Raw genomic sequence first — 60,948 nt, 5'->3', positions numbered from 1 at the left:
TTACGTGTGACAGGGTGTCTTAGCGATTAGCGTTAGCTTCCACTAATTGTTTGAAGTGTTTAGCGTTAACAAAGCTAATATTTTAGTTAATGGAATATGGGTTAGTGAAGCCAACTTTTTGGTTAGCTGTGACCACCACTGGTCTGTTTTTATTGTTTAATACATTATAACGTTAAGTAGCACAAAGTTACATATAATCTGTACCATCTAGTGTGGATTGACTGGTTGATGGTCCATTGACCAAGGTTTTTATATTTATACATATAACAACACATACAATATGGCTAATGTGCAAAATTGTACAAATATATTCATTACACAACATAGGCTAGATTTTTAGCTGCTCTTGCAATCCACAGGCATTTTAATTTGAGTATTACCATTGCCACACACACACAAACCCACACACACTCTCACATGCATACACACACACACACATACACACAATAATAATAATAAATTATTACCTCCGCCAAAGAGGTTATGTTTTTGGTGCCGTTGGTTTGTCCGTCCGTCTGTTTGCAAAATATCTCAAAACCTTATGAATGACCATGCATACATTTTTAGGCAAGGCATGTATTAGGACAAGAAACAGATGATTAGATTTTTTAAGAATTTTTAAACATTGCCTGGCCATGGCGCATCAACTTAGAATTCCCACATGGTTTGTGAGCCTGTTAGCGGCTGACATGAAGTGGATTAGGCGGAGGTCTGCACTATCTGAATTTTCTAGTTTTTATTTTATTAAACTTCACCCTGCTTTTTTCCAGTGATTCTGAAGGAAGATGCTGAGTAACTATTCTTTCTCTTAGAATTTCAAGTAATAAGAAAATGATGTTCTGGTTGCTCCGCAAGGCCTTGTTGTACAGAAAAAGAAAGCCCAACTGTGTAGGAGTGTGAAATATCTGCTTCTGTTTTAAAACAGACTGCTTCATGCTTTCTGGATGGATTTACAGTTGTGGACATCTTTGACAAATAACTATGGCAGACATTTAAAGTCTAAAGATTGACCTGGATAATGTACATACCCATTAAATAAATTAGAATGTTATTAAAAATTGTAGTACTTCCATCACTAAGTGAAACACATTATAACTATACACAGACTGATGTTTTCAGGTCTTTATTTCTGTTAATGATGATGATTTTCCAGTCAGTCAGTCATTTTCTACTGCTTATTCCATTGTGGGTCACAGGGAAGCTGGTGCCTATTTCCAGCAGTCTATGGGCAAGAGGCGGGGCACACCCTGGACAGGTCGCCAGTCCATTACAGGGCAACACACAAACAACCATGCACACACTCATTCATACACCTAAGGGCAATTTAGAGTGACCAATTAACCTAACAGGCATGTCTTTGAACTGTGGGAGGAAACTGGAGTCCCCGGTGAGAACCCATGCATGCACAGGGAGAACATGCAAACTCCATGCAGAAAGACCACAGGCTGGGAATTGAACCCAGAACCTTCTTGCTGCAAGGCAACAGCGCTACCAACTGCGCCACCATGCAGCCCATGATTTTCCATTTACAATTAATAAAAAACAAACCAATTAAGATTAGAATATTGCATAAACCAATAAAAAAACATTTTTATAATGAAATGTATTAAAAAGTATGTCTAATAACTGGTTTAAGAGATCAAGAAGCCGGCGGGGGGTTCTGCTGCGGCCCAAGGCTCTTGGCTTTTTATGTTTTTTTTAATGCTCTTTTTTTATGCTCTTGCTAGTGTTTCCAATTTTCTAAATATTAATCCAGTCGTAAACAAAATAGGGGTAGGCGAAGCGGCCTGCGAGATAGGCTCAAAGCAAACCTACACAGACTATCTCTGCCCAGCCTACTCCTGGCCAATCTGAGGTCACTAGCGAATAAAATGGAGGAATACAAACTCCGAAGAGCCTAACGTAAGATGGACAACTGTGTAGTGATATTTACGGGGACTTGGCTAAACAATAACACCCCCGATGCTGCGGTGAAGCTAGTGGGCCTCTCCCTGTTTTGGGCCGACAGGAATACAGTTGCAGGGAAGATCAAAGTTAGAGGTCTGGCTCTGCATATTCACAACTCATGGTGCACACCTAGGAAAAAAAATACTTGCCCAGAGCAGTAAAAAGTGCTGGTTTTCATCCAGCACTGAAGGGTCCATTCTTATTCCAATAGATGGCTTTAGGCTGTTTACAAGTTGGCCAAAATGAGTCACAGCAATGAAAAATTTAGGTTCAAAGTAACATTTTAATTTTACCAACATGTTTATTCTGACTGGAAGTAATTTGAAGGTTTAGAGTGACCCAGCCAGAGTCCAGACTTGAATCTGATGGAGAATCTTTAATGGAAGCTAAAGATTAGGGTGACGGCTAGGAGGCCTTCCAACTTCAACGACTTGGAGCTCATCACCAATAATTGATCATCAGAATACCCGTGAAAATGTGTATAAACCTGGTCAGCAGTTAAAGGAAGATTTTGATTGAATAAAATGTAAATAAAATCTTTTTTTTTTTTTTCAAATTTGATATTAATTTTATATTGTTAACACCTTTTTGCTGCTCATATTTTTAGATGCTGACAAGGTTAAAGCTTTTTTACCACGTGGAATAGGCTGCCTTAAAATGGTAATTTTTCATCTGCTAAAAAGAGATTTTAGCATCCAGTTTGTAAATGAAGAATTGAATCTGACATAAAACGTCTTAATTTCTTTCCTATTAATTATATTAACATCAAAGCACAGTGGGTCATTTTCATGATGTGCAATTACAGTTACACAGACTGTGCACGGTTCTCTGGCAGATGATCAGTTATGTGCGCACTTCACCATGATCAGGTTTGTGCGCGTTCAGCAGATGATCTCACAGTAATGGTGTGCTGAAATGATGACGCAAGAAGAAGGAGTTTTATCATAGGAGATACAGTATGCCATGGCTTCTGTTTGTGATTGGCTCCAAATCAGACCTTAGAGTTATGATTCTGGCCCGTCTACCTGCTCTGCTCTCACTCATGCAATCAACTCATCTGCTTCACCTGTCTGCTGCCACGCTGTTGCGCAATCACCATTATGCCACACACCTGTGGAGCTGCAGTTATATACAGCCCTCTGACAGGCAGACGGTGCCAGATTTTCGAAAATATTTGTGAGTTGTTATCCAGCGTTCCTTCCTGACTGTTCTCGTTCTCTGACCTTGCCTTGCCTCACGGATTTTGCCTTCCTGCCTGCCCCTTGTCTGACGGATTGGATTTCTGGATTTTGACTCTGTTTTCATGCCTCTGCCTGCCCCTTGTCTGACGCCTCTAGCCCTGGAACTCGATTATTTTTCTGTCCCTGGATTTATGCCCCAGCCAAGCCACTGGTCTATTCAGCCTGAGCACGCCTGGCTCTCAAGTCCACCTGGAATTATTGTCAAGAGGACAATCGCAGCTCTCTGTGTTCCAGTCACAGCTTCAGCTGATTCCCTTGAGAATTTGGATCAGTTGGCATTCCGACTTTGGGCTGTTGGACGCTTCCTCATTAACTGTCTGGATCACATCCTCTTCTGGATTCTGTGCCTCATTCCCAGACTGAGAAGGTTAGTGGTTTTATCTAACTCTTTGCAAGTCCTGAGTTTTATTCAGCCACTAACAAGTCTCTCTGTCCTCAGTGATTTGTGGAAGCTGACTGCTGCTCTCCTGCTATCTGATCCTGAGTTTCTGAATAAACCTTTTAACTTTTCACTTTGTGTTTGCTGAATTTGGGTTCTCTGTCTCAGGCCGTGATGATAAAATCTGGCCAAAAGATGGACCTATCGCCAGCACAGCAGTGGCGCACTAATGTTGATCACTCTATTGGCAGTCTAGATTCCGGCATGAGGGAAATAATTTTGCTGCTGTGCTCCATGACTCCTGCCTCCACGCCAGCGCCGTCACGTTTCCACCAGATTTCCTGATCTGGTAAGAGAGCCTCAACTCACGCCTCCTGAGCTGTTTAAGGGAGATCCTGACCAGTGCCGTGCCTTTCTTACTCAGTGTGAGATTCATTTTGAGCTTCAGCCTTCTTCGTTCCCTTCTGAGTGCTCTAAGGTGGCGTTTGTTATTTCCCTGCTATCTGGAAAGGCTAAGCAATGGGGCACTGCGGAGTGGCAGAATGGTTCGGTCACGCATCTTATGCTGCATTTTCCAAGGAGCTCATCAGGGTTTTGACTCAGTTCTGCCTAGTCATGAGGCTGCCAGAGGTTTACTCTCCATAAAACAGGGAGAGAGAAGTGTCACATCTTGTATCATTGACTTTCATTTGTTGGCAGCTTGGAATGAGCATGCTCAAATGGATGCTTTCATGCAAGGTCTTAATGAGAACATCAAGGATGAACTGGCAACCCGGGACTACCCTGCCTCCCTTCACCAACTTGAGGACCTGGCAACCCGAATTGATTTACGGCTCACAGAAAGGAGGAGGGAGAGGCGTCATAAGGAGGTTAAACCTTCCTCAGCTCACAGTCCTGTTCCCCACCTAGAACCTAAGGGTCTTCCACCCCCTTCTTATCACCGTTGTGACCCAGAGCCCATGCAGTTGGGTCGTTCAAAGATTTCTGTGGGGGAGCACAATTGATAACAACTTGTGCTTTTATTGTGCTGGACAGCACAGTTGTGTTGCCTTCAACTGTCCGTTAAAAGCCCAGGCTTAGTAGAGGTGAGGAGAACTCTAGTGAGCCGTAGCCAACTGTCTGTCTCCTCATGCTCATTTCCTGCAATCATTCAAGTGTCTTCTATTTCTCATCAGGTGTCAGTGTTCATTGACTCAGGGGTGGACACGAAATTTATGGATGAGTCGTTCGCCAGGGACCATGATATCAAGCTCCTTCCCACGTCTGACACCCGCAATGTCCTGGCTTTGGATGGTCATAGCATCAATAGTTCACAGTACAAAACAGAGGTAATCAAACTCACACTGGGGGGCAATCATTTGGATGAAGTGACTTTCAGGATCATCAACTTGCCTAAACTACCCATTGTTTTAAGGCCCTCCTGGATACAAAAGCACAAGCCCCACATTGACTGGCAAGCCAAAGAGAATTTGGGCTGGGCTAAGTCCTGCTCGGCTACGTGTCTGTCTGCTGCCATCACAGATGACATTCCTGAAAATGACATTGAGGAGACATACCCCGATTTGTCTAAAGTGCCTCCCGAATATCATGCTCTTAAGGAGATTTTCAACAAATCCACAGCCACGGCACTTCCACCTCATAGACCCTATGACTGTGCCATTGAGCTCCTACCAGGCACATCTCCCTCTAGGGGCCAATTGTATTCATTGTCTGGACCAGAGAACCAAGCCATGAGGAAGTATGTCAATGAATCATTAAAGGCTGGTATAATCAGACCCTCTTCTTCTCCAGCAGGGGCAGGCTTCTTCTTTGTGGGGAAGGATGGTTCCTTGAGACCATGCATTGACTACAGGGGACTAAACGACATCACCATCAGGAATCGATACCCTCTACCACTCATGAACACTGCTTTTGACCAGATTCAAGGCGCCAAGATTTTCTCCAAGCTAGACTTAAGAAACGCTTACCACCTTGTCTGCATCAAGGAGGGGGACGAATGGAATATGGCATTTAACACCCCCACTGGTCACTATGAGTACTGCATAATGCCTTTTGGTTTAACTAATGCCCCTGCAGTGTTTCAGGCATTGGTGAATGATGTCCTGAGGGACATGGTTGGACAGTTTGTTTTTGCTTACCTTGACGACATTCTGATTTATTCCCAGGATCTGGAAACTCACAAAAGTCATGTTTGGGCCGTTCTCCTCTGTCTTCTTCAAAATCATCCTTTGATCAAAGCTGAAAAGTGAGTTTCACACCACTACCACTTCATTTCTTGGATTCATCATTTCTCCAGACCAAGTCATTGTGGATCCCTCCAAAATCAAGGTGGTCTTGGAATGGCCTTCTCCTACCGATCACAAACAGCTTCAAAGGTTTCTGGGGTTTGCTAACTTTTACAGATGTTTCTTCAGAAACTATAGCCTCGTAGCAGCCCCTCTCAATGCTCTCACATCGTCTAAGACCAAGTTTGTATGGAACGAGATGGCAGAAAGAGCTTTTTTCAAGCTCAAAGTTTTATTTACCTCTGCTCCTGTTCTATGGTCCCCTAACCCCGAAAAACAGTTCATAGTGGAGGTTGACGCCTCTAACACTGGGGTTGGAGCAGTCCTAAGCCAAAGAAGTTCTGATGATTGTATTCACCCATGTGCCTTCTTTTCTAGGACTTTGTCCCAAGCAGAACACAATTATGATCTGGGGGACCGAGAACTGCTGGCAGTCAAGTTAGCTCTCGAGGAATGGAGGCATTGGCTAGAGGGGGCTAAGGAACCTTTCTTGTTTGGACAGATCATAAGAACTTCGAGTACCTGAGATCAGTTAAGCGCCTTAATCCCAGGCAGGCAAGGTGGGCTTTATTTTTGGAAGATTCAACTTCTCTCTGTCTTTCAGACCTGGAATCAAAAATGGCAAACCGGACGCCCTGTCCAGAATACAGGAACCCTCTGAGTCACAGGCCTCTGGGGAGGATGAGTTTATTCTCCCAGAATCAGTGAGACTCTCTGTCACCATGTTGGAGTTGGAAGGAGAGTTTAGAGATGCCACCAAAGACCTCCCTATCCCAACTTTATGCCCACCTCATTGGTGTTTTGTCCCGGAATGCATCGTACCCAAGGTACTTAATTAATGCCATAATTCATGTCTGTTCTGTCATCTTGGTATTAGCAGGATGTTGCAGATGGTCCGGACTCAGTTTTGGTGGTCATCTCTTGTCAAAGATGTTACAGATTACGTCACGGCCTGTACTCAATGTTCCCAAGCCAAGTCTTCTCGTCGCCCTCCTGCTGGACTCTTACATCCACTACCCATTCCTCCTTGTCCCTGGTCACACATAGCCATGGACTTTGTGACAGGTTTGCCAGTTTCTAATGGCTTCACAGTTCTGCTAACTGTCATCGACAGGTTTTCAAAGATGGTTCACCTTGTCCCTCTCAAGAGGTTGCCTTCAGCCAAGGAAATGGGGGACATTTTGGCACGTGAGGTTTTTTTGCCTTCATGGCATACCCACAGACATTGTCTCGGACAGAGGGTCCCAGTTCGTGTCACGTTTCTGGAGAGTTTTGTTCATTGCTGGGGATTACAGTCAGTTTGTCCTCAGGATTTCACCCACAGTCGGATGGACAAACTGAGAGGGCCAACCAGGAGGTGGAGACCAAACTTTGCGCACTATGTGAGTCAGACGCAACAAAATGGTCTCAAAATTTACCCTGGGTTGAATATGCTGTCATCACCCTCCCGGCTAGTGCCACGGGGTTAACCTCTTTCCAAGTTGTGTTTGGTTTTCAGCCACCCATGTTCACAGTAGAGGCTGACATTTTTTTGGGAATCCCGCGGGACGGGAGACAGCATCAGTAAAGTTCACGTGATTGGGACGGTACAGGATAAAAAATGAATGGGAGCAGACGGGAGCTAACCAATAGGAGGGAAAACAAACTAGGAACGATTGTCTTTGGAAATGTAAAACTGAGACTTATAAACTTTAAGAAAAAAAAACTTGGATCGACGCCGCCATTGTGTAGTATTTTTTCCAAGAAGCCTATACTATAATGTGAGTCAAACGAACTACACAACCCACAAGCCAACAGTGCTTCTGCTCGATGTTTTCCACCTGCGTTCAGAATGGAGGGAGCAAATGCAGGTGGAGAACTGGATGTGGTAAAATTGGATTTGCAACGTAAAGCCAGAAGTAAGGACTTATCTATTAAACTTATAGAGCTGACAGGAAAGTCGCAAATATTACCGAACTTCAGGAGAGTTGAATGCAGCGCTGTTGACACGCAGTCTGCTGCTTGTAAAACGTGTTTAGTTGTAATCAAGTTCACCAGTGATTAAGGGACACTTGTTTGGCAAATTCTGGATTAAATCAGCCCTGCATCTCTTCATTCATCAAACCAAAAGTACCATCATGTGTCAAGTCTCATCTGACCAACAAAATTGCTGCATGTGCACTAAAGTTTTAAGAGGTAAGGTACAGAAGCCCATGAGGGGACATGTATTACTTTTGTGTCCCCATGCGATACTTTTGCGTTCGGCATTTTGGAACAGCAGCACAGATGACAGACTGCTCATAAAACAAACAACACTGATATGTCATTGATATGGTTTATTTGTGATATGCAGGTTAACACGCTGTAAACAATGCGATGAAATGCTTAGGATAAGAAGAACCGTTCAAATCACGATAAAAACAAAAACACGGCGTACAAAAAAAAGTACACATCATGCAGCAGTAATAAGGAAATAAAGTGTCACAAATGTGGTTTCGTGCAGTTTTATGGTCCAGAGTTCAGTAGTTTGTTTGACAGCTTGTGGATGAAAACTGTCTTTTAGTCTGATTGAAGATAATTTTATTTAAGGCCGATTTCAAAATAAAACTCAATAAATCTCAAAACGGGTGTAGTGTTTTCATTTTTGCAGTTATCTGGTTTGGAAACTATCCCACAAAGTATTGCGAAATAACGCAAAGACTATTGCGTGGGGACACAAAAGAGAAAACAATTCCCCCCTTGTCCCCTCATGGGCTCCTTATAGAAAGGCTTCATCAAGGGAAGATATTAAATAAATCTGTTGTGAAATAGAAAAAAATTGAATGTACCATTAAATGTACAATTTATTTAATACATCATTAAATATTAAGTGTACCACTAATTACGCCATGTCGTCTTTAAAATTATACTTAATTATTCAGTGGCACATTTAATTGCATAATAGTCCATTTCATGATATAATGGTACAATTATTGTTTCTAATGATGTATTAAATAAATAAATGGTACCTTTAATTTAATGGCACATTTAATGTTACATTTCTTTCATGTTACATTTACTTCACTTATGGGACATTCACAACATTTATTTATTTTGTGATGATTTTATTGTATTAAATTTGTCCAGTTTGACCCTCCATTCTTGATGCCTGTACAGGTCCTTCTCAAAATATTAGCATATTGTGATACAGTTCATTATTTTCCATAATGTCATGATGAAAATTTAACATTCATATATTTTAGATTCATTGCACACTAACTGAAATATTTCAGGTCTTTTATTGTCTTAATATGGATGATTTTGGCATACAGCTCATGAAAACCCAAAATTCCTATCTCACAAAATTAGCATATTTCATCCGACCAATAAAAGAAAAGTGTTTTTAATACAAAAAACGTCAACCTTCAAATAATCATGTACAGTTATGGACTCAATACTTGGTCGGGAATCTTTTGGCAGAAATGACTGCTTCAATGCGGCGTGGCATGGAGGCAATCAGCCTGTGGCACTGCTGAGGTCTTATGGAGGCCCAGGATGCTTCGATAGCGGCCTTTAACTCATCCAGAGTGTTGGGTCTTGAGTCTCTCAACGTTCTCTTCACAATATCCCACATATTCTCTATGGGGTTCAGGTCAGGAGAGTTGGCAGGCCAATTGAGCACAGTGATACCATGGTCAGTAAACCATTTACCAGTGGTTTTGGCACTGTGAGCAGGTGCCAGGTTGTGCTGAAAAATGAAATCTTCATCTCCATAAAGCTTTTTAGCAGATGGAAGCATGAAGTGCTCCAAAATCTCGTGATAGCTAGTTGCATTGACCCTGCCCTTGATAAAACACAGTGGACCAACACCAGCAGCTGACACGGCACCCCAGACCATCACTGACTGTGGGTACTTGACACTGGACTTCTGGCATTTTGGCATTTCCTTCTCCCCAGTCTTCCTCCAGACTCTGGCACCTTGATTTCCGAAAGACATGCAGAATTTGCTTTCATCCGAAAAAAGTACTTTGGACCACTGAGCAACAGTCCAGTGCTGCTTCTCTGTAGCCCAGGTCAGGCGCTTCTGCCGCTGTTTCTGGTTCAAAAGTGGCTTGACCTGGGGAATGCGGCACCTGTAGCCCATTTCCTGCACACGCCTGTGCACGGTGGCTCTGGATGTTTCTACTCCAGACTCAGTCCACTGCTTCCGCAGGTCCCCCAAGGTCTGGAATCGGCCCTTCTCCACAATCTTCCCCAGGGTCCGGTCACCTCTTCTTGTTGTGCAGCGTTTTCTGCCACACTTTTTACTTCCCACATACTTCCCACTGAGGTGCCTTGATACAGCACTCTGGGAACAGCCTATTCGTTCAGAAATTTCTTTCTGTGTCTTACCCTCTTGCTTGAGGGTGTCAATAGTGGCCTTCTGGACAGCAGTCAGGTCGGCAGTCTTACCCATGATTGGGGTTTTGAGTGGTGAACCAGGCTGGGAGTTTTAAAGGCCTCAGGAATCTTTTGCAGGTGTTTAGAGTTAACTCGTTGATTCAGATGATTAGGTTCATAGCTCGTTTAGAGACCCTTTTAATGATATGCTAATTTTGTGAGATAGGAATTTTGGGTTTTCATGAGCTGTATGCCAAAATCATCCGTATTAAGACAATAAAAGACCTGAAATATTTCAGTTAGTGTGCAATGAATCTAAAATATATGAATGTTAAATTTTCATCATGACATTATGGAAAATAATGAACTTTATCACAATATGCTAATATTTTGAGAAGGACCTGTATAGGAAGGAGGTCATGTCAGAATTTGAATCAGGTGTTCTGGAGCAGACACATCTAAAACTTGCAGGGAAGGGGTCCCTGAGGACCAGGGCTGTGAACCATTGAGGTATAGTTTCTAAATTGTGAAGGTAATGCCTTTTTGGCCTTTTGTTCAAGAATAGTTCTCTTACTAGGTGCATTTTTCTTTCGTTTCAGCAACTTGAAACATAAAAGTAATGTCATTGTTCAAAGGAAACAGTCACTTAATAAATGAGTAAAATACAACTATGTACATTTTGTTTATTCAGCTAAGATAGACATGGTCTGTTTCCTTGTTTGATATTTTATTATTTCTTCATTATTATTCTTTTTACTTTAACACTGGCCTTTACTACAGCTAGAAACAGGTACCTAACTGGTCCTTCAAAGAAATAAATTGCCAAAAAACTAAATGAAGAAAACAAAAATGGGAGTGGCACAGGAGTGGGAGTCGTTCTGAATGGGAGCGGGATGGGAGTGGGAGTCAATTTACCAGGAGTGGGACGGGACAGGATTTTTTTTGTTATGCTGGCCTGGGATTGGGATGGGACAAGACATTTTTCTGTGGAAGCGGGATGGGACAGGAGAGAAAATCCACTCCCGTGTCACCCTCTAGTTCACAGTCCAGGAGAAAGAAGCTGAGGTTCCATCTTTTATCTAACTCTTTGCACGTCCTGAGTTTTATTCAGCCACTAACTCGTCTCTCTGTCCTCAGTGATTCGTGGAAGCTGACTGCTGCTGTCCTGCTATCTGATCCTGAGTTTCTGAATAAACCTTTTAACTTTTCACTTTGTGTTTGGCTGAATTTGGGTTCTCTGTCTCAGGCCGTGATACTTAGATAATCCTACATAGAATCCTCTATTCTCATTTATTTTTATTATTTTTGACAATCCAAATCTGTTGACACATGTACAGCAGATTCTTTCTCCATCATCTGTCATTCTCACTATGCCTCCTTCTGGCCACAGTGAGAACAGACATTTTTGTGTCCCAGTTAGTTCCTGCATTTCAAACATGCTAAATTTGCAAATCCTCCTCACATTAATATACAGGTCCTTCTCAAAATATTAGCATATTGTGATAAAGTTCATTATTTTCCATAATGTCATGATGAAAATTTAACATTCATATATTTTAGATTCATTGCACACTAACTGAAATATTTCAGGTCTTTTATTGTCTTAATACGGATGATTTTGGCATACAGCTCATGAAAACCCAAAATTCCTATCTCACAAAATTAGCATATCATTAAAAGGGTCTCTAAACGAGCTATGAACCTAATCATCTGAATCAACGAGTTAACTCTAAACACCTGCAAAAGATTCCTGAGGCCTTTAAAACTCCCAGCCTGGTTCACCACTCAAAACCCCAATCATGGGTAAGACTGCCGACCTGACTGCTGTCCAGAAGGCCACTATTGACACCCTCAAGCAAGAGGGTAAGACACAGAAAGAAATTTCTGAACGAATAGGCTGTTCCCAGAGTGCTGTATCAAGGCACCTCAGTGGGAAGTATGTGGGAAGTAAAAAGTGTGGCAGAAAACGCTGCACAACAAGAAGAGGTGACCGGACCCTGAGGAAGATTGTGGAGAAGGGCCGATTCCAGACCTTGGGGGACCTGCGGAAGCAGTGGACTGAGTCTGGAGTAGAAACATCCAGAGCCACCGTGCACAGGCGTGTGCAGGAAATGGGCTACAGGTGCCGCATTCCCCAGGTCAAGCCACTTTTGAACCAGAAACAGCGGCAGAAGCGCCTGACCTGGGCTACAGAGAAGCAGCACTGGACTGTTGCTCAGTGGTCCAAAGTACTTTTTTCGGATGAAAGCAAATTCTGCATGTCTTTCGGAAATCAAGGTGCCAGAGTCTGGAGGAAGACTGGGGAGAAGGAAATGCCAAAATGCCAGAAGTCCAGTGTCAAGTACCCACAGTCAGTGATGGTCTGGGGTGCCGTGTCAGCTGCTGGTGTTGGTCCACTGTGTTTTATCAAGGGCAGGGTCAATGCAACTAGCTATCACGAGATTTTGGAGCACTTCATGCTTCCATCTGCTAAAAAGCTTTATGGAGATGAAGATTTCATTTTTCAGCACAACCTGGCACCTGCTCACAGTGCCAAAACCACTGGTAAATGGTTTACTGACCATGGTATCACTGTGCTCAATTGGCCTGCCAACTCTCCTGACCTGAACCCCATAGAGAATATGTGGGATATTGTGAAGAGAACGTTGAGAGACTCAAGACCCAACACTCTGGATGAGTTAAAGGCCGCTATCGAAGCATCCTGGGCCTCCATAAGACCTCAGCAGTGCCACAGGCTGATTGCCTCCATGCCACGCCGCATTGAAGCAGTCATTTCTGCCAAAGGATTCCCGACCAAGTATTGAGTCCATAACTGTACATGATTATTTGAAGGTTGACGTTTTTTGTATTAAAAACACTTTTCTTTTATTGGTCGGATGAAATATGCTAATTTTGTGAGATAGGAATTTTGGGTTTTCATGAGCTGTATGCCAAAATCATCCATATTAAGACAATAAAAGACCTGAAATATTTCAGTTAGTGTGCAATGAATCTAAAATATATGAAGTTTAAATTTTCATCATGACATTATGGAAAATAATGAACTGTATCACAATATGCTAATATTTTGAGAAGGACCTGTACACGTTCAGGTCATCTTCTGTTTTGCATACTCATGAAGGCAAACACACTAAAACGTTTGTGCCCGCTGTTTGGCTCATTTTATACATGCAATTCTATTTGCACCTGGTTTGTAGATTACCTTTGCCCACCCATCCAGTTTGCACATGGTTTTGTACACAAACCTTTTGAAGATCAGACACAAAGTGTTTTGCATGTAGGCCAAGACGTAAAATTTTGGTCTCATCTGTTTGGAGCACCTTCTTTCCAAAGTTTTCTATGTCTCCTAAATAGCTTGTGGAAAACTAGAACAATTGGACTTCCTCTGGCTTTCTTTTAACAAGGCATATCACTCTTTCATAAAAGCCAGATTTATGAAACGCACGACTAATAACTGTACTGTGATTGTCTGGTGACTGGCTGACCCTGCAAGGATAAGTGGGTACAGGTAATGGATGGATGGCTAATAGCTGTCCATGTCGAAAAATTCTTCCACCTGAGTAGTGGTTCTTTGTAGCTCTGACAGAGTCCCTCTCTAGTTATTGCTCTGCTTGCCAGCCCTGTCCATTTTGGTGGATGGCCATGTTTTGGTAGCTATGCAGCAGAGCTGCACAATAAATTGAATTGCAGTTATCATTGTGTGCAATTCAAGATTATTACACTTGAAGTAAAATGCATTTACACTCAAATATATTTGGCCAGCTGTGGGATAGTAAAAAAAAAAAAAGACTGAGGAAAATCATAATCCACATTGTTATTAGAGTTAGCTATTTGTGCCATTCTTTTTAAAGTTGCTAGATTGAACAGTGATCTGTGAGGTGTTCAATACGTTATCCTTGACCTATAGCTGTGTAATTACTAAAAATCTTTTTGCATTTTTCCATTGGTATTTATGATGATTTATCCTTGATGTTGTGCTCAAAGTTTTACTTCAGATCTGCCAGGGCTGTGAATAATTATATTGTACTACTCTGTCTTTCTCTATCAAGGACATATAAATCAACCATTCTCTACATATTTTCCATGAAGTAGATTGTTTGTTAAACTAAGGGACTCTAGTTTTTTAGGGTTGCATGCACTTTTGGGCAAATTTGGATGTGTGTGTGTGTGTGTGTGCTGATGTGTTTCTGTTGCAAGTGGACCCGAATCATCTCATTCCTCTCAGTGCCTCCTGACTCAGCCATCATGCACTCTGACGCACTGAGCCTAAAGCACTGCGTCTGCCTCATCTCATTCTCTCTCTCTCTTATCCATTCTCTCTTCTGTATCCTCCTCTCTGTCTATCAGTCCAAGAAGTCTAGGGACCCCAGGGTCCACGGGGTGCAATTGGCCAAGATAGTCTCAAGGTCAGTTTGCTCAACTGTATAATTAGCTATTATGCTAACTGAAACCCAGCTGTTCTCCCTCTCGCTTCTCCTGTTAGAGAAAACATATCTTCCTTAGAGAAAGTCAGCTAATTTTAAATCAATATGGTGGTGTCTCTCAATATGTAATAAATGTAGTTAATGGTGTATATCTAAATAATCTCTATTTTCCAAAGAAAACAGTTATAAAAAGGCACTAAAAAAACACTTTCAATTTTAATTAGGATGTAGATCCAACCTGAATAACACAGTTTTCAGTTGCTCTTTCAAATAAGAAAAAACACGGTATTTAAGATTTTCAGTTTTTATCTCAAATGTTATAAATGAACCTTGTGTGAAAGCAGCCAAGCATTCCTTTAAAAGCCCAGTTTTTCTCTGCACTGCAATGAGAACATGTGAGGCCATGTTTACCATTCTCTACCCTCTTAAATGCACATTTCTTACATCTATAGAAACCTTATACTGTTTTTTGTATTGCATCCAGTTAAAAAAGACAGGGGATGAATAAAATTAATGGACAGCCATGTTTCCTGTAATATTTCTTTAAAGAATTCCGCAAGGCCTTGATTTCATCAATCTGTAATTAAATAACATGTTTAATAATAAACCCTGACGAGTAAATGATCCTTTGTTGTTTTGTTGATATGATTTTGAAATGCAAAATGCTGCAAAAAATGTTATGTACAATGAAATGCCGGTGATAAAGTCATCACATTAAAGATAAGTTGTCTATAAAAGAATGCTTTTTTTGCACATTTTAAAAGCTTGTGTAAGATTTGCTTCATTTGGTAAATGGAAACTCTGACTAAAACCTGAAGACACCACTGGAAACCACTGATCCTGTCAGTACAGCCTCCAGGTTGGAAGCCGAGTACTGCATGCAGACATATGACTTTCAGTTCAGGTTTCAGAATAGCAGGATAATTAGTGTTTGGTGCCAGTTTTATTTACCGTCGACTGTCTTGGTATGTTGAGTCAAATTTAGCATGGCAAGCTAAAGTAGCAAGCACGTTCGAATCTTTTTGTTGAGCAGGCACTGATAAGTTCCCAAAAAATGTGTTTTTAATGATTCTGTTGCTTTTTCCCCCACTTCCTTAATCGATTGTCTGTCAGGGTTACTGCTGTTGTGGATGAACTGGAAGATGTACAGGGGTTGGACAATGAAACTGAAACACCTGTCATTTTAGTGTAGGAGGTTTCATGGCTAAATTGGACCAGCCTGGTAGCCAGTCTTCATTGATTGTACATTGCACCAGTAAGAGCAGAGTGTGAAGGTTCAATTAGCAGGGTAAGAGCACAGTTTTGCTCAAAATATTGAAATGCACACAACATTATGGGTGACATACCAGATTTCAAAAGAGGACAAATTGTTGGTGGACGTCTTGCTGGCGCATCTGTGACCAAGACAGCAAGTCTTTGTGGTGTATCAAGACCCACGGTATCCAGGGCAATGTCAGCATACCACCAAGAAGGACGAACCACATCCAACAGGATTAACTGTGGACGCAAGAGGAAGCTGTCTGAAAGGGATGTTCGGGTGCTAACCCGGATTTATCCAAAAAACATAAAACCACGGCTGCCCAAATCACGGCAGAATTAAATGTGCACCTCAACTCTCCTGTTTCCACCAGAACTGTCCGTCAGGAGCTCCACAGGGTCAATATACACGGCCGGGCTGCTATAGCCAAACCTTTGGTCACTCATGCCAATGCCAAACGTCGGTTTCAATGGTGCAAGGAGCGCAAATCTTGTGCTGTGGACAATGTGAAACATGTTTTGTTCTCTGATGAGTCCACCTTTACTGTTTTCCCCACATCTGGGAGAGTTACGGTGTGGAGAAGCCCCAAAGAAGCGTACCACCCAGACTGTTGCATGCCCAGCGTGAAGCATGGTGGTGGATCAGTGATGGTTTGGGCGGCCATATCATGGCATTCCCTTGTCCCAATACGTGTGCTAGATGGGTGCATCACTGCCAAGGACTACCGAACCATTCTTGAGGACAATGTGCATCCAATGGTTCAAACATTGTATCCTGAAGGCGGTGCCGTGTATCAGGATGACAATGCACCAATACACAGCAAGACTGGTGAATGATTGGTTTGATGAACATGAAAGTGAAGTTGAACATCTCCCATGGCCTGCACAGTCACCAGATCTAAATATTATTGAGCCACTTGGGGGTGTTTTGGAGGAGCGAGTCAGGAAATGTTTTCCTCCACCAGTATCACGTAGTGACCTGGCCACTATCCTGCAAGAAGAATGGCTTAAAATCCCTCTGACCACTGTGCAGGACTTGTATATGTCATTCCCAAGACGAATTAACGCTGTATTGGCCGCAAAAGGAGGCCCTACACCATACTAATAAATTATTGTGGTCTAAAACCAGGTGTTTCAGTTTCATTGTCCAACCCCTGTAAGTGGAGTGCGGTAGCTGTAGCTAAAAAAACATTATAGTTAAAAATTGTTTCAGATGTTTATTTAGAGAGGTGAACATCAATACAGGCTCTAGGTCGGCAGCCGAGTACTGCCTGCTGACCAATTACTTTCACTTAAAGTTTCAAAATAACAGGTTAATTACAGTGTTTAGTGCCATAGAAGTTGATACAAATTTACATGTTGGATATTGTCTCTGGCTGCACGGTGGCGCAGTTGGTAGCACTGTTGCCTTGCAGCAAGAAGGTCCTGGGTTCGATTCCAAGCCTGGGGTCTTTCTGCATGGAGTTTGCATGTTCTCCCCTGTGCATGTGTGGGTTCTCACTGGGTACTCTGGCTTCCTCCCACAGTCCAAAGACATGCCTGTTAGGTTAATTGGTAACTCTAAATTGCCCTTAGGTGTATGAATGAGTGTGTGCGTGGTTGTTTGTGTGTTGAACTGTAATGGACTGGCAACCTGTCCAGGGTGTACCCCGCCACTCGCCCATAGACTGCTGGAGATAGGCACCAGCTCCCCTGTGACCCACTATGGAATAAGTGGTAGAAAATGACTGACTGACTGATGTTGTCTCTTTCCCAAGCTCTACTGTAAACCCTGCTTGGTTATTTATCTAGCACAAATGCTAAGTATATGCTGTTTGAATTGTTTTAACCAAACAAACCAGTTTATTCGCTTAAATTAGAGGGACTAGAAGGAGCTGTCGGGATCTGTCTGTGTATTAGTTTGTGTTTTGTTTATTTCAAACCTGGTTTAGTCTGTGTGTACCTTCTGTTTTGTGTTATAATGTTAATTGGTGTTACTCTCTCTGTCTTCCTGCAGTCTGTTACACACCTGCACTGCATTTCCCCTAGTTATCTGGTCTTGTTCTTGATTGGTTCTCCCTGTACTCTCGTTTGTATTTAAGCTCTTTAGTTTCCATTGTTCCCCGCTGGTTCCTTGTGTTGTATTCCATGTCGTTCAGTTGTGTCTGGTTCAATAACTGTACCCTACCCTGATGTCTGGAAATCTGTACTCTGGTCTGGTTAAGCATGTCATACTCCTGGTTGCCTACCTTGTCATGCGAATAAGAATAATTAAAACTCTACTTACCTTGATTCTGCTGGCTCCTGGAACCTTCTCTGTACTGTGGTCCTACCAAAACCCAATCATGACAGGAGCCTCATCATTCTTCACAGACTGCCATTTTGAACAATGCAATGACTTACTTTTGACTTCTGCTTCAAGTAAGACACCTAATATGTTGCTCTACAGAGTGACTTCAACAGGATAAAAGTGGAAATGGTCAGGTGGTAAGTATTGTCAAGAGGCAGATGAGAGCCACCAGACCCGCAGCCATGGTCGGGGACTAAAGCCTTCATACATCGGTCGCATGCTTTACCACTTTACACTTTACACAGGTGGAGCATTACAGCTAACACTTTAAAGCTCTGCTTGATATTCATAACAAAAAACTTTATTAGAAAATGCTTTGGGATTATTTCAATTGTTACAGATATGAAGACAGAAATGAAAAAAGGGAAAATAAAAGCATGAAAAAGAGAGGTGGGGCAAAACGGAAAAGGGGAGAGAAGGAGAAAAGAAAGAAGGATGAAGAGAATACAAGATAACCCCTGCTTGCTTCTACCAAAAAGTGCACGGTACTTATGAATGCAAGTCCTCAAAAATTACTGTTCCAAATGTTTGAGCTTATTTAGAAACCAGATCTGGACATTTGACCATGAAGTTTAAGAATGCCTGCATTAGTAAGAACCCAACCCAATGGTATATCTAACAGCAATCTACTGTACAGGGTGAGAATCTGAGCATTTTACCCTACTTTCAAGATCGGATCGTAACAAGTTTTAGTTTTCAAAATCTATTATTGTCTGACGTGTGCAAGTATGTTCAAACACGATAAAAGTGAGCTCCATATGTCAATGTAAAGACTATATTTGTAGTGTAAGTGTTGAAATTATTTAGAATTGGCTGTTTTCCCTTTAACCTGAAAGAACTTTGTACCAAACCAGTAGGGTAGGGTTAGGGTACCCTGTTCTTGTGTTGTATAAAGTCAATCTATTTTAGTAAAAATAGATTTGTACCAAACCAGTAGGGTAGGGTTAGGGTACCCTGTTCTTGTGTTGTATAAAGTCAATCTATTTTAGTAAACAAAGTCATATTTGACACTTTAGGAGTGCAGAAATTATGCACATTAATCATGAGAAGTTGGTATCACTCACAGTGGAACGATCTATGCTTTACACTAATAAAATGACCACAGGAGCATTTGTACTCTACAGAGCTGCATGATGTAGCTGGAGAGCATTACCCATGAGGTAAAACATCAGATATGTTGAAGGTCACTACTGTCTAATTCCTTTCCCCGCTGTCCTTGGGTTTCTTTTATGGGCTGCAAGATGTAATCCTGACCTTTCCACTTTCTCTCTCTATCACACACACAGAATGAAGACATAGAGTGGTTAAATCATATAGCCAGTCACAAACACACACACACAGCATGGGTGTACGTCAGTATGTGTGTGTAAACTAACTCACTCACTGCAGGGGGAGCAAGGTGGAGCCAGACAACCAGACTGCTGGTGTACCTGTGAGTGTGTGTTCCAGTTGGTTGGACAGAAGCCTTTATGAAGCTTTTGTGAACATGTATCCCATGAGGAACAAATCCTGCATGAACTACTGAAGATTAGAGGTTCAGTGTATTTGATAAAACCGATTTGTTCTCTGGGACCCCCAACACCTATGTATTTGTGTTCAGTTCACAGTTTTAAAGTGAGACCCTGAGCTAAATCTTTGCAAGTCTTTTTTTATAAAAGTTAACTTTGGTAGTTAGAATGCATTCACCAACAGAGCTAAACTATCAAAAAGCATGCTGCTACATTTATTTCTCTTTTACAAAATGTCTGTTGCACTTTGGGAAATATTTAGTATGTTGTGAGAATTGGCTTATTCCAGCTGAAAAAACAAACAAACTCTGAAACAGTTTGTATTCATTACTGATAAATTGCTTCTCACATCATAAGGCTGCAATTAGACCATGAACCTAATCAGACAAGTGTGTGTTGTGGAGACTTTTGTGTCATCTAGTGTGTTACTGAGAGACAGATTTAACAACTGAATCTTTGAGTGTTCATCTTAATATTCACGCTCTTTAATTCACTTCACTTTAAGTCACGTCATTGACTGCAGCGAAACATCTGTTTGACATGCGCTCAAAAGCAACGGCATTGAATTGCATGCGTGTCACATCTTGAAATAAATGAGAAATTATAGGCCTACGACTTCTAACACAATTCCAGCTAGGGATCTATCTGGTAACCAGAAGAGACTGGATTACACTTCAGTAGTTTTCTTTCCACCTATTTGTGTTCATAAAGGAAGTCTGGTATTTGTAACTGTTAAATCTGATTTGGATATAGATACAGTACTGTACAGATACTGTCTATGGGCGGGAGGCAGGGTATACCCTGGACAGGTTGCCAGTCCATCATCATAGGGAAACATGCACACACACACACACACACACACACACACACACACACACACACACACACACACACACACATACACACATTCATACCTAAGGGCAATTTAGAGAGACCAATTAACCTAACAGTCATGTTTTGGACTGTGGGAGGAAGCCAGAGTACTGAGAGAGAACACACGCATGCACAGGGAGAACATGCAAACTCCATGCAGAAAGAACGCTGGCCAGGAGTGGATCTCAGGACCTTCTTGCCGCAAGGCAACAGTGCTACCAACTGTGCCACCGTGCAGCCCCCCCCCACATAAAAAATACAATAAAATTAAATTCTAACTTTCTCTTGTTTGGGGGATATTGGTAAATGTGGAGTCTTCTCTCAGTGTAGAACATCAAACAGCACTGTGTGACTCACCACATATGGATACAAAAAGTCTCCAGTAGTTGTGCAACTCGCTCTGTTGAGGAAAGTGCTCCGAGGTGTGAGGCTAATGTTTGCTTGCACCCCCTTCATGACTCATTGATAGTTTCCCTTCCTTCTCCAGTTATTCAACATATAGATAAGGTTCTCCTGTTTCCTAAATGAAGTCTTTGCTTAGAATGTTTTGATTTAGATTCTTGGGAGTCTTCTAATTCTACCATGTCTACCCTAACCCTACCATTATGTTTTAATACCCACCTTCTTAGTTTTAAACAGCAGTGAAAAGTTCCTGACTTCCATTGATACACTGCAGTGGCAGTGAGTGGTTGAGTTTTGGCCTGGCAAATGGTTTCTATATGGCTTCTAGATTAATTATTTGGTTATCTGTTTCTTTTTGCATGAACACCAAATGAACTGAAACAAATGCTTCCTGACAATTTTTGTTAATTTATTCTGCTTTCATAATGATGTCATTGTTCTAATAGTTTTGACACACATGCAGGAAGACACTCAGGAGAAAACGTTTAACAAGTTTATCATTTTCAGAAATGAGAGATGGAACTGGAATCAGGACTGGAGGCACCAAACTGTACAAAGAAGAAGACCAGGTAAGTAACTCTGAGGTGTGACGAAAGATTACAGTAACAGAATTTGAGTCTTTGCTTACAGTTGACGGAGAGGTGGTTGGATGAGGGAGAATGATGTGGAGCCTGGAAGGACGGATCTTATACTGCTGCAGATTGAGAGAGTTTATCCGAGGAGACAGTGAGTGTTCTGGTGGAGGTTCAGGTGAGGACTTGACTGTTGGATACCTGCTACCCTCCACACTGGAGGATCTTGGCGGCATCTAGTGGTGAGTAAGTGTTAGCAGCAGGCAAAAACAATACATGAAAAACTCCCAGACTCCGACAAATGAGGAAGATAGTTTTAATTCATTCAACTGTTTTACTGTCTGGAAAACAATTTAATTCAAATTCAGCGTTTTTAATTTTATTGCAGGATATAAAATGTTTCAATGTTAAAATGTGATGGTATTTCTTGTTTAAGTGTATTCGGCCTTGCAAAGCACCATGCAGCCAGTTGTTGTTAGCATCTTCTCGTAAAACATGGTTAGGGGACCAATGGATATGGTGGACATTGCCATAACAAGGGATATTTTTAGTGTTGTGCATCTAAAACGTATATGTAGATGTCAAAATATGCATTTTGAGTACTATAATGTCCTCCTTAAACAGGTAGTGAAGGCAGCCCTGGGTCGTAAGTATGTTTGTAAGCAACATGTTTTTCCGCTCAGTAGACCATAGCAGCCTGCATGTGAAGTTTGTCCGACATACAACATGTGCCTGTTTTCTTTATTCCCAGATAAAAAGAGAAGCAGAGAAATCCTTTTCAGCTAGCTTGTGTTGATGTCTGATCTTGTTGGAGAGTGCAACATGAGCACTGAAGAGGTGTACAGCACCATTAAATTTTTTTAGTGGCAGCAAGAAGAGTTATAGACCAGAAAAAATAGATTTGCAATGTTAAAATATTTGGCTTTACGGTGTGGTAGGCTAGTCATGCTGAAATTCAGACTGGTAAAAAACATGAGGGTTTTATTAGTCTTCTCAAAAATAGTGTTGTCTCATTCTCTTCAACCTAACATTAGGTAATGTCCTATAAATCTATTGCAACATTACAACCTTATTTCAAAGTGTGAAGGCCTGCCTGTTTTTCTACTTCAGATCAGATGAACTGAATTCTGATCTAATTTTGAGTTTCAAGGTAGATCATCTTCCTAACGTGTTGTAAGAATGTTTTCTGTACAGTTTTTAATTCTCTGTGCTCTAAAACCACCAAACTGTTGCCTCACAGACTTGCAGTCCTCAAATATGTGATGAAATCAAATTAGAGCTGAGCTACTCAATCTACTGAACTATTTAGGTGATTAATCTCTGTTAAAAAGTAATTAACACAAGCAATAATGGATAGCTTATGTTACTTTCCTTTATCCCTGACTATAACTAATACAGAATTAAAAAGTTCTTACCACACAGCAAAGATTAAATAATCAGTCAATATTGACCAACAATTAATAATGAAACTATACATTAAATGTTCAACTTTGTCCACCTTGAGGCAACACCGACTATAGCTCCTTTTCTATGGACACTTTGAAGGGGGGACTGAGACGTCTTCTGTCTGTGTCAGTGTGATGTAAGGGCAAAAGTGGAGGGGTCATATTCAACCCATTATTGTGTTACTAAGTGATGTGCTCAAACCTGCAAAGTGTCAGACTATAAAATAAACCAGGGATCTAAATTCCACTTTAAAGACTTCCTCCAGAAGCGAAAGCTCTTCACATTAGGTGTACAAATTCAGACTTGTATTTGTTTGTTTTTTTATTTAGAATTGCATAACCTCTGCATAATCTGGTTTTAGGATGACTAAGAGGGAAATGCCACATACAGCAGCTGTCTAAACCTGTATTTGATTAAACTGGTAGCATGAGCTGGATGGCTTTAGTTTGCAATGCATATAACAATGTATTCACTTTTACTGAATAATCAACATTTAATTTAATTAATATTTGTAAAGTGTTTTTATTAAACAAAAACATGAACATTTTCAGTTACAGAACATAGTAAGCATTCATATTATCAACAATAACAGAAACTGTAAAAATATTAACCATGCAAGTAGTGGCGCACACACAGACAAAACCAATGGGGTAGCCAAATCATTGAAATGTGTATTTACCTCATAGAAGCTGTTGATGTTAAAAATAAAAGACCATCTGTTTTTTACGTTGTTTTCTGTAATGTATTCTTCTCTGTTATGAACAACTGATGGCAGAAAGGCTTTCCGTCTTTAAATGTGTCGGGAGTGTTGAGCTGCACATAGCTGCTGAGGATGGACGCAATAAAACAATATTACGTGTTAATGAAGTCATGTGTTAAAAGATCATGAAGGTTGGGGACAGAAAAGTTCAGTGGTTAACCCAAAAACATTCAGCTTTAATTGAGCTGGAGAATCAAGTGGGCTGTCCATGAAGACAGTGACAGGTAACTGGACCAAGGAGCAGGTTCTACTGCTTACATAAGACATCAACTGTGAGAGAATGCCTTAAAGAATACAGAACAAGCCACCTCTCCTTCCATGCTGCCTACCTTTCCCTTAGGACTTTGCAAGGAAGCACCAAAGATGGGATATTCAAATGTGGGAGAACATTTTATTTTTTTTTAACTTCGTTGGTGTAGCAAGAAGATCCCAAATGGGGAATTATTTCATGTACTCAGAGAAGCTTGAGGTTGAGCAGGGGGGTCAAATGGTGGCTGGCTTTATGGAAGTTTACAAGGAAAATCCATCTTGACTGAGGGTTTTCATCATGTGTTGATGATTTGGACTCTCAACAGGAAAAAAAATATGCAGTTCACAACACCCATCTGGCTAAAGACTTGTTCAACGAGAATAATGTTCCTCTTTTGGACCATGTTGCCTTGATCTAAATCCCACTTAAACCTTCTAGGGATAGATGACAAGGGAGGTCTACAAAAAGATAATGAATGTCCTTAATGAAACCATCTTAACCAAAACAAGCAATGTTCCCACCAGCCTTCTCTAGATGATCCAAGGCAATGCCAACTCGCCTGCAGGGAAGGTGCACATAAACTGGCATATTGGTGATGGACCAGCCAAAGGAAATAAACGCTTATTACTCTTTATACTTTAACATAGTTCCAAAGCAAAAGAAGAAACACATTTTGTTTCATTGACATTAAATCTGACAAAAAGTTTCATGTTTTATGTCAATTAAGGTTACCAAAATTATTAAATGTTTTTTCCTAAATGACAGAACAATTAAATATTTTTTAGATAAAACTTTCTTCAAATTTAGAAGTTTACTAATACTAAGATCACATTGCATTTGGGAAAGCCCAGATGATGATGATGTCATGTCTATTCAAGCATCTGGTAGGTTAATTCACAACATCTGAGTTCAATCGAGACACACCCGTGGATGTATTTTAGGCAAACACCTCAAGCACACTGCTTACTTATGTGGCATCATAGAAAAATCAAACAAACAAAATAAGGAAAGATATTAGGAAGAAAACTAAAGAACCACATATTTGGTTCATCCTTAGGTACAATTTTCAGATGCCTGAAGGTACCACATTCATCTGTTCAAATAGTTGACATTTAGCTATATGTACAAGTATAAACAACATCACATTATCCAGCCATCATGCTGTTCAAGAAGGAATAGGGCTCTGTGTTGCAATGATGAACGTGTTTTTGGTGTGAAATATGCAAATCAACCCCAGAGCCAAGGCATTGTGAAAACGCTGATTGCAGGTAATAAGAGTGTTCTTTTTCACACTGAAACATGTCTTGTACTGAGATATGCTGAAAGGCCACTCAGAAAGAAAGACTACATTACCTTTAAAAGTAACATAATAAACCAGATAAAATTTGCAAATGCACAAAAAGACCTTTAGTTTTAGTGACATGTCCTGTGCTCTATGAAACTAAGATTGGAGATAATGACCATTGGTGCATTTGGAGAAAGGGGACAACTTCCAAGCCTAGGAACATTATCCCAACTTTAAAGTACAGAGGGGGCAACATCATGTGTGTGTGCTCTGCTGCTGGAGGGACTCGTGCACTATGAGATGGCATATATGGCATTATGAGAAAATAATATTGTTTTGAACTCTTAAGCCAGTATCTCATGACATCAGCCAGTAAGTTAAAGCTTGGGAACCATTGCGTCTTCCAAATAGACTTGTTATATGGTGTATTTAAATATCTGGTTTCAACTGTATATCCTGAAGATCAAAAGAAATAAAATATGGTTGAAAAAAATGATGATAACAAACTAGAGCTTTGCACTATTTGCAGATCTTTTCCACTATGGATTTTTATCATCCATTGGATGTTTAAAATCAGTGACGTAGAACTAAAAACGACCATAATACTGGACTTTTTCAGTAAATAAAACAGTCATTTATAAGCATTTCTCTTGCACCCCTTTGTTCTTGTAATAAGTTTTTTTATTGACATTAAGAGCATTGCACGGGCAGGCTCCTCCCACATCTGTGACTTGATTCAGCCTTACACTGATGCTTGTAGCCTGAGATCCTTAGGCTAAGGATGACTGGAAATACTAGCGCCTTTCCAGTCATACAGACCACTCAAAGCGCTTTACACTAGAGACACTTTCACCCAATTGCACTCACATTCATACACCGCACACCTCAAGTTGCCTTCAAGTTGCAACTTGAAGTTAAGTGCCTTGCCCAGGGGCACATCGACATTCTAGGAGGACACAGTTGCCTAGGGGGAGACAGATCCTTCCAAGCCGTTGGACCAGGACGGTGGAATAAACTCCCACACTACTTTTTGCGTTGCTTAGGTTGCTTTTAAAAAGCAAATTAAGACATTCATTGTTAAACAAGCATTTTAACCTCACTGGTCCCAGGGCTGCTATGACTGACTGTATGTTGTTATGATGTTTTCATTTCTCTATTTATTTTTTAAATGTTCCTTTTATTGTATTAACCATCCATAACCATAAATGGTTAACCATGCATTAACCATTTACTGTGAATCAATTTGTGACTGCAGTCTGGGAAAGGTGCTATGTACATAAAATGTACTTATTTATTTAAATTTAATCTAGATTACCTGTAGCTGTGGATATGTAGGCTTTTATGTAAGCTATTGATTAGTATGATACAGTGTTAAGTTCTAAAACCTACACATCACTTCCAATAGTTCCTAAAGAAATCATACTTTCCTTCTTATCACTAGTATCAGTTGTTAGAACTTTTGTTGGCATGTTAGTTGGGTAGCATTCAGTCACAGCAATGTGCTTCTTCAAGCCTGGAAAACATTTCACCAACACCAGTTTGGTCTGATCTTGGAATTTTCTTCCTACAAACGTGTAGAAGATAGGACTTATGCAAAAGTAAAAGTATGCCATGTTACGAGTTATCTGAAGGGCATAACCAAGTTTCTGTGCGTCTTCACAGGTAGTGGCTTCATCATGCATCAGTATTACAATATTGAAGGGAGTCCAGCAGATAAAAAACAGCAGTACAATGACAAAGATCAGCCTAACTGTCTTGAATTTAGTTGCTATTTTGGATGATATGACTGTGATTGTGATCCTAACATAACAGTAGATAATAACAACCAGAGGGAGGATCAAGAAAATGAAAAGCTGAATATAAAATCCAGCAATTATCAGCTTCTCCACATCAATATAATCAAGGTCACCAGGATACTCTTCACAGTAGGTTTTGTTGTCAATATATGTAAAAGTGTTGTGGAGGAGCATCGGTCTAATGCAAGCGAAACCACTGACCAGCCACACTACTGCACAGGAAATGACTGCATACCTCTGATTCCTCACTTGTGCTGCAGGTAGTGAATATACAACCGCGAGGTGTCGGTCAAATGTCAGCAGAGTTAAAAAGAAGACAGAACTGTAAAAGCCCATAAAGTAGGCACTGCCGACAATCTTACACATAACTGTGCCAAAAATCCAGTTAGAGAGCTGCATGTAGATGCCAACAAACGGAAGGCTGCTCATGAAGATAAGGGAGGACATCACCAGGTTCACCAGCAAGATGTTGGTCACAGTGGCCACCCTCTCGAACCTGGAAAGTAGTTGGGTAGGAAAAGAGTTACTTTGACAAAAGGCAGACTTCACAGTAAAGGCATATTTGTTGGTAAACAAATAAATGTACCATGGGCACATGGGGCCCATAGGGACTTACTCAGTTATTATTTTTAAAGAAAACTGTGTCCATTTTGATTTATTTATGAATATTATAGCTTCACACTGAAGGCATCAAAACTATGAATTAACACATATGGAATTATATACTGAACAAAAAAGTGTGAAACAACTGAAAATATGTCTTATATTCTAGGTTCTTCAAAGTAGCCACCTTTTGCTTTGATTACTGCTACGCACACTCTGCATTCTGTTGATGAGCTTCAAGAGGTAGTCACCTGAAATGATTTTAACTTCACAGGTGCGCCCTGTCAGGTTTAATAAGTGGGATTTCAAGCCTTATAAATGGGGTTGGAACCATCAGTTGTGTTGTGCAGGAGGTGGATAGAGTACACAGCTGATAGTCCTACTGAATAGACTGTTAGAGTTTGTATTATGGCAAGAAAAAAGCAGCTAAGTAAAGAAAGTCGAGAGGCCATCGTTACTTTAAGAAATGAAGGTCAGTCAGTCCAAACAATTGGGAAAACTTTGAAAGTGTCCCCAAGTGCAGTCGCAAAAACCATCAAGCGCTACAAAGAAACTGGCTCACATAAGGACCGCCCCAGGAAAGGAAGACCAAGAGTCACCTCTGCTGCAGACGAGAAGTTCATCCGAGTCACCAGCCTCAGAAATCGCAGGTTAACAGCAGCTCAGATTAGAGAACAGGTCAATGCCACACACAGTTCTAGCAGCAGACACAAATCTAGAACAACTGTTAAGAGGAGACTGTGTGAATCAGGCCTTCATGGTAAAATAGCTGCTAGGAAACCACTGCTGAGGACAGGCAACAAGCAGAATAGACTTGTTTGGGCTAAAGAACACAAGGAATGGACATTGGACCAGTCAAAATTTGTGCTTTGGTCTGATGAGTCCAAGTTTGAGATCGTTGGTTCCAACCACCGTGTCTTTGTGTGGTGCAGAAGAGGTGAACGGATGGACTCTACATGCCAGGTTCCCACCGTGAAGCATGGAGAAGGAGGTGTGATGGTGTGGGGGTGCTTTGCTGGTGACACTGTTGGGGATTTATTCAAAATTGAAGGCATACTGAAGCAGCATGGCTACCACAGCATCTTGCAGCGGCATGCTATTCCATCCGGCTTGCGTTTGGTTGGACCATCATTTATTTTTCAACAGGACAATGACCCCAAACACACCTCCAGGCTGTGTAAGGGCTATTTGACCAAGAAGGAAGGTGATGGGGTGCTGCGCCAGATGACCTGGCCACCACAGTCGCCGGATCTGAACCCAATCGAGATGTTTGTTTTGAGCTGGACCGCAGAGTGAAGAAAAAAGGGCCAACAAGTGCTAAGCATATCTGGGAACTCCTTCAAGACTGTTGGAAAACCATTTCAGTTGACTACCTCTTGAAGCTAATCAACAGAATACTGAGTGTGCGGAGCAGTAATCAAAGCAAAAGGTGGCTACTTTGAAGAACCTAGAATATAAGACATATTTTCAGTTGTTTCACACTTTTTTGTTCAGTATATAATTCCACATGTGTTAATTCATAGTTTTGATGCCTTCAGTGTGAAGCTACAATATTCATAGTCATGAAAATAAAGAAAACTCTTTGACTGAGAAGGTGTGTCCAAACTTTTGGTCTGTACTGTATATATATATATATATATATATATATATATATATATATATATATATATATATATATATACATACATATATATATATATATATATATATATATACATACATATATATATATATATGTGTATATATATATATATATATACATATGCACATATACATATATATACATATATATATATATATATGTATATATATATATATATATATATATATATATTTATATATATATATATGTATGTATATATATATATATATATATATATATATATATATATATATATATATATATATATATATATATCTAGCCGTGGCATTATGAGTTTCTTTTAACAGTCAATGTATTTCCTGGTCTTAGGAATTATAATTATTTTTAAGGGCTAACAGTCACCCTATAGGTTTAAATGAAAGTATATTTAAAGTTGGACTTTCACCATTGCTGAAGAGCTGAAGAGTAACTTCAAAAAAAGTCCAACTCCTTGAAAGCAAATACGATAATCAAATGTGTTCGATATTCTTGCACAGAGCCATAGAACCTCAAATTTCCTTCAATAAGTACTCCTACTAACATTAAATGCCACTTTTTTTTTTTTAGTTGCTTGGATTTATTGATCATCTCACCGATGGATAATGAACAGCACCAGCCCGTTGCCAAAAAGACTGAAGACAAACATAAAGTAGTAGAGGGTGGATAGCTGAGCTCCCAGCTTGTTGTCACCATCTCTGCTGCATGGTGAAACTGCCTCATGTTCACTTTCAAAAACACCGCTAGATGTTGCTTCCATCTTTGTCTTAATCTGCCACACAGAGAAATAGTTAAAGATTAATAGAGTGAAACATTTAGTTGGAACTTCGAAAGGATTTTAAAAGCATGTGTTGGAAATTAAAAGCAAAGCAAAAATAAAAACATGTCTAACAAATAAACTCCAATGAGTCATGAATCAAACGTAAATGTAATTATCTGCAAAAGTAGTAAGCTTAGAAAGTTGTTGTCTTACCACTTGGTGAGTTGAGAAGCTGTAGACTGAAAGTCTGTCTGATGACAACTTCCTCAGTAATGAGTTGTGAAACATGAGCAGCTGCCTGTTATTGTTTGCAGGTCTGTGCTTGCTTGTATATATAGTATGTTGCAATACAGCACTCCATCAACACAGCTCCTGACAATGCAGTTCTTATCTTAGTACCATAATAAATTGGTGCACAGTGCTAAAAAGGTATATGCAAGCAAAGCGGGCCAAAAAACAATCTGAATGGAATAAACCAAAATTTCAGGAAACTGTTTTAAGAAATTTGTAAAAGGACACCTTAAACAAAGTCTTATTGTTCAAATGGAACTACTACCAAATGCTAACAACATGTATGTAAAATTCTGAATTTTACTTTATTATTTATTTATGTTTCAGTATCTAGTCAAAACATACATCCAAATCCAAATAAGAATGACTTAATGAGAGGAATATTAAAAGGTGGTCTTTGTGTGGTGGGCATACACAAGGGTTTTGTCCAGGCCGATAAAGGCCTTACTGGTCAAGCATGTCTCATAGGTTGTCATTGATGAAATGTTGGAACACAGTTACAAGACTGAAGTTTGGATTGACGAAGTTTGTGTTTCATTCATCCCACTCCTTGTTCCTGATGCTCCTGAAATCCATCTTGGAGATGGACAATTAGGAGAGAGAACTAATTCTTCTGAACATTAGTGAAAAAGCCTGATATTTGTGCTTAAAACGTCATTTTTTCATTGGTCTGATGTGATATTCTAATTTTCTGAGACACTGAATTTAAGTTTTCTTTACCTGTAAACCATTATCATCAAAATTAATATGAATAAAACTTTGAAATATTTAACTCTATGTAAAATGAATATCTATAAAATGTTTCACTTTCGGAAATGACTGGCAAACAATATTGTACTTTTACGCAATATTCAAATTTTTTTCACTATCTTCATAGAGTGCAGGTTAAGTCCATTTGCAAAATTAAATGAAAGACATGCACTGCTTTACTTTGTCTCTAACCTCAATCCATGTTCCCTCGCTCCTCCACTAATGAGTTAAAGTTGAAGAGTGCTGCAACACTGTGTTCGTGTGGTGATAAATCACTAAAAAACAAATAGGATGAGTTTACAGTAATATTTTGCATTTTCTTGGCTGAATGTAAATTCTGATTACGAGACCTGATTATCTTGGATCATTTGATGAGGGGGAACAGTGGTGAAACTAGCAATAACATTTTCCCAGACTTTTATACAAATACGAGCCTCAACGGGAGTAAGGGGCCTGACTGAAAAATTCGTATCACAGTTTTCTATAGAAAGCTTTCATTTGATGGGTAAAAAAATACAGATAGCATATTTATCTCCCAAATGTGATAATAGTCCTCCTTGAGGCTTGTAGGACCCTACATTCCAGAGGCTCCGGGATATCCTGAACCACCCTTTTCTAAAGGACAGCCTAGAGGTCCAATTGTCTCTTTGGGACATGGTGCTCCTGGCTCACCTGGAGGTCTGATTATACTTTATATTCACACTTAGATTGAAGTGTGTGGCCAGAGGGATGAGGACAGTGCCGGGAGTTTTGTGCACGGAACAGCCAGGAGAAAATTATTAATCAATTTTGGTAATAAAAGAGGTGATGCCCATGAGCATAGCTCAAATTCAGGCATTCAACTTGATCTGTGCTGCTGCTTCCACAGGTGGATCCTCCACATACTCCACAGAACATATGAAACATACCTCATCAATTTGCGTGGTCTAATAGAGCTCGGAGCTTCCTGTATTGTTGTGTATGTTATGCACTGCAGCTGCTACTGCTGTTAACTGCCTTCTATTTCAACCTCCAGCTGGTGATAACTTTACCTTTTCATACCTACACTGTAAAAACTATTACCCAGATAAAACTTAAAAAAATAGGGCAACATTTTTTAAGCAGTTTTCGGTAGATTTGTGAACTACAATGTTTTAAGTTTCGAAAACCTTTATTTTTTCATGGTAGGTAAAACAATTTAGTTGCACCCACAAAATAAAGCAATACATTTGAGTTATACAATGTAAAAATAATTTGCATTTTACACACAACCTACCTAATTAGTATAGGTAACATTTGATTTTGAAATCATTTCACATTTTTTTAAATCAGTTTGCCATCTAAAGGGACAATGTCCTTGCATTTCAAATAATGTGATGATTAGCAGGACTCCGCAGAATCTGACTGCTTACGGAAATTATTCATTTATTTTATTTATATGTTTCATCATGGATAAATCTAAATGTTCCAAGACACCAGCCCTTGAGGACTGGAGTTGCCCTCCTCTGATTTAAAGGGCTAGTTCAGATTTTAAGAGATGAGGTTCTTTTTAGTCATTACTGGTAATTGTTTAAAGATCATCTTTCTCTAATAATACAATCACATAACCCCACTGCCAAAAATCTTAACTTACAGCTAGTCACAGAAATTGACAGGTTTAACAACAATGTAAGAAATACCAAAGAGATGTATCTTTATAATATTTATTCACTTATTACCAAATGCAAAAAACACTGGCAATGAACAATAAACATCCACATTGACCAAACTCATCAATATGACATTTAAATTTCCGTTGAATTACAGTTCAACAGTTTATTTTACATCTTGGCCAATCGTGTAGCTGTTAAAATATATTTCTCACATACATCCCCCCCCTTAGCTAAACACTTTCCCATCCATCTGCTAATAAGCAGTCCAGTTTGCTTTTCAGCAGGTTTAATGAGATACTGAAACACAGAAAATATAACAAAATGAATGCTTGTTACAATAAAATCGACACATCTATCACAGAAACATCAATAAACATAAAATTATTCACAGATTTCATTGTTACATACAGACGATGCCGCTTTGCACTTTAATCAAAAACCAGAAAACAACAATGTGCTCCTAGTTACAACACATGGCAGAGAGAGAAAATGAAACTTACCTCTTCTTCTTCCTGGTAAGAACCTGCAGGAACTACCTCTGCCAGTAGGTGGTGGCAGAAAACCACTGGATAAAACTGGTTCCATTACACTTTATCAACTTCGATAAATCCGTGCTGTGGTGGTCAAACATAAACACAGCAGGAACAATAAAACTTTACTTACCTGTATTTAGAAAAATAACATTTCAATAAAAAACAAATGGTTACAAATGGTAAACAGGAATAAATGCGCGGCCCTTCTCTCTGCTGCGGTTGCTGAAATTACACTCCCGTCTGACATCTTTAAGGGATGACACCATATTTAATATCCATACTAGGGTGAGATAATAGATGGATTAACTCAGAGATAGGTAGGCCGAACATCTCAAGACCTTGCTTTCTTGCAAGCTTCACGTCCACTTTCCTTACCAATCCGTCCTTGCTGGGATATGTCTTCTCAATTAGTCCCATTGGCCATTCATTGCGCTTCACATTAGAGTCTTTCAGGAGAACCACATCTCCGTCTTTAAGGTTGGGTTTCCTTGTCAGCCACTTTTGTCATCCCTGTAAAGTGCACAGATACTCTTTGTACTTGAACCCTCTTCCATTGGCTTTTAAAAATGTGTTTTCCAGAAAGGCTGGCGGGGACAGGAAGGAGAGCTCCTATCTTTTGTGTCAGAAGCATGGCTGGGGTTACAACAAAAGGTGCTTGTGGGTCAGTAGAAATAGGGACCAGGGGTCTGGCATTGACTATAGCAGTCACCTCAATTCAATTTATTTAATTTATTCAATTTATTTAATTTAGTTATATAGCGCCAATTCATAACACATGTTGTCTCGAGGCACTTCACAAAAGTCAGGTACATACATTCCAATTAATCCTAATCATTGAACAGTGCAGTCAGATTCATTTATTTATTCAAATTGGATAAAACGTTTTTCTATCTAAGGAAACCCAGCAGATTGCATCGAGTCAGAAACTTGTAGCATTCACTCTTCCTGGATGAGCATGTAGCAACAGTGGACAGTCACTGGCGTTGACTTTGAAGCAATCCTACATACTGAGCATGCATGTCGCGACAGTGGAGAGGAAAACCTCCCTTTTAACAGGAAGAAACCAACAGAACCAGGCTCAGTGTGAGGGGTCATCTGCCACGATCGACTGGGGGTTTGAGAGAACAAAGCAGAGACACAAAAAGAACACAGAAGCACTGATCCAGGAGTACTTTCTATGGGAAGTAATTGTAAATGTTAATGGATGTAGCTTCTTTAGTCGTTTCATCTAGAAAGAAAGAACAGATAAACTCAGAGCCAGCACAGTAAAAGCTCAGTTAGTAGCTATGTCTAGGAAAGAGAAAGGGTTAAACACTGAAAGACAGGGCCAAGTGTTTCATCGGTAGAAGGTGAGTATTAAGTTGTTGCCAGCAGAAGCTTGGATGATGACCCCCTCCAGGACGGTGTTCTAGGAAGACCTCAGCCAACACAGGTCCCAAGATTTCATGAGTGAGCTGGGAATGATTGACATCAAGAAGCAAGGCATCTAAAATACGAGAAACCCCAGTCATTCGTTCCCATGCCCCACCCATGTGAGACGCGTGGGGTGGGTTAAACTCACAGGTGCAAGTGGCTATATGATGTTTATTGGGTATTATGAGAGGGGTTTATTCGTTCTTATGGAGGTGAGAATTACATAAGCATCCTCCTACTCTCAGGAGGCCTTCACTGTCAATGAATGGATCAAGTCTGTGGATATGACTGTTGTAAGGGAGCCCTTTCATCATCTCAATGGCCAAAACGTCTTGTGAGTATAACTCTTGCTGTAATGTACAAACGATCAAGCGTTCAGCATTGTCCATTTCTGTTGGAGATACATTGTTACTGGGATGCCAGCCATAACAACTGTCACTGTTATTGTGTGAGAAACGTCCAGCAACATGGATAAGTCTGGCAACTGCTTTCAGGAGAGATTTCCACTTTGAAAAACTTTGAAAACGACTTGAGAGCAATTTTGGAAAGAAAATCTCTGTGGTTTGTTTGCACGGATGTTTGTGTCATAGTCTGGGTTAGTGAGCATGTGCTGTTCTTCAGGACTGTTTCCTGACGGGTGTTGAGGTAGGAAAACTTTACTGGCCGTCAGTTAATTCTTACATTACTCCTCACCTCTCCCCTACTCTTTTTATTTGGCACCCCAAAGGACAATCCTCAGTCAGAGATCAGTTGTACGTTTCCACAAGTTTATTAAAACCAATCTGAATTCAGAGAGGGGACATCACACTTACACTGGTACCTGGAAACGTCTGTGTGTTGTCTCACTGGGGGTGCGCCACATTACATTTTATACCCCACGCTCCTATGCAGTACACATACACAATCATTCTGTCTGTGGATGTCTCCCCAGCAACAGTATCAAAGAAACAGAGATACATTTCATCATTTAATTAAATAATTGTTTCCCACACGTCTTAAGGAATCTTCAGTGAGAGGAGTACCATGCCTCCCTAATCCACTGCCAGCTTCTCAGAATACAGACAGAAAACACCTGCAAGCTTTAACCTTGAATAATAAACACTCATTGTGTGACCACATTAGAAGCTACTGTTTAAGCATTTTTCTAACTCTCAAAAGCATAACTAAAAACTCCTAATAATAATCAATCTATAAGCTGCAAATCCCAAATATATCTTAGCTTTAGCTACTAATGATAAGGTATTTATATTTCCACACAGGTTAGGTTCTCTGAGAAAGCCACAGTGTCTTGACAAGCTCTGCTGCTGCCATTGACCTTGAACCTCAGACGGCTGGATTCAGTTCCGTGGGTACAAACCTCCATTGGCTGGAATACCTGTCTGATGCGCATACCTGTCTGATGCGCATACATAAAATCGTCTTTTCTCTTTGTGAATGTAGCCTAATACTACCTTGCTATCAGTGAAATACTTGACTGCATCTAGTTTCAGGTCAATTTCATGAATAACGGCTTCAGCAACTTCCACCGCCAGGACGGACGCACAGAGCTCTTATCTAGGGACAGTTAGCTCAGGTTGAGGGGCGAGCTTCGCTTTACTCAAGATAAAACCTGCTTCACAATGTCCATCTTCATGGGTAGTTCTGAGATATGCAACCGCTGAGATTGCTCGGATTGATGCATCTGAGAAGATAAAGAGCTCTTATGTCTTGCCTTGTGCAACTGAATATGAAGCATATGTGCATGGAATGTGTAGCTCGTTAAGGACTGACAAAAATTCTTGCCATCTACTCCATTCGTTGTACTCTGTTTGAGGCAGAGGTGCATCCTATTTTACATTTTCAGATTTAATGTCTCTGAGGATCATTCTTCGAGTAATTTGTAACATCAACAGCATTAGATGCTGTCTTGTGTAGGTACAAGTTGGGGGTGGTCAACATTTCCTGAAGTTGCTCCACTCTTTTTGTAGCCTCTGATTCAGTGGTGAATGACAGCAATACATCGTCCATGGAGAAATTCCTCTCCACCAATTGGACAGTTTTGCCATCATAAAACTGCTCCATTTCCTTTGCTGCCCTTCTGAGTCCATAGATGGCAATCGCAGGAGATGGGCTGTTTCCAAATATGTGGACTTGCATGCGGTATTTGACCACATCGTTGTTTGGATGATTGTCACAATACCACAGAAAGTGCGGCATGTCTATGCAGTCCTCTTGAACCATTAAGCAGTGGAACATCTGCTCTATGTCAGCAATTACTGCAACTGGACCCGTTCGGAATCTCATAAGAACTCGTATCTCATAGGAACTTGGAACCTCGTAACATTCAGCGCTCCTGAAGTTAATATGGTAACTCTACAATTGGGTTTATGCCTTTGGCAGTGTCCAAATAAGTTAATCCCTTCATATTAGCAATCTCTCGCTCTTGGAGAAGATCAGCTAGTTTCTGTAGCTTACAACTGTCTTTAGACTGGATTTGTGGGAAAGCTTCCACTCTGGAGAAAAGGGTGTGTTCAATAGCTTCTGGAGAGCCATACAGTTTATCAAGTCTGGCCCAGATCGATTTAAGCCCCAGAAGAGGCTGTGTAACATTGACTGCTCTAATCCTAGAAGCATGCTCACTTGACTCTTTACCAAGCCATTTTACTATCAAGTCGATCTATTCCCTGGGACTAAGTTACAGTGGCTCTATGGCACTGATGAATGAAGCTTGCCAAGCTTGGTAATGTTCTGGAGTGTCGTCAAATTTAGTTAAGCCAGATGTTAGTACTTGACTACGAGCCAAAAACCTTGCTAGATCAAGAGTGTTACCTTCTGGTATCCCTGGTTTCGATTGTAAAGTCAGCTGGTTTAGAGATGAAGATTGAGGGATTTTACTTGTAGGGTAGTTAGTGTTCTGCAGTGTGTATCCCCAGCAGGATTTGGGCTGAAGGTAGAAGATTGTTGTTTGATGTAGTCTCCCGTTCTATTCAGGGGAAGGGGAGCAAAGTCTGTTGGCTCTGCATAAGCCTGGGTGTCGTCTCTAAGAGGCTGAATAGGATAGGGAAGTGAGACTGTCTTATCCTCCTTGTAAACATACTGACTGGCGTGCAACGACTGGTCTCTTACATAGTCCTCTGTCCTTGCTAGTGCATGTTTGGTTAAGGCAATGTAGCCTGATGGCTCCCTAATTTGCTCCACTTCAAAATCAGCTGCAGCTGCCTCTAAGACAGCTGCTTCGGCATTTGCTGCTTTAACTTCTTTTTGCAAGCTGAGTCCACGTAATGACGCTTCCAGTTTTCTTTTTTGTAGTCGAATGTCAGTCTCTCTATCCAGAAATTCAAGCTTAGCTTTGGCAACTTCCGCCTTAGCACGAGCTTTAGCTGCAGCTAAACTTGCTGATGAGCTTACAGATGAGCAAGAAACACTTGAAGGAAAGGCATATGCAGGCACATGCATATGATTCAATGTCTTATCTTGACTTGAATGTGCATCACTTGCCTTTTATTCTTTAACTTTGCTGTCCATGGTTCACGTGGAACATCATTTTACTGTACTAGCCTCATTGAACATTGTAGTTCCTCACACATACCCAGCTATTCAGGTAGCTAAACACTTTCCCATCCATCTGCTAATATGCAGTTCTGTTTGCTTTTCAGCAGGTTTAATGAGATACGTATTAAACTGAAACACAGAGAATATAACAAAATGAATGCTTGGTACATTAAAATCGACACATCTAGCACAGAAACATCAATAAACATAAAATTATTAACTATGTCCCAAAAATGTAATTGTTACTTACAGACATTGCCACTTTGCACTTTAATCAAAGAACAGAAAACAGAAATGTGCTCCTAGTTACAGCACATGGCAGAGAGAGAAAATTAAACTTAACTCTTCTTCCTGGTAAAAACCTGCAGGAACTACCTCTGTGTGGTGTATTCAAACCCGTGATTATTCTGAGTTGGTTCAGTCCTTGTATTGTGAGACGTGCAAGCTCTCTCTCTCGGTTCTCGGGGAATAGCACAACAATAAAGAGGTACGAACATAGCCAGAGCCTCCTCTGTTTATTAAGACATTACAACTGGCGACAAGGATACGTTTCAGAGGAGAGAAGACGTCAAGTATCAGTACTACTGAGTACAATGGCTCAGGTTGGCAAAATAGATGACTTCAGAGCAAGGCTTGAGCCGTGGACAGCTTATATCGAGCGTCTGGAGCAATGCCTGGAAGCTAACGACATTGACGAAGAAAAGCACGTGGCGGTGTTGCTAAGTGTAATGGGTGCTAAAGCATACAGACTTTTACGAAACTTAGTACATCCTGAAAAACCAAAAGACAAGACATTTGGCGAGATTGTGAACATTTTGAAAGAACACTATGAACCCAAGCCCATATTAGTTGCTGAACGTTTCCGTTTTAATAAATGCAACCAAAAGATGAGTCAGACTGTTGCCCAGTATGTTGCAGAGATAAAACAATAAGCAGCTAACTGTGATTTTGGTGCGCCGCTGGATTCTGCACTGACGGACCGGTTTGTAAGTGGAATTAAAAACAAAGCGTGCCAGAGGAGGTTACTTTCGGAGGACCGGCTGACCTTCGCCAAAGCTTTTGAGATTGCTCTCAATATGGAGACTGCAGACAGAGACACTCGGCAGCTTAGAGGCATGGAGGGTGAATGGGTTAGTGAGGCAAACATTCACAAGGTGAGGCCAGTAAAAACAAATATGTGCTACAGATGCAAAGGAAAAAATCACAATGCAAATAAATGTAATTTCAAAGAGACTAAATGCCATAATTGATTGAAGATTGGACACATTAGGAAAGCATGTCAAACTAAAGTGCAAAAGGGTCATGAAAAGAGTGTGCCAAGCAGAGAGACAAAGTATGTGACAGCTGAGGAAGACCCAGAAGAGTAGTTAGCCATTTTGACTGTTAGTGCTGAGGATGATGAACAATATAAAGCAACATTTGCAATAGACAATGTTGAATTGGAAATGGAAATTGACACAGGAGCAGCAAAAAGTGTCATTTCACATCCTACATATTTGAAAAAGTTCTCACACCTGCCATTGCAACTGGCTAAAGTGAAGCTCAAAGCATACAATGGAGGACGTATTTGTGTTTTGGGACAGCTTGTAGCAAACGTGGGCTATGAAGACCAAGCTGTGGATTTGCCACTGTTGGTTGTTAAGGGACATGGCGCATCACTGTGTGGAAGGAACTAGTTGACAAAACTCGGGCTTAACTGGCTGCAGATTAAATACGTGGGTGAGCCAAAACACCTATAACTCAATGAGCTTTTGGAGACTTACAGTGATGTATTCAAGGAGGAGTTGGGCACATTGAAAGACATTAAAGCTACCATCGGGGTCAAATCTGAAATGCTGCCCAAATTAAGTAAACACGGGCCTCTTCCATTCGAAATGAAGGAAAGGGTGGAGAAAGAACTTTAAAGATTGGAAAAGAGTGACATCATTACACCTGTGAGACACAGCGAGTGGGCAGCACCGATAGTGCCGGTGCTAAAGAGCGACGCTTCTATTCGTTTGTGTGGGGATTACAAAGTGTCAGTGAACCAAGCCCTTGAAGCAGATACGTACCCTCTACCACGTTTGGAGGAACTACTAGCAACACTCAGGGGAGGAAAGTACTTCTCAAAAATAGATCTGGCAGCAGCCTATCAACAAGTATTATTGAATGAGGATTCCAAGAAGTACACGACTATCAATACTCATAAAGGACCGTTCGTTTACAACAGGCTTCCTTTTGGAATCAGCACGGCTCCATCGATTTTTCAGCGCATTATGGAAAACATAATGAGAGGGTTACCAGTGGTGGTATACCTGGATGACTTGCTCATCACTGGACGCTCAAAAGCAGAACATCTGAGCAACCTGGAGAAGGTCCTGGAACGTCTTCAGGGAAATGGCCTGCAAGTAAAACGTTCCAGGTGTGAGTTTAACAAGTCACGAATTGAATATCTTGGACACTTCCTGGATTAAAATGGGGTCCACCCTTCAGAAGAAAAGGTGAGGGCAATACAGGACGCCCCTGCTCCGACTAATGTGAAAGAACTTCAAGAGTTCCTGGGACTTGTTGACTATTATTGGAGCTAGGGCCGTGCTTTGCAATGCAAAGCACGGCCCTAGCTCCACTTTACAAGTTACTAAAAGACAATGTGACTTGGAGCTGGACTGAACCAGAGCAGGCAGCATTTGATAGGTGCAAAGGTCTGCTGACAAGTGATCGGGTGCTAACACACTATGACTCCAACCTGCCTCTCACCTTAGCGGATGATGCTTCTGCATATGGCATTGGTGCGGTTAAACAGCACACAATGCCAAGTGGGGAGGAGCAACCAATAGCATACGCTTCCCGAACGCTGTCCCCAGCAGAAAAAAGTACTCTCAAATAGAAAAAAGAGGCTCTGGGACTGATTTATGGAGTATAAAAGTTTCACCAGTACCTATTGGGCAGGCATTTCACCTTCGCAACAGACCATCCCCCTCTGCTGACACTTTTTGGTGAGCACAAGAATGTACCTACCCTAGCTGCAGTACGCATTCAAAGGTGGGCTATCATATTGTCAGCATATGATTACCACATTGTTTTCAAAAAATCAGCAGAACACAGCAATGCAGATGGTCTCTCTCGCTGTCCTCTGCCAGAAACAAGCGACACTGGAACGACATTGAGTTCAGCAGCAGTACACTCACTGTTAACTGAGCATATGGAAAAAGCTCCACTAAATGCAACCCATGTCGCTCAGGCCACACGCACAGACATGGACTTGTCAAGGGTTTACCAGTGTGTCATGGAAGGTTGGCCTACTTTTACAGATGAGAGTTTGAAGGCTCATCACAACAAGAGGAATGAGCTTTCAACTGAGATGGGTTGTGTTTTGTGGGGAACCAGAGTGATCATACCCTCTAAAATGAGAAAGTCTGTGTTAAATGAGATTCACTCTGGTCACCAAGGAATTGTAAAATTCAAGGCCTTAGCTCGCAAATATGTCTGGTGGCCAAATCTGGATCAGGACCTGGAACAGGTTTCTAAAACATGTGAAACATTTCAGTTGGAACAGAAGATGCCACAGCATGTTCCACTGCATCCCTAGGAGTTTCCAGGTGAATCCTGGAAAAGACTGCATATCGACTTTGCTGGATCTTTCCTCGACAGCATGTTCATGATTGTGGTTGATTCATATTCAAAGTGGTTGGAGGTATTTCATATGCCACACATCACATCACAAGCCACGATTACAAAGCTGAAGAGACTGTTTGCTTCATATGGACTCCCTGAACAAATAGTCACAGACAATTCCACCACTTTCACATCTGCAGAGTTCCAAACGTTTGTGGCATTCTGCACACAACAAGCGCACCGGGACACCCTGCCACAAATGGTTTGGCTGAAAGATATGTGCAGACATTTAAAGTGGGCATGAAAAAGATAGCCAGCCGCTCATGCAGCATTGAGAACAAACTTTCATTGTTTTTGCTGCAGTACCGTGTTACGCCGAACTGCACAACAGGTCAGTTTCCAGCAGAATTGTTCTTGCACAGACACATCCGCACCAGGTTGGATTTTCTCTAACCTAACATCAAGGACACTGTTCGCAGGAAGCAGTATCGACAAAAAGCTCAACATGACTTCACTGCTGTGGACCGTTTCTGTTGCTGTGTATCTTCGCAACACAGGGGGAGGAGTTCACAAGTGGATACCTGGACAGAGTTACATCTGAGTTTAGATGCAGAGGTAAACAGAAAGAAATGTCTTGATTATCAAGCAAATACATATTTGGGTCATTGTTTGGTTCTATTTGAAAATGCACTTAAGCTGAAATAAGTGACCTTAGTTTATTTTAGTTAATGTAGATAAAAATGTTATAACCATCTAAAAGGGGGATGATGTGGTGTATTCATCCCTGTGATTATTCTGAGTTGGTTCAGTCCTTGTATTCTGAGACGTGCAAGCTCTCTCTCTCTCGGTTCTCGGGGAATAGCACAACAATAAAGAGCTACGAACATAGCCAGAGCCTCCTCTGTTTATTAAGACATTACACCACCAGTAGGTGGTGGCAGAAAACCACTGGATAAAACTGGTTCCATTACACTTTATCAACTACAATTAATCCGTGCTGTGGTGGTTATACATAAACACAGCGGGAACAATAAAACTTTACATACCTGTATTTAGAAAAATAACATTTCAATAAAAAACAAATGGTTACAAATGGTAAACAGGAATACATGTGCGGTCCTTCTCTCTGCTGCGGTTGCTGAAAAAAATGCTGAAACCTAATTTTGCCGCCGTTGGTGAAACTGTGCATGGCCGGTTTGCTTCACAAGTAAGCTGGTAAAATAGGTTTTCTGAAATTGATTTGTTGTGAAGTCCAACAAACTCATATTTATTACGTAAAAGACAATGTTAAATAAATATTGTGAGTTTTTAGTTAGGGAAAACTCTGAAAAACTATAATACATAATTTAATGATTTGGAAAAATACACAACAAAAACATTGTTCACATGAACATTGCCTTTGAAAGGCTTTTACAGTGTGCATTGTAGTGAGAATTCTTCTGTTTTTGCCTATTTGACAAACCCTAATTGTTTATATCCTAAAATTTGAATTTCAGACAACCTGAGTAAATACAAAATACAGGTTTCAAATTGTGATTTTATTTATGAGGTTAAATTTATCCAAACCAACCTGGTTTTATCTGAAAATGTAATCTTTTATTGTCTTAATACGGATGATTTTGGCATACAGCTCATGAAAACCCAAAATTCCTAACTCACAAAATTAACATATTTCATCTGACCAAAAAAAGAAAAGTGTATTTAATACAAAAAACGTCAACCTTCAAATAATCATGTACAGTTATGCACTCAATACTTGGTTAGGAATCCTTTGGCAGAAATGACTGCTTCAATGCGGCGTGGCATGGAGGCAATCAGCCTGTGGCACTGCTGAGGTCTTATGGAGGCCCAGGATGCTTCGATAGCGGCCTTTAGCTCATCCAGAGTGTTGGGTCTTGAGTCTCTCAACGTTCTCTTCACAATATCCCACAGATTCTCTATGGGGTTCAGGTCAGGAGAGTTGGCAGGCCAATTGAGCACAGTGATACCATGGTCAGTAAACCATTTACCAGTGGTTTTGGCACTGTGAGCAGGTGCCAGGTCGTGCTGAAAAAGGAAATCTTCATCTCCATAAAGCTTTTCAGCAGATGGAAGCATGAAGTGCTCCAAAATCTCCTGATAGCTAGCTGCATTGACCCTGCCCTTGATAAAACACAGTGGACCAACACCAGCAGCTGACACGGCACCCCAGACCATCACTGACTGTGGGTACTTGACACTGGACTTCTGGCATTTTGGCATTTCCTTCTCCCCAGTCTTCCTCCAGACTCTGGCACCTTGATTTCCAAATGACATGCAGAATTTGCTTTCATCCGAAAAAAGTACTTTGGACCACTGAGCAACAGTCCAGTGCTGCTTCTCTGTAGCCCAGGTCAGGCGCTTCTGCCGCTGTTTCTGGTTCAAAAGTGGCTTGACCTGGGGAATGTGGCACCTGTAGCCCATTTCCTGCACACGCCTGTGCACGGTGGCTCTGGATGTTTCTACTCCAGACTCAGTCCACTGCTTCCGCAGGTCCCCCAAGGTCTGGAATCGGCCCTTCTACACAATCTTCCTCAGGGTCCGGTCACCTCTTCTCGTTGTGCAGCGTTTTCTGCCACACTTTTTCCTTCCCACAGACTTCCCACTGAGGTGTCTTGATACAGCACTCTGGGAACAGCCTATTTGTTCAGAAATTTCTTTCTGTGTCTTACCCTCTTGCTTGAGGGTGTCAATAGTGGCCTTCTGGACAGCAGTCAGGTCGGCAGTCTTACCCATGATTGGGGTTTTGAGTGATGAACCAAGCTGGGAGTTTTAAAGGCCTCAGGAATCTTTTGCAGGTGTTTAGAGTTAACTCGTTGATTCAGATGATTAGGTTCATAGCTCGTTTAGAGACCCTTTTAATGATATGCTAATTTTGTGAGATAGGAATTTTGGGTTTTCATGAGCTGTATGCCAAAATCATCCGTATTAAGACAATAAAAGACCTGAAATATTTCAGTTAATGTGCAATGAATCTAAAATATATGAATGTTAAAATGTCATCATTACATTATGGAAAATAATGAACTTTATCACAATATGCTAATATTTTGAGAAGGACCTGTATAAGCATTTTGAACATAATTAATGTATCAAAGTCTGAGTTTATTTAATGTTTTAATTAACAAAACCATCCAGATCCTAAACAACCATATTAAGAACACCGGTTGGGAGAATAGAAAATATTGATTTACTGGCTGAAGTGAAAAAGGTATCATACTGTAAATAGTTTTACATGCAAACCACACAAACATAATACTACATGCGCTATATTGACAAAAAAATTAAAAAGTGTTAATTTCACTTATTAAATAAAAAATAAATCTCAGTTCTATTCTCAGAGGTAATTGTTAATCCTAACTGGCATAAAACATGATTTAATGTCAGTTTGAAAACATGGCTGTGTGTGTTTTTAAACAGTGCACGTAGATGTTTGGTTTCAGCTGCACACACCATGGCATTGTAAAGAGAGTCATCAGTAACTGGAGCAAGTATGAAACAACTGTGATATTACAGTCAAAGTGATGACAGAAATACTGAAGGAGCTACATGGATTTCCAACAATGACTGGTTGTGTTCTATATGTCACACAAATATGTCAAAATATGTTGTATTCGCCATATGTTCTTTACTTAGAAAACATCTAGGCCTGGCTAAAATCTCCTTCAACTTTGTAGCAGAACGTGTTATAGTCTAATGAAACCAAAGTTGAGCATTTGGCTAAAATTCCAAAAGGTCAACGTGGCACAGAAACAACACAACACATCATAGCACTGAAAGATGGTGGGGGCAGCATCATGATCTGGGATTGTTTTTTCCTCAGATGGAACTGGATTTAAAGAAGTAAGTCATGGTTTGAAATTATTTATCATTCTCATTTTTTCATCACCAAAAAACAGACAATTCAACATGGGTGTGTAAACTTTTATTATTCACTGTACCTTTATTAAAACTAAGCTGGCTATGTATCAAGTTAACATCAAGATACACCTGTTTTTTACATTTTTGTTGGTCCAGTTTTATGTGTGAAAATATAGAATTTACATACCATCTCATTAATGTTGCAGAGACATCAGGATAATGTGTTTTGTTCATTCAGGCCAGTTCTATGTGTATGAGTTAGGGTTAAGTTCTAAGCCAAATCGAACATGGAGAGATGCAGCTACCACAGAGCTCAGATAAGTCAGGGAGCTTTATGGTGGGGACTTTGTTTACAGCTCTGCTGCCCTCTTGTGTTCATAGTTAAACACTACATCTATAACTGTGTACAAAAATGGGTATCAGCACAACATAAGAGGAAACTGTTTAAAACAAGACAAATAGAAAACAATAGAACAATTTATGCATTCTAAAATAGAGTTAATGTGAATCAGTTCAGTTTATTATTTGGATCTGCTGGACTTAAGTTTACTGCAAATACAACCTTCATCTACCTTACATGGTTCTTGCCTTACAGCAGTGAATTACTCCTGTGGACTCCAAAATAAAGGCTGTCTTATATAAATATCAGTGAACAGGAAAAGTCTGTCTGCGGGTAGGTTACACCCCTTGTATCTATGCAACCACCTACAGCTGTGTGAAGATAAATAAATATAACCTTTTCAAAATGCCTCTCTTGACCTTTCAGCCTTTCAGACCCATTGATATTTCAAATGTACCTGTGTCTGAGTTTATTATTTATTATCACATTAGATAGTAGCTCATCCCAAATAAACTGAATAAACTGAACACAAAGCTGAAACATTAACATACGACAGCATGTATACTTTATCTTTTGAGAATGATAAAATAACCAAACTGACGTAAGTTAAATTACCATTCAATATGCTCCTAAAACTGGCCCTTCATCATAATTCCATATGCACATTCATTTACACCATGCAGTCAGGTAAGCATCATTGTCCTGGCAACTGTCAAAGCCAGAGTCATCCAGTGAATATCCAGACAGAGAAGCAGGATTTGTAACTCCAGAGAACTTGTCAATGAAGCTTTCTACTCACTGTTCTCCAGCACAAATATTACACTAAAGATACAACTAGGTTCTACAATGGATGAGTTTCAATTATATTCAGTTGTTAGAATAGCCCAAAGTCCAAAGTTACTTCCAAGTGAGAATCGGTGGCTAGACTTGAAAATACAGTGGGGCTAAAAAGTATTTAGTCAGCCACTAATTGTGAAAGATCTCTGACTTAGAAAGATGAGAGAGGTCTGTAATTTTCATCGTAGGTACACTTCAACTGAGAAGAAAAAAAAAAAATCCAGGAAATCACACTGTAGAATTGTTAAAAGAATATTTGTAAATTCTGGTGGAATATAAGTATTTGGTCACCCACAAGCAAGCAAGATGTCTGACCCTTACAGACCTATAACTTCTTTAAAAAGATCTTCTGTCCCCCACTCGATTCCTGTATAAATGGCACCTTTTTGAACTCGTTCTTTGTATAAAAGACACCTATCTACAGCCTCAAATAGTCAGACTCCAAACTCAACCATGGCCAAGACCAAAGAGCTGTAGAAGGACACCAGGAAGAACATTGTAGACTTGCACCAGGCTGAGAAGGGTGAATCTACAATAAGTAAGTAGGTTGGTGGGAATAAATCAACTGTGGGAGCAATTGTAAGAAAATGGAAGACATACAAGACCATTGATAATCTCCCTCGATCTGGGGCCCCACGCAAGATCTCATCCCGTAGGGTCAAAATGATTATGAGAACAGTAAGCAAAAATCCCAGAACTACACGGAGGGATCTGATGAATGACCTGCAGAGAGCTGGGACCAAAGTAGCAAAGGCTACCATCAGTACCACACTACTCCGAGAGGGACTCAAATCCTGCAGTGCCAAACTTGCACAATCAGTGGCTGACTAAATACTTTTTGGCCCTACTGTAGCTGTTCATAGACCAGCTATATTGCACAGAAGGTAAAACATGTGCTATGAATATTTAGATGGAGCTTAGATGTGTAGCATTTGCATTTTAAACTGATAAAAGATTGGTTTAATTGAAGTACAGCAGAAAAAGCTAACATGTAATAGATTTAGATGACACTGTCCATAACCACTAAGTACTCAGTAGTGCAGAGAATGTCAAACTAATAAAAAAAAAAAAACAGTGAAAACCATCACCTTTATTAGTTATTGACTTTAAAAGTTTACACAGATGATGATTTGGTTCCCATGGCGCAAGGATAACAGAAAATATAGAGCATCTTGTGAAGCAAACACTGAAGCTAAGAGCTTTTTACTAAACACAAATTAAACAATATGAGAGAGGGAATGTGTTAAAAAAAAAGTAGGGCCAGTTTATTAGGCTCACGTAGTGTTCTTTTCAGGGTGTGTGGAGATAAAGCAGGACCAAAATGCATACAGGATGATGGTAACTGCATGGTGAGTAGAGAAGTTGTCTTTTAATATTAATAAGAAACATGAGACTTACAGACAGGCTAGGCACAAACATGGCAGGGAAGATACAAGGTAGCATACTGGGTAGATGTCAGGAGGAACTGGTGGTTAACAATGAAGACCAGAGAGTACTGAGGGAAGTGGAGAATGGGCCAATGAACTAAGGAAGGTAATCAGAGAGATAATCAGGAGCAGCTGATGGAGAAGATGACTGAGGGAATGAGGGCAACTAAAGGAGGTTGCTAAATTAACACTAATGAGCAGGGACACAACAGAAACATCTAAATGAACTTAAGCAAGTTAACATGAGACTAACTAGAGAACATTAACAGAGCCAGACCTATCAGGAAATATAAATTAACACATGTAACACAGGAATCCCGGGACGTAACAAAAACTAAACAGAATGATTCTAATAAACTTGAATGAACAGAAACAAAGCAAGAGAAGAACATGACACTGTAAAGACAGTCAACAGAACTCAAACTCAATACTAGACGCCCTTTAAAGAAGTCCAGAAAAAACAAAGAAAACAAAAATGAACCTGACCGGGCCAGGCCTTGGAAGGAGGGCAAAAACCAAAATAAAAAAAAGAGTTCAGAAGCACAAGCGGGAGGTTGTCCCCAGCAAGCACAGTTTAGAAGGATGGCCGTGAGGTCATCCTGAGCAGGCACAGAGTTCAGGAGGTCTCTCCCGGGATCCCAGGAAGTAACAAAAACTAAACAAGAGAATGAATCTAATAAACCTGAATGAACAGAAATAAAGCACGAGAAGAACATCGCAGTGTACAGAAAGTAAACAGAACTCAAAACCCCAAGAACAGGCAGATTATGGCAGTTTTGTGGTTTATACCATTAGCTCCATCAATTGCACATCCATGATGCAAATCTCCTGTTCCCCCACATGCCAGAGGTGCTCGGTTGGACTGATATATGGGAACCGTGGAGGCCAATGGAGTACAGTAAACCCATTGTCATGTTCAAGACACCACTTTTACATTATTTAAGCTCTGTGAAATTGTGCATTATGTTGCTGGAGGTAGCCACCAGAAGAAACAGTAGATACACTGCAGTTATTAAGGGATTGACATGGTCAGCAACATCACTCAGGTAGACAGTGTGGTTTAAATCGTGCTCAGGTGGTACTAAGGGGCCCAAGGTATGCCAAGCAAATCTCCCCCACATCAAGAAAACAGCACCAGCAGCCTGAGCTGTTTATATAAACAAGATGAACCCATGCTTTCATGTTGTTTTACAGCAGGACCCATTCGGTGAATATATGAGCCAGTTTGAATCAATTCAAAATAGAAAGACCTAACAGTAAATAAAGTAAATAAAGACTGTGCTTCCCTACCGCGATAGAATGAGTAGAACCTTCCACTTCTGTATCAACATCAGAAAGAACTTAACTCCAAGGCCCTCTTCTGCTAAAATGTTTCAGTAAGAGACAATCTGCACCAACCACTTGTAGAGATGATCTAAACAGAGAAACAATTGAGCTGGGAAAAAAGGTAAAACAAATATGTAATTAACAGAAACTTTAGGAACCTTCAGTATACTGTTTCCAAGTTATAAACTGACTCTAGCATTGATGTGTTTGTTTGGAATCATGAGAGACTCCATTTTGGGAAAGGAATGATAATTTTAGTTACCTTTAGCTTTTCTAAAACATTTTTTTTATTATCTTAGAGCAATAGTTATCGAGGGATTTAGAGAAAAAAACTGTTATTCTGTAACTGAACTCCCGGTCAACCACAACCTTCAACCTCATCCTTCTGATTCAGTCTCCAAACTGAGAGTGTGGGGGTGTGTGTGTGTGTGTGTGTGTGTGTGTGTGTGTGTGTGTGTGTGTGTGTGTGTGTGTGTGTGTGTGTGTGTGTGTGTGTGTGTGTGTGTGCTTGTGTCACACTGGCAATAAAGTTAGATTAGAGGTCTTCCAACCCCTCCAAAGTGTCAAGACATAGGTTCATGAACAGGTGAGGCCCCCAGTTTACAGTCTGTTGTATGTCAAAGGTCACTGGTTTCTCACTGGTAATATATGCTTCTTAAATGAAATTGTTGTTTTGGAATATCGGGAATATTTATACTGACAGCTTCCCATGTCAGAGCTAAGTGAGTTATGACCACCTTCAGTGCAATCCTATAGGTATCTTGGACATTGCAGAAGAACCAGTAAAAATGAATATGTAATTTGGTAAGTGGACCTCTTCTGCATTTCAGGGTGTAGGCAATAAAACAACACGTTAGTTTAGTCCCAGAGGCATCAAAGTTCTCAAAATCATCAACAGCATCAAGTTTGCTACAGCTAAAAGGTTTAAACAGCCTGCTTCTAATGAATCTGAGAAGTACAATGCGATCTTTACCAGTAGGTAATCTTCTGTGAATGTTCCCTAATATTGTTTAATTTATATATATATATATATATATATATATATATATATATATATATATATATATATATATACAAGTGATGATCTAGAGGATTTCAAATTAACACAGTCCGAATACAATAATTAATGTTAAGTGCAACAACATTTTATAGTTAACGAATAACTCAAATAACATTGAACAAATCTATTTATAGATATAATGAGAGGCGTATACCCGAATGATCATATTGGAGAGGGTCAGCGGCTGTAACCGACTTTCTCCCAAAAGTCAAAGTTGAGATTTACAAAAAAAAAAACCCGATTCCATCTGAACTTTCTTCTATCACAGACAAAAAATCTGATACGTTAAATACGCCTCCGCGAATTATCATCATTTCCCCTGAAAACACACCGGATAAGTGGCCAACTGCTGTGGAACGGAAAGTAAGTCCAAAAAAAAAACAAAAAAAAAAACTATTTGTTTACATTGCGGGTGAATGTGTTATTATAGACTTATTTAACCCTCAGATAAAACTGTTTGATTTGACAGAGGACATATCTCTGAAAGAAGAAGCAGATTTGATCAAGCAAACTAAAACCAATAATGAACATGCAATAAACAATGGACAGTCATCAGCTGTGAAACAGCCAGGTAAGTAAAATAAATAAAATAAAAATAGAAATAACAATAATTATATATATATATATATATATATATATATATATATATATATATATATATATATATATATATATATATATATATATATATATATATGCCCTGTGATGGACTGGCGACCTGTCCAGGGTGTACCCCGCCTCTCGCCCATAGACTGCTGGAGATAGGCACCAGCTCTCCCGCGACCCACTATGGAATAAGCGGTAGAAAATGACTGACTTTATATATATATATATTTCTTTTTTTTTTTTAAGCATGCACAATTTCCTATAAAGACTCGTCTTGTTTTCTCCCTTGCTGATATGTACGTCAATAACCTGACTGTCTACAGTTCAATAAAATAATATCGTATAAAAATTCATCCGAAGATGTAACCCTGAAACCGACCCCGAGAAGGTCACTTTTCAAAGATCAAGACAACGTTTCACACAAGCGCATCAGTTCAGTGCAACAAGAAGCGAACTCTGGACCTAACATACACCCCCGTGGCCGGAGTAAGTAAAAAGTTATAGCATTTAAAAATTCGTTTATAAGCCTACAAGTATTGGTTCACTTCCCCATTAAAACTTGCTTATTTTAAAACTATTATTATTATCGTTTATTTATGAACGTAAGGTAACTTTACTTTATTTTGTCTCATAGAATATTTAACCCCGGCCAAAAGGCAGCGGCTCTCTGCTCTGCACACCAGAGCAACACTTGTTAGAGGTTTAATGAACGGTGCGTTTAATTCTTGTTTTACCTACTGAATTAATTTGAATTCACCTTTTTTTTTTTTTACATTTAATTTGCTTATTTCAATATATTTTTTGTTGTTGTTCATTGTCTTTGCAGAGGTAACGTTGATGGTAAGGCAGATTCCATCCAGACCCGGACAACAGCAACGGTGCAGAAAGAAAGTTTCTCCGGCTGCACATGACCGTTGTAATAAAGCGTCATCCTTAACGCTTTTGGCTGCATGCCAGACTCTGTTACAGAAACTGTCCGGTGATATCAAGGTGATTCTCAACTGATCCCTGTGTTTTTCTTTGTTCTTTTTTTGTTGGTTTGTGTGATTTTTCTTATGCTCTTGTAAAAATGGATAACCGAATCAGACTTGTCCTGAATGAAATAAGGAATGCAGTAACTGAGCTCAATGAAATCCCAATAGCTGCACATGTATCAGATTACAGTTCAGATGAGGATGCATGTCCAGTTAACAACACCAATAAAGATGTGATAAATCAAAATCTGCACGGTGACTCTTTAAACTTACTAGAACAGGCACTTGAGGATTTAAATAGACCGTCTCCACCTGACAGTCATCAAAATGAATCAGTTAAGTTACAAATTCCTTCAACATCACACACTGCTGATCATACAGAGCAGCATGTCGGTAATTTCAATCAGGAGGTTGCGGTCAGCCCTGATCAGACTGAGGGAGATCCACCTGTTGTTGTTGAACGTGAACGTTTTAATAACATTGAAATAAGGAGACCTTTTACTATTCCACCCCCCTGTTCGGGTAATGTGGCTGATCTTGCAGCATTGTATACAAACATCATGCGTATTCTCATTGAATTAGCCGACACTGCAAGATCTTAAACCAGACGTAAGGATGTTGGACAGCTAGAATTAGTGGGTGAAAATCTCAATCGTCACGTCACATTTACTGTTATCGATGATGGAAATATGATCCTGCCTGCTTTCGAAGTCTTTTTAGATGAGTTAGTACAGTCAAATGTTGATGTGCCTGTAGACAATAACCTGGAATTTGTTCTACGGGTAGTTATTGACCCTACAGGAGGGTCAAAACGTAAGGCTACAGAAACGTTAGATTGTGAACTGATTAACAAGAAAATGCGTCACCTGTATGTTGTAGATAATACCGGTAACCAGTTTTGCTTTGCCATCTGACCCTAACCTTACTGATAATCAGGCTTTAGAGCTGGGCAGGGAGTGGCAGCACCAGGCAGGCCTCAATGAACAAACAGCAGTTACTTTTAGCGATATTGGTAAATTTGAAAACATTCTAAAGAGAAAAATTGTAGTGTTTCACAGAACCGTTACAGGCTCTACAGCTGTGTAAATTTGAAACTGGTTTCCCTGATCGTTCAAACCCTCTGTTTTTGCTGTTATTTCAAGGTCACTACTATGGGATAAAAACTCTCAAAGGTTATATAGAGTCAAGATACATCTGTGCATACTGTTACAGCAGCTATGAAAATCAAGACACACACCACTGTGAAGGCTATTGCCCAGTTTGCCACACATACCAGTGTATGCAAGAAATTATCGAACCTGTCGCCTGTGCAGGTTGTCACAGAATCGGTCTTAACTCTTCATGTTTCAGCAGACACAGGGAACCCTGCAACAGACCTAGTGCTGACAGGCCTATGAGTGACTGTGAGTTGGTAAAACTGCAAAACTGTGCAAAAGGATATACGTTATCCCAATCAGCAAACCCGAGAAACCACACATGTGTCATGTACAATGCTGTATTTGCGGTGAGAATATACTATGCTACATTCAACCCTGCAAACCCTGTAATCAGCTTGATGATAAACTGATTTTTTTATGATTTTGAATGCTTCATCAATGAGAACGGTGTGCACATCCTATTTCTGGTCTGTGCCAAAACTTTGAAAGGTGAGGAATGGCACGCTTATGGATTAGACTGCACCCAGAAATTTCTTCAAAATTTCAGAAGACCAATGAATAGGGGCTTCATGTTCATAGCGCACAACGCTCGCGGGTATGAGAGCTACCTGATTCTCACAGTTATGCTGCAGTTAGGAATTAAACTCCATCTCATCATGCGAGGAAGTAAAGTTCTCTGTTTAACCAACCCTGATTACAGGTTAAAATTCATTGATAGCCTGTCCTTCATGTGTATGAAGCTTAGTGAGATGTCGAAAGCATTAGGTTTTACCAATCAAAGCAAAGGTTTTTTGCAGCGTCTCAAGTATGTGGGGTCATTTCCACCTCCATCGTGCTACGCTGTAGAACGCATGAGCCTTCAAGAACAACAGGTGTTTAACAGCTGGTACAGAGAAGTGATCAAAGGGATTTTTGACTTTGAGAAAGAAGCTCTTCAATATTGTAAAAATGATGTGGACATTCTTTATCAAAGTGGTGTTAAATTCAAGGATGAGTTATTTAAGGAGACAAGTGTGGATCTGCTTAAATGCATCACAATAGCCTCAGCCTGCATGAAGGTTTTTGTAACCAATTTCCTTCCTCCTAAAACCTTGGCCATCCCCTCACCTCTGGACTACAGACGTAGTAGTAAGACGTTTTACACCGTGTCCATTCAATGGCTCGGCTAAATTTCAGACACAGAAAAATAGACATCGAACATGCATTAAACAAGGGGGAAGAGAAAATCGGGCCAGATTCAGTGGATGGGTTTCCAGAGATTAACGGTGTCAAAGTTGCGTTTGAATTTTACGGCTGTTTTTTCCACGGCTGTAAAAAGTGTTACATGCCTCATGACAAGTGCCCTTTGAGAGGGGTAGCATTTGAACAGTTTTACGCAGCCACTGTTGAGAGAGGTAAGGTGCTCCAAACTGTGTATGGCCTTCGTCTCGAGGTCATCTGGGAGCATGAGTGGACTGAAATGAAACAAATGAGACCTGGGGGTGATCAGCTTTCTTGAGAAAGTTAATGCACCCCGAGATGCACCTGCCCTATGAGGTCGAGGAAGAAGTGATCTGTCTCAGACGACAGTCATCACTAACGCGGATGAATGTTTCAACTTGATGTTCTCGAGTAAATATAGGGTTAACTACTTTAATTTCTTCAACCCTGAAATGTGTATAGTGCAGTGGAATTACAGCAAGCGAGTGTTGGGACCCACAGCCATGGAAACAACATTAAAACTCCAGTACAAACTTTTCTGGAACTTTCAAAATAAATTGCATTTAACCGACTTTCAGCACAACTTCAGAAGGGGGAAAAGGGATAACTGCGGACTTCCTGTGACATCGCTGCCCGAATAAGAGCACAGCTTTTGCTACATCCTGTCTCTTCCACGCCGGTGATCATCGGGATAGGAGGGGAAACAAGCGCGCTAATGTCTCTTTGCTGCCAAAAAAGACATAAACTCTTCAAACTGGATCCAAGGATGTCATACGATCATCGATCATATGCAAAGTTAAGTATGAATGGAGCAGCCTAAGCCTATAGCAGCATAACTACAGAGATAGCTCAGGATAACCTAAGCCACTCAAACTATAAGCTTTATCAAAAAGGAAAGTTTTAAGCCCAGCCTTAAAAGTAGACAGGGTGTCTGCCTCACGGACTAAAACTGGGAGCTGGTTCAACAGGAGAGGAGCCTGATAACTAAAGGACAATTTATAAAAAACAAACTGGAATCTGTCAGACAAATAAGATTTAAACCTGCCTAGTGCTTTTCCCCTGATCCCTATGGCATGTTTCAGCCTTTCAGAGAATATTGTGATTGACTGTATCCAATGCAGCACTGAGATCTAACAGGACAAGTAGAGACATTATCTGAGGCCATGAGAATATCATTAGTGACTTTCACCAGTGCTGTTTCCATGCTGGGATGAGCTTTGAGTCCTGACTGAAACAGATCACTGCTGTGTAAATGCTCACACACTTGATTAGCAACTATTTTCTCCAGAATTTTAGATAAAAACGGAAGACTGGATATAGGTCTGTAATTTAGTAACTCCATCAGCAAAGGTTTCTTAAGTAAATGTTTAATTACAGCTACCTTAAAAGCTTGTGGTACATATCCATTTACTAAGGATAGATTAATCAAATCTAGAATGGGGCCGGTAATCAAAGGGAACACTTCCTTAAATAATTTGGTTTAACATACAAGTTGAAGGTATAGATGAAGCTAATATTTTGGATAACTCAAAAAACTCCACTGGATCAAAGCAGTCCAGACACAGATCAGACTCTACAGTGACCTCCAATGCTGTCTCACTTACTGAGGATGAAGTAATCATGTTCGGGAGTATGTCAATAATTTTATTTTTATTAAAATACATTTTTTTTTAAAGAATCCCATAAACATATGACTGCTGAGAACTAAGGGAATGGATGGCTCAACAGAGCTATGGCTCTGTGTAAGTTTAGTAACTGTACTAAAGAGAAACCTTGGATTATTCTTCTCTTCTATTAATGATGAGAAATAAGCTCAGCCTACTTCAGTAAAGTTTTTTTCCAGATTAAGAAGGAGTCCTCAAGGTGTGTAGAGTGCCATGTTCTCTCCAATTTTCTAACAATGTGCTTTAAAGTATGCAGCCCTGAAATAATCTGTTAAGCCCAGAGGGGTTTTAGAGCAATTTCTGCCTGAAATTACATAACTTAAATAAATCAAGTATAGCTCCACCGTTATAAGGTCTACAGACAAACTTTTGGTAGTTGTGCAAAGATAAGACCTAAACAAATATGTTTGAAGTGGAACCACTATTTTAATTGTTACTATGTCTTATTTATTTGTAATTAAACTAAAAATCTAATGTTTTGTGCCTCGCCAAATGATTTTTTTAAATGAACATTGCAAAACACCATTAAAATCCTTTGGAATCCCAAGATAATCCCCAGGTTGTGTTAATCAACATCTTGACTATAACTGCAGCAAATTTGGACTAAATCAGTTGAAGCATATTTGTTCCACAAAGGTTCTAGTGGGCAATGTGCCAGGGGGAGCTAGGATTTCGACACAGCATGTGGCAAAACTGTGACGAATGAGTTTTCATTTCATAAAAGGGAATCTGGTCAAATAAAAGTGCTGATTTCCAGTGTAGGACTCTTGCATATGATACAGCCTTTGGTCATGACATTTACCCTGTATATCATCAAATTGCACAATTGTGCACAACATAAAATTAATAATTAATTTTGTCTCCAACTGGAGGAATTTTTTGGAAAAAAAAGAATTAGCACTGAAAAACAATGTAAACAAATGTGCAAAAACAATTATTGATAACATTTTTATAAACAAATGTGCAAAAACGCAACCATCAATAAAAGCAAAATGAATAAATGTGCAAGAACAATTAGCAATCAAAACAATATAAACAAACTTGGTGACCACAGGAATTTCTTGCTAGTTGGAATTGTCCTTTGCGCAGTCAAATTGCAATTATTGATTAAGTTCCTGTTATGATTTGTGGGTGTATTTGGGTTTTGTTGGTCTGTTTCACAGTTAAGGGTTTGAATCATGTTTCTGTTTATTATTTTCCTAGTCATGCTTTAGTTTTTGTCTTCTAGTTCATGTGTTGTCAAGTTACGTTTTTGAACCTGGTTATGCTTTCGTTTCATGTTTGTCTAGTTATGTTTCTATTAGTTTGTATTCTTGAATTCCTGTTGTGCTCCAGTCACGTTTGTTCTCTCCTGTCAATTAAGTTTATTCGGTTCACCTGCACCTAGTTAATCTGTCTTCTTGCTTCACCTGGTTCACACGCCATATATACACACCGGTCCTGTTTATTCCTCGCGGAAACATTTTTCAGATCATGCTCATGTCTTGTTGTTTGGATCATGCCATGCCTGTCTTGCCTGCCCGTTTATTGTTTTGGTCCTGCCTCTTCTTGTGAGAGAGGTTTTTTAATTAAAGCTTTTTCACCTACCGTCGTCCTGCCTGCTCGTTTGCATTCTGGGGGTCCTCCATTTTGCAAGTCAGAACAGTTCCGGATGGTGCTTGAACTAAAAACCGAAAAAACAGCTTCACCAGGGTCTGCGGTAACCATGATTTTGTGGTGTCAAGTCTACGTCCTGGAGGATACCTCTGGGTAAATGTAGGAGCTATGCCTCAATGTTAGGCTGACCAGGAGAGTTCCACTTGTCCTCGTTGTCATCACCAGCTCTAGAGGTAGGCTGACCCGCCCGCCTCAAGAGTTGTTTACCTCTCTTTGTTGGCTTGGATGAGCTGCTCTTTTTTCTTGGGACAGAAGATACCTTGCGTTTCATGGGCCTTGAGGCACTATGTAGCTGACGGGCAGTTGGTTCATACTCCTCATCATCTTCGTTTTCTGTCCCATCGTCACTGCAGAAACCGAAAGATATATGCTGAGCACTAAATTTATGTAAAATGAAGTTGCATCTCACGATGACTTATAATAAGTGTTTGTTTCATTACTAAGTTTTCTGAATACAAGATAATTTATTTCCTACCTACTATACACAGAAAATACCAGTTCCACAAACAAACCTTGCATTCCTTTTGTTCATAAAAATACAGATGCTCCACCCAACAGTAGTTACAAACATAAAATACGGTAAAGCACTGTTGAAATAGCTTAAATGTAATGTAAAAATGCAAGAAATAAAGAGTACTACTATAACTTACTAGTGAACAGTGTTGGGAGTAACGGCGTTACAAAATAATGGTGTTAGTAACTGCGTTACTTTTTTGTCAGTCAGTCATTTTCTTTGTTAACAGAGTTAAAAAAAAGGAATTACTTTCTTAATTTCCGTAATGCCAGCAACTCCAACCTTATGAAGCACCTCGCATCGTCTCACCCTTCCACAACACTTGTGGCTAACAACCCGAGCCCTGCTGCTGCCAGCGCCAGCTCTGACAGTCTTGCACCGTGCAAACAGAAAAGGCTTGATTTTTCTGGTCGGCAACTTGTAACATTATTTTACATTCCAAAAAGTAACTGAATAGTTACTTTGCCTAGTAACTGGTTACTTTGATAGTGCAATAACTGAGTTACTAACTCAGTTAGTGTTTTCAAGGCTTCCAAATTGTTTGTTTTACTCTTCTGCCACATTATAATGTTCAAAATTCATGGAAAATAACACAAAACAACAATTAAGCTACGTGCGTAGCACTGCGTAAAACAAGCTGTGCGTATAGTGACAGTTACTACCAGTTTTATAATTAATAAATTTTATTGAAAGATGGTTGCTACTCCTCCTCCTCGCCCAGTTTTTCAAGGTATGTGAAAATGAAAAATAATTAGGAGTTAAGTCATTTATAGTAACATAATCCTGTTGCTGCAACCAGGTTTCTGTGAGACAAAATAAATCAGTCTGATTGTCACAAATCAAGTCATTAACTAAGAAAATCTATTCAATACAGGCCATGAGCAAGACACTGTCTTAATAGTGTAATGGGTTGGTAGCAGTACAGAAGCTGCAGAGAGGAGTATTAAACTACAATCCTGCTTCCTGGTCTGAACCCTGGGTTGTCAGAGTTTTGGAGAACTAATAATTTCAGCCAGATTCCTAGAAAGAAGAGCTGCTCCATCCAAAGTGGAATGGATGCCGTCTCTCCGGATCAGACCAGGTTTTCCCCATATTGTTCGCTATTTATCAATGGAGCCCACATCATTTTCAGGACACCACCTAGACAGCCAGTGGTTGAATGACAGCATGTGGTTAAACATGTCATCACTGGTTAGATCAGGCAGGGCACCAGAGAAAATTACTGAGTCCGACAGTGTTTTTGCAAACTTACACACCGAAACAACACTAAATTTGTTGACCTCCTATTAGCATGACCGGGTGCTACAAAAATACTACATTATCATTAAAGGAGGCAGAGGAGTAACTGAACATCTGACACATAGAGCAAAGGAGAGGAGAAGACTCAGAGAGAGATGGAGAAACAACCAAATGGATAGCCATGGTAGAGCTAAAGCTAACACTAAGCTAACGACACCTACCACTACGGGAAAAACGTAAGAAACACGGAGGGTTCCTGTTAGAATGGCCCTTGGCAGCTGATTAAGGCAGGAGGCTTGAGGCAGAGAAAAGGTGCAGGCCCACTGAGTGTTTATTCACCAACACTGAAGACATACAGGTACAAGACCCTGTTACACAAGGTTTGTTAACTGGCAGCCTTTTATAGCCCCTCCCATTAACAGACATAGCATGACAGGCGAAACAAACATATACATTAACATTCATAAAACATAGCTAAAACATCACTTTATTTAACAAACATTATTACTAAACATCTCTAAAACAAGTCTCTACCTAGGCTTAAGTCGTTAACACTAAAGACTAACATGCACACAGTTAACTCCTCCCCTTCAATTTATAGTGGTCTCTTCCGGAACCTTTAAAAGGTGCTCAGGCCCCGGGGAATCTTTTAGCACAAACACCCAACAGAGGAAAAGACAGAGGTAAGTCATTTGTTTAACAATACACTGGAAAACAATTAATTCCAAAGACTGGTCACAATACTGGTATTTTATCCATTTGTTATGTTTGTTTACCAGGACAGGTCATCATCAGTACCAGCTGAGAAGAAGCTGCCTAAAACAGCCACAAACTAAGAATAAAATACTCCAATCTCTTTCACAGTGTAATTTGTTCTTTCAACAATATTCAAAACAGCATTTGAAGTGTTCCAGCATACGTAATGAAGCTATTCATTACAGTTCCCAAATGTTAAGTGCAGCAACAGAAAATATGTGTTTTAACGTGCTTATGTGTTGGAATAAGTCAGAGATGTTACTGCAAATAGAAATCAGATCAAATCAAGAGAGCCTTCACACACCAAACAGTCCACCGAGTGCAACAGTGAAAACAGGAGGTGGTGAAGCATCAGAGTGGTGAAGAGTCAATAACCTACTCCTCAGCATCAAAGCATCAAAAAAAGAAAGACCTGATTAATGACTTCAGAAAAAACAAACCTACTTTCAGCCACTTAGCATTAGCCGGACCTGTAT

At 40.2% G+C, this 60,948-nt stretch overlaps 1 protein-coding gene across 1 annotated transcript; it reads right to left on the bottom strand.

Moving 5' to 3' along the window:
* Window positions 1-23,507: 23,507 nt before the first annotated feature.
* On the bottom strand, window positions 23,508-30,158 carry LOC124858226 (C-C chemokine receptor type 3-like). Its single transcript, XM_047350144.1, has 2 exons — window positions 29,931-30,158; window positions 23,508-27,588 (listed from the first exon to the last, which is right to left on the bottom strand). Exons 1-2 carry the CDS (start codon window positions 30,092-30,094, stop codon window positions 26,682-26,684), a joined length of 1,071 nt encoding a protein of 356 aa, XP_047206100.1. The 5' UTR covers window positions 30,095-30,158; the 3' UTR covers window positions 23,508-26,681.
* Window positions 30,159-60,948: the final 30,790 nt, after the last annotated feature.

Source organism: Girardinichthys multiradiatus, chromosome 21, assembly GCF_021462225.1.
Source record: "Girardinichthys multiradiatus isolate DD_20200921_A chromosome 21, DD_fGirMul_XY1, whole genome shotgun sequence".
Taxonomy (NCBI): Eukaryota; Metazoa; Chordata; class Actinopteri; order Cyprinodontiformes; family Goodeidae; genus Girardinichthys; species Girardinichthys multiradiatus.
Note: the sequence above shows the minus strand (reverse complement) of the source record. Positions and strands in the feature narration are given on the sequence as shown.

Bases quoted from the DNA above. Each gene is read 5' to 3' on its own strand.
- LOC124858226 (XM_047350144.1), bottom strand. From the start codon at position 30,094: ATGGAAGCAACATCTAGCGGTGTTTTTGAAAGTGAACATGAGGCAGTT. The intron at 27,589-29,930 runs GTGAGATGATCA...ACTACTTTCCAG, and splicing joins GTGCTGTTCATTATCCATCG to GTTCGAGAGGGTGGCCACTG.